Here is a 72,089-nt window from a genome sequence, read left to right as displayed (position 1 = left end):
GTTTTATGGGTACATATATTGTCATCTATGTATTTAGAATAAAAAAAATAGGTGATTACGTTTTTTTAAATATTTCTAACTAACAGTTAGATTTAATACTGCAGCAGTTCAAGTTAATATATTTTTTTAATTATTTCTTTATTTTTGCCACTACAAATAGGTTGAATGATTGTTTAAGGTCATAATCAGGGCCGTCCCTCCCTACAGGCCGATCATGCGGACTGCGTGGGGCCTCACTTTGCGGAGGGGGCCTCACCTGAGCCTCAACTGAGCCGCACCTATGCGCTTGTCACGGAGGTGATCTCTGGGCCCATAGATCTCGGCCTCCGTTACGGGTTGTATAGCTTCATTGTTGTTGATTGTGTTCACCTGGTGCCCTGTGTTGTCTCCTCCCCCCCCACCTGTGTCTTATTGGCCTGATTAGTGTGTGTGTATTTAGGCTCTGTGTTCCCTGTCAGTGGACAGGTAGTGTGTGGGAGATCCTTGTGGCTGGTGGCTGGTGGCTGTGTTCACGGGTAACAGTCATATTGAGGCTGTGAATCATGTGCCGATGATTTGATAAATGCCCACACCGGCTTATATTTGAACTCTCTGCGTCTACCTCCTTGCTTGGTCGGGCCGCTCAACGGTCAGTCTCACAGCGTTTATGCGGCACAATTAGTGTGGCGCGGCACGGTTCCACTCGCACCCTGTTGACGACGCTCGCGAAACAGAGGGCCTCATCATATAACTTTGCGTGGGGCCTCATGTTGGCCAGGGACGGCCCTGGTCATAATTCAGTCACTAAAATGCGATCACCTGACAACATGCTACAGGATCTGGATGGCTGGTCACCTCTGATAACTATTTATTGAGGGAAAAACCTTTAAATAAACTGACAACAAATAAAAATGGCTCTTATATCATTTGAGTCATTGCTATGACCATGGACATTAGTTTTCTTTTACAATCTAATAGTATACATAATGCTCTGTTTGTCCAGGGCCTTCCAAAAAAGTGGAAAATGAAGGGTAAAAAACTGAAAAACAAGCATATTGCGAGACAAATATCTCCAAAAAGAGGCTAAAACATATAATAACTACTCTAAGATGAACTCAAAGGAACATCAAATTGCCAATAGACTATTAGATGTTTTACATGAATTAACTCCAGAAATAAAAACTAGAAGGACACTTGAAGAGCGAATACCAATCAAAATCCCCCTTGAATTGACATTTTCCATTGCCCACGCTGCCACTTGACCAAGTTTCATGGAAATAAGGGTTGTAGTCGACAGTTTTTCCAAAGAAAACTGAACCAAAAACATCCTTAGCGGAGGTGACTAAGAGCAAATGAGTCACCGTGCACCGACAAACAAACAATTGGAGAAAAAGGAAGAGCACGTCATATACTGAAACCTTCATATCAGTACCGTGGGCGGGACGGTCGGTGTTGTCTTTCCACAGAATGAGGAATTTGTTGAATGACAACAGAAGACGCACTGAGAGGATGCGACAAGCTCCTTCAAAAAGGTAAAGTAAACCTTAATAGTCAAATAAACAATTGTATCATACAGTACTTAAATCCCTGCCATTCAATATGAGGACAAAACAAAACAAGGCCTGTAAGAAACACACTTTATGGCTCATAGATTTTCCCACAACCCCAAGGCGAACATCATCTCTCAAAGTGTCTTCCAGGAGGAATTACAAAAAGTTTTATTCAACTGAGGCCTCTATTCTCTCAGCTCTCAGATCTGTGTGGACGTTTGATTTCTCCGCCACAGGCCTTGCTTGTTCTTGGTGCTTGACGATTTTTTTCAGCCTGTGTGTGTCATAATCACTGTGGGGTTTTGTCTCAGACAACTTTCCCACATCATGGCAATCACACTGTCACAGTCTGTTCGTGTTTATGCCCCTTAAAGCCTAATCTTCACATGATTATAGAGTGTCTGTGTTTTTGTTCTACCTCAAGGAGACAGAGGCATCATTGTGAGATGAACATTAGCCCACGAGAAGTCTCTACTGTCTGATAAGCAGCAGTTCAAAGTCAAATAGAAGTTTACGCATAAGCTATTTAAGGCTAGGATTCTCTGCATATTCTTATTTTGATTTTAAAGAAGCTAAATATAACTCTGTTCTATTTATCCCCATCTTTCTGATATTGCAGGGTAATTCATACTAAGTGATGTTTACCCATGTTGAGTCTATTTCATCCACAGCTATCATAATGACAGACTTTAATATGCACCAACAGGCACTCATTGTGTCCTTCAGCCCTCACAAACAACTTATTGTCACACTAGGATCTGCATCCTTGAAACCTGCATTTATTCTGTTGTATAAACTGTTTGTCCCGGTGGTCTCCAGAAATTATTTTTAAAATTGCTGCGAGCATCATACATTTCATTCCATCCACTCATCTCATACAGTAGTTTGGCACCCCTAAATCTCATCGAGAATTGGCCTTTGCAACAAGTGGGAACATTTTGCAGGATGAAGATCTGAAGATTCACAACATACAACCCAGTCTCACGGCATTTTGTGTTATAGTCACGAAATTAATTTAATCTATTGATTGGTGTTCACCAACACGATTTTCGCATTTTTTTCGTGTCACACAGAACGATTTTAAAAGCAATGTATTTCTATTGGTAGTATGTTTCGTGCCTGCACCACGTCTTTTTGTCCGGTCTTGGAAGACCGGAAGCTGTGTGGTTCATAAAAACATTTTCTTACTCAATATCTTACCCTAAGCCTAACCCTATCCCTTTTCTTTTAAATTGTATAATGTCGGAGTATAGTATAGTATAGTGTATAGTGTCAGAATCAGTGGCGAACCGTGTCTATCACAACTGGACCTTCTGTAGACACACAACCTCCCGTCGCCCCGCGGCATTATAATGTCCGTCTTTTCACTGAATTGTCGTCTTGAAAAGGGTACTCGCAACAATTCCGCAACAACTTCATCTTCACCTGTTGCACTTGTCATTTCAACGTTAAAAACAATAAAACTGCATGAATTGTTTCGTCGCATTCATCTAGATCCTCTGTCTCGAGCCAGTTAACTAGCGGGCCTTCTAGAATACCCTGGAACCGAGTGAAACTCTGAAAGAATACGCCCATTGGCTACAAATCAATATATGATTGGTTGATCAAACTCTCAGTCCAAACGTACGCTCTCATTCAGTGCAACGGCCAGGGCATTCGATCAAGGATGTAGAATACCTTGGTTGAAGGATATTCTACCCAGAGACCCAGAACAAGATCTGATTGGTTGCTTTCTTTTCTAACACAAAACCACTGAAATGCGTAGTGCATGGTCCGAGAAGGACAAACAAATCAACGTAACACTGTAATATTACAGATCAACAACACAGATACCATTCTCATTTATTCATTTTATATACATTTTATATACATTTTATATATATAATTAAATCGATTTTTTGTTTGTTTTATCTGAGTGTTCCAGGGTATTCTCTGAATACCTTGAAGGCCCTGACGGTTCGCCACTGGTCAGAATACTGAAATCTGTATTTTTTTAAATCTGTTTTTCCTTCTAATTTGTTATTATTTGCATTGCTTTTTAAAATCGTTCTGTGGGACACGAAAAACATGGCGAAATTGTGTTGGTGAACAAGAATCAATAGATTAATTTTGTGACTATACACAAAATGCCGTAAGACTGTGTTGCAACATACGAATGGTTTTGAACTTCTTCAGAATATTGCCTTCACCTAAAATTATCTGATAAATAAAAACACAAATTTGAGATTAATTGCTATGAATTAACCCAAAAATGCTAGCTGTATTGTTGTCAAAAACCAGTTGGATTGTATTTGAGGTATGTATAAACATTGTTTATCCATATAGTATACAATAGGCTAAAATGCATGTGTGCACAATTATAATACTGTAAATGTGTGCAGCAAAACATAAAATCCAAATATAGCATTATAGTTTATTTATTTATAGTGTCGTGGACAGTCCCCATCGATGAACTGTCACAAAAACAGTAAATGGTGCAGCTTTAGCCGACATGGCTAATTTCCAGCTGTTGTCCCCGGCCAGATGGTAATAGACACCCTTAAAATTACAATATATCAACAGCATTAGTTATAAGAAAATATATAAAATAAAATAAAAAGGAGGAAAGACAAGTAGATACCGGTGTGAGGATAAAAGAGAACAATAAACAACACACGTTACTATATACAGTACATAGAGCACATCACAATCACATAACAGAAACGAGGGGCAACATCCATGATCACAACATGTTAAGGCCCTGACACACCAGGCCGATATCGACTGTTTTCGTAAGTCGGGAGACGAAGCGTGTCCTGTCGCCCAAACTCAATTTGGTGTGTCCCGCACCGTCGACCGTGACACGCCTTATTTGGACTGCCTGTCCCGATGCATGGCCGATGTTGAATCGGCCATGCATCGGGACAGGCAGTCGGACCAAACAATCACTCTGATTGGCTGTTCAGCTAGCGAATCAGTGCATGAGAAGCGAAACGGAAGTGAGGGACGTAAACAAACGATGTAAGAAGGCACACACAGACTGATATTCATTTTCATCTAATCATGGCGATCTGGAATGACTCAAACGAAGACCTGCTGATCACCTTGATCCAGGAGAGGCCAGCTCTGTACGACATCACAGAGAGAAGGTACTCGAACCGAGTAGTGAAAACCGGACTCTGGCGAGAGATTGAAACGCAACTTGGTTTCTCGGGTAAAATGATCTTTTTCATCAATTGAGCTCTTGAGCAGATACTGTTGGCTTTTTATTGTTTGCCAGCGTACAGTGACGTTAACGTGAAATGTAATTTGTTATTTCAACCTTGTGTTTTGTTGTTATCTTGTTGCTAGCTGTGCAGTTTGGCACTGCATATAGATATGAATTGGACATGCTAACTAGCCACAATGCTTACATCGTTTATTTGTGTGCTTCAGAGAAAGAGCTGAGGAAGAATTGGGATTCTCTGCGAACCCAGTACACCCGGTAGGCCTACAGGAAACTTGCCCCTAGTTGTGGAGCACAAAGGACTGGCAGACAGCAGTGGATCATAACCAGGCTGCAGTTTTTAGAGCCCTAAGCACTTTGAATTGCCTTGTGTTGAAAAGTGCTATATAAATAAACTTGCCTTACACAAGAAGGAAGGAGAGTACTTCGAACCTCACCATCACGGTAACTATTTTATTTGTTCAGTACAAATAAGTGTTTCTTGCTTCTTTCATTTACAAAACATTATTTTCATTCATTTGGTGGTTACAGTGTTAAATATAACAATAACAGAATAATATATAGATTATTGTATTATAATTATTGATGTGCTCATCACCTTAATGTTGCAGCTGGTAAAGGAGGAGCTAATTGAAATTACATGATATACTGCTGGGTAGCTTATGAAATGCACCATGGGATCAATAACGCTTTTATCTTAACCTATAATAATACACGATAAAATATGTCTTGATTATATTTTGTAGTGTTCTGAATCTTCTAGAAGTATGTCTTTAGCATCTGAATAGAGCATCACAATGTGTCTACAATGTACCTCTCACACTTGACCACACCCAAACTAATGGCACACACATTTCAGGGTATTTTTTTGTTATAAATGCTTAGTAAACAGTTTTAAGAAGCCATGGTATTAAATCCAACTAACTGTGAATTTATTTTTAAAAATTAAGGAACGTCCGGTGGCTGCAGAATCACCCCCCGGTGGCACCAACAGTGAAACCTCGACCAGCACCACGAGGAGTCCTTCCACTTTGATGCTGAGCCCTGCACTCCCCTGGCAGAATCCACCATCTGCACCACACCGGCACCGCGGCTCGGAGAGAGGCCAAGCACACTCAGCACTCGAAGGCCTCCGGCGAAGCGCAGGATGATGATACTAAATGAGATACTGTCTACAGCTGTTCATTGTTCAAGATTGAAATGTAAATGTGCAAGCCGTTTTTCTGCCCCTCTATTCACATGTAGCCTTTCATACGTGATGGTTTCTTCATTCTCGAACTGTTGTGGAGCAGAACTATACAGTTGCAGGATTAGTCTCAAGTACCTCAATATAATTATAGTATGTCTGCACTTTGTGCTAATTTCATCATTCAGTCATGTATTTTATATTCTACTAAAACTGAATCAAACCATAAACAAGGTGGCCTGTTGGGATTACTATATATATATATATATAATATATCTGCATTATTTTATCCCACTTTATGCTTTGCTCTTGCTGCTTGTTTTACACTGATTTTATATCTTATTTCTTACTGATGTAAAGCACTTTGAACTGCAATCCCCTGTATGAAAGGTGCGATACAAATAAAGTTATTATTATTCAGATGGATGTTTCTGCCCCTCTGTTCATTCTCCCATTATCCTCCTCAATCTGCCAAGAAGTATTTTAATGTTGTAGCTGTTACTATAACCAATACTAATGCTAGGGCTGCAACTGACAGTTATGTAGGCACATTGTTATTGTTTCTTATCGCTGTGGGATTAAAAGAACACAAATAGCAGGATAGGCAATGCAAAACTTTATTTCGTACCTTCATACACACATAACACAGCATTAGAAGGAGCTTTTATCAACGCCTACATGATGATAACCTGTCAACATGCCAGGAAAATCCACATGACATTAATACAGAGCGGGCAGAACCCAAATCTAGCTCCAGTGCCGCACGAAACATGTTTTCGATGGAGAGTGAAAATGGAAGGCACACGCTATTTGTTTGTTTATATCACAGTCTGTTCTTCTTCTCGGTCTTCCGGTTGTTGCCTATTTTTAATGACGAATACACACTACCGCCGCCTGCTGGTAAGGAGAGTTATTGCCACTCACGCACTGAAGTCTTTGCGGTGTGTTCCCGTGCGACACATGGCCAAGACGCAGGAGAACACCGCGACGCAACAGCCGACGTCGGCGTCGGCGAGTCCTCTGGTGACTGCTTGGTGTGTCAGGGCCTTTACACTCACGCCATACTCAACACAGACTAGTGTGTGCAGGCGTAGTTCTCAGTGAACCATGTTTTTAAGTGAGCTGTGAAGGTGGGATGTGTATGTATGTCTTTGATTTGAGTGGGTAGAGAATTCCAGTTTTGTATTGCTGTGACCGAGAATGATGACTGACCAAAAGTCCTCTTCCTGAATGGGACTGATAGGTCGTCACGTGTGGAGCTTCTAGTGGTCCGTCTGGTGTTGTTACGTTGAGTAACCAATGAGCTAAGAGGTGGAGGGGCTGTATTGTGCAGGATTTTGTAAACCAGAACGATGTTCCTATACTTTATTAAATCTTCCCAACTCAGGATGTTATTCTTGTTGAGGATGGTACAGTGATGGGAGCGGTTAGGTTTCTCGTCCAGTACTTTTAGGGTTTGTTTGTACAGGGTTGCTAGTGGCTTCAGTGTGGAGCTGTTAGTTTGCCCCCAGCTTGTGAGACAGTATGTAAGATGTGACATGATCATGGCATTCATGTATAATTTGGCAGAATTCAATGTCATTGTGTTTCTTATGTATTTAAACTTTGCTAGGCTAAACTTGACTCTTTGGGTCATTTTTTTGACTTGTGTTTTGAATGTTAAATTAGAGTCAATAATGATTCCAATGTACTTAACCTGAGGCACAATGTTAATATGTTCACCTGAGATGCTTATATTTGACACGATGTTGCATTTTCTTTTTGTGAAAAACATTCCAACTGTTTTGTTGACATTAAGCTGAAGACAGGAGCGGTGTAGCCAGCTAGTGATCAGCACTAAAGTTGAGGTCAGTTTATCAGCAGCCTTTTGCTTTGTGTTGGCATGCACATATATCACAGTGTCATCGGCATATAGCTGTGTTTCCACATCAGGACAGACAGATGGCAGGTCATTAATATATAGGGAAAAAAGAAGTGGACCAAGTATTGAACCTTGTGGTACTCCGGTGCTTAAGTCTAGAGCTGGAGAGATTCGATTATTGACGATAACATGCTGACGCCTACCAGTAAGGTATGATTCAATCCAACTGAGTGTTAATGGAGAGCAGTTAAAAGCCGACAGTTTGGACAGAAGGACCTTATAGTTGACTGTATCAAAGGCTTTGCGTAAATCCAGAAATACTGCACCAACAACACCTCCTTTGTCAACCATTGCTTTGACCTTTTCTATAAAAAAGCAGTTGGCTGTTTCGGTTGAATAATTTGCCCTGAAGCCAAACTGCATGGGATGAAGTTGAAATGGACTGTTGTTTAAGAAGGAGACAAGCTGTTCTGACACCCACTTCTCAGCCACCTTGGATACTACAGGTAAGATGCTAATTGGGCGGTAGTTGTTGATGTTCAGAGGGTCACCTGACTTGAAAATGGGGGTTATAATTGCAGTCTTCCATGCACTTGGGAATGTCCCATGTAATACAGATGAATTGATGATTTAGGTAAGAGGGCAGACTAATGGCACGTTTCCACTGCAGCGGGGTAGCCCCATTTAAGCGTCCTCGCTCAGGCCTCGGGCTGCCTCGCTGGCCGTCCGAGGCCGTGGCGCATTTCCATTACAGTTTAGGACCTGGGGTAGCAACGCAGTGTAGGCGGGGCGATCGGCTTTGTTTTTGTTCACATTTCGAGTTGTTCCGTCGAGCTCCCGCTGGATTTGATCATCCCCAATGAGATGTAGGAACGTCGTCACCTCCTCGGTCGACCACGGTGTGCTTTTCTTATTAGACGTAGCCATTTTTGTAGCTCATCCGTTTACAAAATGCTGTTTATAAAAATGCTGCAAGCTTGCTTCTAAATATATATGCGACGCTAGGGATGAACTCGCGCGCGATCTTGTGACGATTCTCTCTGGCCAATCAGCAGTCGAGAGTGTTGACGTCACTAGTTCAGCCCTGGCCCTGGTCTGATAGAACCACGATTTTATGGGGCTGGAAAAAGAGGGAAAAAGTACCCGCTAGCCGGTACTAGGCTATATGGAAAGGCCACCAAAAACTGGCCTGGCCGCTTGAGGACGGTTAAGGACGCTTAAACGGGGCTACCCGCTGCAGTGGAAATGCGCCATAAGTAATCTTGCAGTGATTTAAGCATTGTAGAATCCATAGTGTATGTGTCCTTAGCTGTCGAAGTTTTAAGAGAATTAATAATTGCTTTGGTTTTTAATTCCGATATGGGTTGAATGCAAAAGGACATCTTACTTTCGTCAACTTTGATAATATGTTCTGCTCTCAAAGGGAAGTTCTGTGCAATCTCATCTACAGAGTTGATAAAATATGTATTAAAAGCTATGGCAAGTTGTTCTGGGTCTTGCACTAGGTTACCATTCGCTTTTTTGGCCTGTGCTTGATTCCCAGTAAGGTTTTAATCTGTTCCCAAATTATTTTAGTGTTACCTTTTGCCTCATTAATTATTGTTATGAAGAAGTTGGCTTTGGCCTTTCTGATTGTTTGAGTTACTTTGTTACGTAATGAAGTAAACCTATGCCTGTCAGTAGTTAATTTAGTTTTCAGTGCTCTTTTCAGTGCAAAGTCTCTTTCCTTCATCAAGTTCAATATGTCCGTATTGAACCAAGGAAGTGCATTGTTTTTTCCACTTTTCATTTTTCTGGAGAACATCTGCACTAAATCATGTAGCTTGGTCGCAAACATTTGGCTGTCTGTTTCTACACTGCTCCCAGTTAGCATACTTCCCCAGTCAGTCTGTTGCACAGCTTGCTCAAAGTTTGCAAATTCATTTTTTGGTATTCTTAGTTGTTCCAGACGTTTGTAAGAGTGGTGGAACCGTTTCTTTGTGAGTTTTTTGGATATTAATATTAAGTTGTGGTCAGATAGTCCAGTGATGAAATTAAATGTTTTATCCACTCTCTCAGGTTTATTACTTAATATTAAGTCTATTTGTGTCTGTGAGGATGAGGTTATTCTGGTTGGTCCTTCTGTCATTTGTGTTAAGTCTAAACTATCTGTGATTTGCTTAAGGGCTTTCCTACTTGTCTTGTCTAACCAGTTACAATTCAGGTCACCAAGCAGTATTACTTCTGTTTTGAAATCACATGCTTTAAGAAGTTTTTTGAATGTGGTGTAGAAGTCATTATTTGAAGATGGTGGGCGATAAACAACAATGAGCACAAATGACATTTCAGGGGACAAATATATATTTTCATGTAAGAGCTACTTAACACCGCTTAGCTAGCTAACATTAAAGTGGCTTTAGCTCAACATTAGCTTGCATTTGGAATAGTGTAGCCCAAAAATGGGTACTAGTCGAGGGCCGGACTGGTTCAATGTTTATTGCAGAACTTATTGAAATGAACTTATTGCACATATTAAACCTGGAACTAACACAGCTTAAATGATTGCCTATAAAAACAACATTAAATAATCAGTTGCATTCATGGCTCTATATGGCTCTATCTGCAGCTTTTACGGAGTCATTTCTTATGATTACATTTCTCCACAGGCCAACAACAGCTTAAAAAAAACTATTTCCCTCAAAGAAAAAACCAAACCTGCCCTGTTGTCGCAAGAAAAAAAGTACAGAAGGAGACATCCATTGAACTCAGTGTGCTGCTCTGTGATGCTAGTTCAGATACTTGGCATCTCATCTTGGGTGCAAGTTCATCAATGTTTGGGCTCAGGCTCTGAGCTGAGGAGACCCTCAGGATGGAGTGAAGGTGTGCGTGCAATATACCGGCCGGCCAGATCTAATAGGAATTAGAAATGATCCTGCGGGCCGAAATTAAATCCACCACGGGCCTGATTTAGCCCCCGGGCCTTGGGTTTGACACATGTGATCTAAGCTAACGTCAAATGCTATCTCTCAGAGTAGTGGGCTTAGTACAATGGAGTAAAGCTGAAGACATTAATGTTTCTTAAGAATAAAAGCTCTGGTGAATTTAACAGTAGTCTCAATACTTTGTAATAGTTATAATAATGCCTAATTTCCACTGCATTGTTTAGCCCAATTTAGCTTACTTTTGGTAAGTTTAAGCAACCATCAACATCTCTCTCTTAGAGCATTGGGCTTACAATGGAGTCAAACTGAAGATATTAACGTTTCTTAAGCACTTAGTTGGCATACAGGGAACTGCTTTAGGCTGGTTTAGGTCCTATCTATCTGAACGCTCTCAGTTTGTACGTGTCAATGATGAATCTTCCACGCAAACCAAAGTTAGCCATGGAGTGCCACAGGGCTCAGTGCTCGGACCTATTTTGTTCACATTATATATGCTTCCGTTAGGCAATATTATAAGGAATCATTCTGTACATTTTCATTGTTATGCGGATGATACTCAACTATATTTATCAATCAAGCCTGATGAAATTAATCATCTAAATAAAATTCAAGACTGCCTCAAGGACTTAAAAACGTGGATGACCTTAAACTTTTTGATGTTAAACACGACCAAAACTGAAGTTATTGTACTCAGCCTGAAGAATCTACGAAACAAATTATCTAAGGATATACTAACTATGGATGGCATTAATTTGGCCTCCAGTGAGACTGTAAGGAATCTTGGTGTTATATTTGATCAGGATTTATCCTTTAACGCCCATATAAAATCAATTTCAAGGACCGCCTACTTCCATCTACGTAACATTGCAAAAATCAGGCATATCTTGCCTCAAAACGATGCAGAGAAACTAGTCCATGCATTTGTTACTTCAAGGCTGGATTATTGTAACTCTTTATTATCAGGGTGTACCAAGAAGTCAGTCAAGTCGCTTCAGCTGATTCAAAATGCTGCAGCTCGTGTACTAACCAGAGTTAGGAAAAGGGACCACATTACTCCTGTTCTGGCTGCCTTACACTGGCTCCCTATAGAACACAGGATAGAATTTAAAATTCTTCTTCTCGCCTACAAAGCCCTTAATGGGCAGGCGCCATCTTACCTTAAAGAACTCATTATACCCTACTGTCCTACTGGGGCATTGCGTTCCAAGAATGCAGGGTTGTTGGTTGTTCCTAGAGTCTCTAAAAGTACAATGGGAGCCAGAGCCTTTTCTTATCAAGCTCCACATTTGTGGAATCAGCTTCCAGTTTGTGTTCGGGCGGCAGATACCCTATCCGTTTTTAAGAGTGCGCTTAAGACCTTCCTTTTTGATAAAGCTCATAGTTAGGGCTGATTAGATTCAGCCCCTAGTTTTGCTGATATAGGCTTAGTTTTTCGGGGGACATCTTACTTCTTCCTTCTCTCTGTCTATACCTGTGTACTCTCATGTTCCGATTAACCCAGCTTCCCCAAATTTCTTTCTTTTTGGTGTCTATATACGCCGGGATCCGGAGTCATGGATGATCCTGCGCTCCTGTGTCCTGGATCGCGAGCCCTGGATCTTGAGTCGTGGCTGTGGTCCTGGATCATAGGTCCTGGATGGATATCCTCGTGGATTCATCTTCCTATTATACACACATACATTTCCAAACATTTGGACTACCTATGTTGCAAATGTATTATCTTTTCAATTTACACACGGCATCTAATGCACGTCTATCCGTCCTGGGAGAGGGATCCCTCCTCTGTTGCTCTCCCTGAGGTTTCTCCCATTTTTCCCTTTAAACTGTGGGTTTTCTTCGGAAGTTTTTCCTTGTACGATGTGAGGGTCTAAGGACAGAGGGTGTCGTATTGTCATACTGATATTTTGTACAAACTGTAAAGTCCACTGAGACAAATGTAACATTTGTGATATTGGGCTATATCAATAAACATTGATTGATTGAAACATTGATTAAGAATAAAAACTCTGGTTAAGCTAACAGTAGGCTCAAAACAAAGCAGGAAGGTCCTCTGAGCTCTTCGTTGTTACATGATCCATTAGCAGAGGCGTCAGAGGCTCTTTATTCCACAGTGACAGCAGCTCACATCCATCTGAGCAGCCTTGGCTAACTGTCAGGAGCTCACTTCATCATTGGATGAATTCCATCCCAGAGAACATTCACCTCCCTCTGAGCACCTGTCCTATTTGTGTTTGTCATGGTCATATGCATAAAGCAAGGCTGAGTTTACTAAAGCTTCATTTTAAAGCTGAAGTGTCTAATAATGGCGACATTACAGGGAAACAGATGGCACGCGCTAAAATTAGCCTGATGGATGCTATTTGCTAGATGTAGCAGGGAATAAATGATGCCTCATGTTAATCGGGACGTTTATCTTTTGAGTTAGAGGGAGATTTTGTGGCTCTGATGTTCCCTTACAGCTCAAAGTTGGATTTCAACACTGTTATACAAATGACAGATTATTCTCCAGGTATAAAAGTTGTATATGTTTATTTGTGTTTCTGACGCTCCCAATGAATCCATTCACGTCTGTCTATATATTTCTTCCATCTGTCCGGACGTGAGCCAGGAGAAACTGGATTCTTCTTCTCCTCACACCTTGTCTAAAAGAGGGCCTATTCATTTCCATGCTATGAAAGCAAATGATAAACCCCTTAAAGTAGCACCATGACAGAAAGATTTATTTCCCTCCGAGGTGAGTAATACCAAGATGATTCGATGACGGGGCAACTGTTGTAATATTTGGAAGCAAGATTCTAATTTAAGTCCAGTATGAATGACTTACCATTATATATAATGGGCAAATGACATTATAGTGATATAAATAAATACATTTTCTAACATGTTTCTATCCCCTTAAAACCTTACACCCTGGTACACACATGTAGCTGCTTTGCCTGATGCTGATTTTAATGACTGATTGAACCACAGCAATATTGTTTTAGAGTTGTTATATGTTTAACTGCTATGCCTGTCATCTTTGCTCTATGTGTTTGTGTTGTCTCCTGGGTTCTGTAGTGCCCGGAGTCTCCTAAACCCCATCCCCTCAGGAAGCCTTTCCCTCCCGTCAGGTCATCATTGTAAATAAGAATTTGTTCTTAATTGATTTTCCTGGATAAATAAAGGTTCGACTACTACTACTGATATACACTACGATCCTTAAACAATGCTAACCCTCAGAATCACTCATATTTTCAGATTTATTCAATCACTATCATCATCCTCTTTTGTATTCCTTATTCAATTTCACATCATGTGGATGTTTAGTTTGTAGGTATGTGTTCTTATCTACTATTTGTATTATATTTCTAGTTATATTTTCATGCTATTTATAATAATAATAATAATAGATTTAATTTGTTAGCACTTTTACAGGTGCTCAAAGACGCTTTACATATATAGTGAAGATAAAATAAAATAGAGGAACAACAAATAAATATATAGTTAAAGTCAAATAATACAAAAACAATCACACATTAAAAATATTTATGAGCTTTATATTTGTCTAAATCCAACAAATAAATGAAAAACAAACCAAACCAAAAAAATAACCACCTCAGGGAAAGTCATAAATATGATTCAAACGAGTTGTATGTATGTATGTATTCGTTTTATTTGTCCCCAAGGGGAAAATGGGTTGCAGCACATCACAAAGGCATTTAAAAAGATAAGACAATACATCACTGACAACAACATAGACACAGATTAAAACAAACAGACATAAGAAACCAGATATCGGCAGACATGACAAGGGGCCTATAGGCCCTCATTTGCGAAATATGGGGGACAGGGCCAGACCAGCTGGGTAAACAGTGCGTCCTAGCTATCATTTATGTAGGAGTTTGATGGCTTGTGGGACGAAAGACAGGCGAGATCTGTTCTTTTTGAACAGAGGGGGACGATATCTCCGCCCGGATGGCAACAGTTCAAAGTAAGAGGCAAGAGGGTGCCTCAGGTCACTCACAATATTGTGTGCCAATTTTAAAACTCTGTCCTTGTATAAGCATTCTATATTAGCAAATGTCAATTTACTGGACAATGTTACGGCCCTCCTGACTGACTTTTTCTGTGCGTTGCCGAACCAGCTTATAATGCCGAAGGAGAGCACACTTCCGATAAAAGCATGATAAAACATCTTCACCATTCTGTTGCCGACATTAAAAGACAATCATTTACGTAAAAAAAACATTCTTTGTTGAGACTTAGCTTTTATTTTCTCAGTCCAAACATCCCATCTGAGCTTGTGGTCAAGCACGACACCAAGACATTTGTACTCAGTGACACATTGAATGGGCTCGATATTTAAAAGAGTAGGGTTGGGCGATTGTGCTATTCTAAAATCAATTTCCATCTCCTTTGTTTTTGAGGTGTTTAGAAGCAGGTTTGACTTCTCACACCAGTTAATAAAGAAGTCAAGGACAGGCCCATGCTCCTCTTCCTCATCAAATAGGAGGCTGACCAGGGCCGTATCATCTGCAGACTTAATAAAGTGCCTATTGGGAAAAGTGCTGATGCAGGAGTTGGTGTATAAAATACAGCTAAGGAAGTCAACGATCCAGGAGATCAGACCAGGTTCAAGTGAGAATTCTTCAGTTAAAGTATTTGCTAAAATACTTGGCTTAATGGTGTTAAAAGCCGATGAGAAGTCGGCAAATATAATCTTTACATGGGCTTTTGGCGTCTCGAGGTGAGTGTGCAGAAGATCACCTCGATGTGCACATGTTATGATCCTTTTTTTGGTAATTTTTGGTAATTGGGAGGCGTGTGGCGTAGTGGGATGGTGCGTTGGTTTTCGGATCAGGGGGGCACAGGTTAAAACCCCACTGCAGTCAGCATGTCGTTGTGTTCCTGGGCAAGACACTTCACTTCAAATTGCTCCTGTGGGGATTGTCCACAGTATTGAGTATGTAAGTCGCTTTGGATAAAAGCGTCTAACAAGTGACATGTAATGTAATTTAATGCAAAAATCACTATACTAATACCTCTTGATTATCTTCACAAACAAGAGCACTGTCTCACCACTTTTAACAGTGTCACTCATCTGTTGATTATTCTCTCCTGGAGGTAATTTGGCTTTAGATGTTATCTGTGGAGTTACAACACTGTGATCATCCTCACAGATTAACTGAGGGTATTGGGGCAATATCATTCACACATGCTTGATTGATTGATTGCTTGATTGATTGATTGATTGATTGATTGACATGCACTATGGGGTGAGTATCTGTATCTAACACCATTAATTGAGCGCATCACTGAAACAGTAAATGTGTTAATGAGTTACAGCCGCTCACAATGCAATCCCCACCTGTGTTGTAGTTACGGAGGGAAGGGAAGGCATCATTCATATACCTTACTTTATGATTTGAAGTGAAACCAGCGACAGCATGGGAGCGCCGTCAGATACTGTAAGAGTAGAGACAGATGTTAGTCTGATGTGTTTAATCAGGGGGAGAAGTTAGGAGTGGTGCTTGTTCACAGTGACAACTCCCCCTAAAGCTGATGAATTGCAACACTGTGACCTCTGACCCCTGGTTAGTTACAACACAAGACTTAAACATATTATTCATTACACTTTCAACTTGATTAGGTGATTGTGTAAATACCATTTATGATTCCATGAAACATGGGAGTTGCTGACATTCCCAAAAATGCTGGATTACTTGAACTTTTGAACACATCGCTTTTGATATTGTGTGCAAATTGATCAAAAACACTCCCAAAAAGACACAATGACTGGAATCCAGGAGGTGTTACAGGTTACATTTGAGTGCTCACTTTATACAACATTTAATCTTTATATAACACCATAGATTCCTTTAGCAAATAAAGCGAGACAGATTGTACCATTATCTGTGTTTGGAACAAGTGGAACTTGTACAAAGACATGCATTTGGTGCAATAAAAAAGTCACTGGCACTGGTATCATGACAAATACATGAGCCTACAACAGGGCTGGTATTTATTTGGTAGTCTTTAATTTAATTTCTAAGCTGCCTATGACTCAAATAATAAACTTACACCTGTGCCCTTTTTGTCTTTACACAATTATTGAGATACAATGTATTTACTGTTGCATCCAACCATTTAAAAGCTTTGCACCACACACACACCAAGGCTGTATCTGTTAAACACACCAAGGTCCGCTCATCTACATTTTCTCTGTGAATCTGTGGAGAGTAGTGACTATATGTTCAAAAATGAGTGTATTTCTGTTTTACTTTTAGTACTTTGAGTATATTTTGATGCTAATACTTTCCTACTTTTACTTGAGTGTCGAACGTTTACTTGTCACATAGTATTACTACACTCTGGTACTTCTACTTTTTTACTTAATTACAAGATCTAAGTACTTCTACCCACCCTTGCCAATTTGTAGGCCATAACATGTCATCTGTGTCAATTCACAGTTATGGTCATTTTCAGTCAGTATTTACAGTGTTTATGTTTTGCTGTGCTAGAAAGCAAGATATGTTAAAAGTACAAGTGACAACAGAGTTTTCCTACACTCCTGTAGTTCTACTCTACAATATCTGAGTACCCCTCCCTCCTCTGTGTGTAATAATCTACCAAGTCTTCTTAGCAAAAAGTCCCATGATCTGCAGCAGCAGTCTGGTGGAGTTCAGAATAAGAAATTACGCATTTGTTTATTACCACTGTTTTGAACCAGAAGTGTAGCCCCGCCCACTGAGGCTAAACCAACCAATGAGCTCACCGCTGCCTCAGAGGAGTGATCAGTGCATGTGAAACTCCAGTCTGCCTGTTCATTGTATTGAGTCAGCGGCCATGCGCAAATGGATCCAGAGGAGGGTGTGCTGTGTAGGCTGTAGTCTACATAAGATCTCTTCCTGCAGGACACACTCACTGCAGACTGCAAATCACAAGCAGCAGCTGGAGCCTTGACTTTTTATCCATCCTTCCGTTTTCATGCGTAAAACCAAAATCCACAATAGTGGTACCTTGGGATCTCTCCAAACACCCTCCTCCTTCTCCTCCTTCTCCTCCTCTTTAAACCACGGATGCAGAAACCAGCAGCGATGCGGCGGCTCTGCTGTTGAACTCTCTGGACCCTTTTCAGTGTTTTTTTCCACCGGTTTTTCATCCACAATGAAGCTGAAACCGAACCAGACCAGGACATACGATGGCGATGGTTTCAAGAAACGAGCAGCATGTCTGTGCTTCAAGAATGAACGTGAAGAAGAGGTAAGAGGTTGAATCTAGGACCATATTATCCAGCGTTTATGTTTGATTGGTGGGCCTAGTCATCCCCATGTCAGCGCCCAGTCACTCAAACACAAGGTTTATGAATAAAATTGACAATATTTTTTGTTAAAACATATGGGTTTTGATTTTCAGCCACTGTTTTGGTGTGTGTTTAGGTGTTGCCGCTGTTGATGCGCCTTTGGCCATCCAGTTTAGGCTAGTTTGAGGTGCTTGTTGAGAAAGGAGAAAAAAGCGCTGTTGTCAAGGTTGTTTCCATTAATAACAAACCACTATCAGTTTGGATTTTCAAAATAAAAGCGGAGGTTAAAAACCCCCATTCCAAACGTCACTGAGTTTACAACCAAACCTTTATTTTGAAGGCAGATTCGCTCCACTTCCGGTTATATTCTTTTTAGCTTGACGTAGCCAACGCAGAGGGGGCGAGGCGCTTCTGTTGCATGTTTCCAATAATAGCGGGTTAAAAATCCCTGTGTTAGAGTGACTGGTTAAAAATACAGTTCTATTATTACATTTATATATCAAATGCAACGTCATTTTTCCACATCTATTAACACAGCTGTGTTTTACATCCATTCATGATTTTGCTGCATCCCGCCGGCCTTTAGCTGCGTAGCAATTATGTGCAAGAAGATTTAAAGGGGCCTTACCATGTAAATAATGGACATGAAGTGACAGTTATATTGTTCTAGACTTTTCTCGGTGAAATACAATACTGAAGATTAACTTTAAAGAGGATTTACGCACCTTTCATCAGTGGTGTTAAGTACATTTACTCAAGTACTGTAGTTAAGGACAATTTTGAGGTACTTCAGTATTTCCATTTTCTGCAACTTTTTACTTCTACTTTACTGCAATTCAGAGGTGTTGAGTGTACTTTTACCCCACTACATTGATATAATACCTTTAGTTACTGTGCAGATTTGGATGAATGAATATAACCAACACTTAAAAGTTACACCTGGAGTAAATTCACAAGCTTTAATGCATTCAATAATTATAATCAAAACAAAAACAATTTGCAGAATGACTACTGCTATACTGTTGGTACTTTAAGTATATTCTGATGCTAATACTTGTCTACTTGTACTTGTGTAACATTTTGAATGCAGGACTTTTACTGTAACAGAGTATTCTTACACTCTGGTACTTCTACTTTTACTCAAGTACAAGATCTGAGTACTTTTCCCACCTCTGGCCTCAACATGTAAATAATGAATATGGAGTTATATTGTCAAAGGTACACTTACATGACTGGTTCCCTTGTTGGGACTAATAATAGTAATGTAGTCATATTTATGTCAAAACATTAGGATCACAGCTCTGTTTTTGTGGCACTTGTCTAAATGTAGCCTCCTCTTTTAGCTTGCCATACACAACCTACAGTCTAAACAGCCCAGTGTGTGTTGTGTTCCTCAACTAAGCCCTGCAGTGTTTGGCTGTACAACACTCAGATCTGAAGATACACACACACACACACACACACACACACACACACACACACACACACACACACACACACACACACACACACACACACACATTGTATATCCACTCATGTGCAGCTGTTATGTCATCATTATCTCTACATTTTAAAGATTTTCCAATTGCACTGATAGGAAATGTATAGATTTGTCTCTGCTTTTTACATTTGTTGTTATGAAACTTTGTACCTCTGTGTGTACGCTGTGATTATTTAATATAGCTTGTTATCATAGGACAGGACAGTCAGAGTACATTGTGACAACAGTAGAGCCATCTTCAATCACCAGGAAGAGAACCAATCTGAGGCTCTGATTAGGATTTTGATTGCGAACAATGGCCTTGTTATGCCTATATCAGCAGCTTGAGATATGGGGCATTGTGTCATCAATACTTTCCTTAAACACACGCCTCCGTTCCTAGATACAGGAGAAACAACTGTGGTGAAATGAGAGCCACGCATGCTGTTGGACAGTTTTGTTTTGGAGAGGAAAGCAGAAAGCTGAGCCCAGGGCGAGGTACTCTATGACAGCAATTAAACTCACAACAGGAGAAAACAGGAACAATGCAGAGGGACGGCATGTTAGTGGCTTTAACTGTGCGCTATAAGCTTCTATTAATTATTTCACATACTTATAGTGCAGTGGTAGGTTGTAGACATTTAACATTTAAAGTTTTTGAAGTTATTCTGACTGAAAGCCACAATGGTGTGGGTAGGCTTCTGTGAAATGAGTTCAACAAATCACCATAATGCAGTAAAAAGTCAAGCTGTGTGGCTTCAGAGCTGCTTTTCCAATATATTAAAAGGCTGTGTGTTTTAAGATTGGTTTCTCTGAGTGACTAATCAAGAGACAGGATCTGACTCTTTACAGACATGTGTTGTTGTATTAGTTTGTGACCTGCAGCTTTAATGTTTTGGTTCATTCTCACACATTGATGTTGTTTCCAGCTGCAGCAGACAGCTGTTTTTACGAATAAAGCTCTTTAAATCCAACAGCAGATAGACAAAGTTAGCAGCTAGCTGGTAACATATAGTCGAGCATTAGGCAGTTAACAACCCTTTGGGAGTCGGTGGAGACCAAAAAAGAGGTCAAATCAGGTAAATATCGGATTCCTATTTGTCAGGCGGACGAAAGTACGACTCCAAATGAAGGCAAATGTCGTCTCATACTAGCTGGATGTGTAAATAAGCAAATGCTTGCTAACCAGTCCACCAATAGTGATAATATGTAGATTTTGCAGCTGGTTTTCCATCACCAAGGTGTCGTTTTCCTATTTAATTTGAACATTTCTAGTTTCTTTTATGATTTAGGGGCAATATAATGTGGTGCTTATGAGTGTTGAGGCGTTATATGTTCTTGCACAGTGTTTATATAATTCTTCACATATTAAAAGTCCTGCAGCAGATTGTAAATGTCGCGGGGAAGTTGGTAGGCTTCAGCAGAAAGTCAGAAATGTAGGCGTTAGTTTTCTGCATCTCCTGCTCTCCGACTGTCTCTCGTTACGACTTGTCTCTTATGTGTTGGTACCTGTATAACACTGGGACTATATCACTGTCTCAGCACTATTGACCCCCCCCCCTGCTACTTGAGCATCTTAAGACTTTCCATCATCTTCTCTCCGCGGCACCCGGCTCGGACAGGCATTGGGAGCCTTCTTTATTTGACAGCTACAGGCGTTTCTCCTCGAGTAGCAGGAGGAGGCGGAGGCAGTGTTTATGTCATCCAGAATATCCCTGCCCGTGTTTTACTACCAGCCATAATTCTGATGTCTCAAAATGAGGTATTGAGGTTAGGGGTGAGTGATCGTCTTTTGTAAATCAGGTCCAACATCACAAGACTGACTTTTGGATCAGGGGAGGTTAGCTTGCGTCACCTGCAGTTTGACATTTGTCTACATATTGAATTTCATTACCCAGAGGAGATTATATTCACTGTATGTTACCTCAGGTTTCGCCGCCCTTTTTTGTGTCTGGGAAACATGGCAGTGTTCACTCTGGGGTTTCTCCGCCACCCTGCTCCTCTTTCCAAATATAAGTGGGCGTCATGTGCTCAGAGTACAGCTGACCTTTGCCCTTCGTTTAGATTTTTAGTTTTGGCTTTTCTAATCACACTTTTAGAAGTTATTTTATAATGCTAAAGCCATTTTCAGAAAGAATGGTGTTCTGAGTATAAACTCTGTCTTTTTCCTTTCTGTCAGGCACTTCTTGGTAAGATCCGTAGAGTAGTTTTATTGATTGGATGAAATGTTAAAGATATTTCATTAAAACAAGTCGGATGTAACGCCCGAACAATACTTGTTACCATTGAAAGTGCTTGAAAAGTACTTTCAAGCACTTTGAAATGCTTTGAAATACAGGGACAAAATCTGTCCGAGTTGTCTGATCCTGGATCACAATAAATCGGCCAGATTTTGTCCCTGTATTTCAAAGCAATTCAGGATAGGATCAGCCTGATCCAGATTACGATTTTTCAAGATGACTAGATCCTGGGCCCAGGAGTTCAAAACTTTTAATCTCAATCAGATCCGATCAGATTTTGAAATCCCATTTTTTGTGATCCAGGATCAGACAAGTCGGCCAAATTTTGTCCCTGGAGTTCAAAGCAATTCAGGATAGGGTCACCCTGATTCAGATTACGACTTTTCAAGATGACTAGATCCTGAATATCAGTGCTTTAATCCAGGGGTTCCCAACCTTTATTGTGCCAAGGACCGGCAGATACATTTTAAAAAAAAGTCGAGGACCGGTTGTCAATTTTAACTGATTTTAATATTTACTCACCATCAGCAGGTTGCAACAGAGGCTAATTGTATGTAACAGCCTGAACAAATACTAGAACAATATGCATCCAAAACATATTAACAACGTTTAAAAAAGAACCGGTGTCGTTTTTTGGTTTTTCGGAAAACCAAAAAAACGACGTTATTCAGTTTTTAAACCAAAACGGGAAAACAGATAAATCAACGTTTTGGTTTTGTTTACGATTTACGGATAATCCAGTGAATGCTGGGAAAACGAGGAGAAGGCGCATTATGAAGGAGGTGTCCGGTCGCCGGTGTGTGTGTGTGTGTGTGTGTGTGTGTGTGTGTGTGTCTGTGTGACACTGGCATTTGTTTTCAGAAGATATTATGATAGTGTCGTTCGTTCCGGTGCATGTCCGACAGTATTTATCACTACATCGAGATTAAGATTAAACTAATTTATTTTGGGAACACCCGCATGGCTACCTATGGAGTTAGCCAGATGTGTGTAAATTACTGTTCATGGTCATTTGAAAACAAATGCCGGTGTCGGACAAACACACCGAACACACAGAGCTGAGCAACACACACACACACACACACACACACACATACATATATATATATATATATCATGAGCCTTGGTGACTGGACATCTCCTTCATAAAACTAATAAAAGGGGGAGTAATCTGGCAGTTCGATGTGTGTAGAGGTGTGTAGAGGTGTGTGTGGTTAACACCTAGTAGCCTGCAGTCACTCGCTGTTCTGATGAAGGTAAACACAGCGAAGGCGGTGCGTAAAAAGGCACCGCTCTCAGCTGATGCTGCAGCCAGTGAAGGAGGCTTTCCTTCTATAAAACAGCTGCGGGCAGCAGATACTGTGAGAGTCCCGGACACGAATTCATAGATCAAGGCAGACTGGTTTACAGACTCTCCTGTTTTGCCAATCCGGTGCTTAAACAAATAGCTCTACACCCCTGGCCGACATATCCTTAAAAAGTCTGAGTTTGAAATATATCTCAAATAATGTATGCACTGCCATTTCCCCACATAAACATAACAGTCTGCAATGAAACGGTTGTCTCCTGTGCGCTCCTCTTCCTACTTGGCGCACCGGTAACTTTCTGTGCGCACGAGAGGCTGAGACCAGGCTGAGCCGCCGAATCCCTCGGAACATCATAAAAGCCATTTTCAACGGTTTTCTGGTGAAAGATTAACTAGGCTACTGGATGAAATAATATGACTGGTATACAGTAGGTGCAAAAATTAAACACTTTTTGAAAAAAATATTATGATAAAATATTTTTATATATTTATAATTCTGCAAATATTACGATAAACTCACAGCTATTTTGCGGCCCGGCAGTAACACCTCCGCGGCCCGGTACTGGTCCGCGGACCGGGGGTTGGGAACCCCTGCTTTAATCCTACCGATCGCCATCTAGTGGACATGAAAAATAATACAAGGAAGACAAGAGACCACATTGCAGAGACATCTATTGTCCGCAGTTACTTTTGAAAGGTGATGACAGATGATGGGCTTTTTTTTTGTTGAAGATATTTTTTCTTTAATCTAAATTACATTTGTGATTGACAATCTTTGTTGTGATACTTTCATGAGCATAAACATTTATGTCATCAACATTTGGCCACCACAAACGTGAGCAAAAATGGAAAAAATACAATGTATTTCCCATGAAGGCTAAAAATGGTGTATTATTTCAGTTAACAAACTTTGCCATCTAATTTAAATTGAAACATATTTTAAAATAAATGGTACAGTACATTTTGCTCTGGTAATCCACTGGAAATCCACCCTTCTGGTGGGATCAGGATAATCCAGTTTTTTGTGATCAAACTGATCCCAATCCTGTGTTGTCGGTTTGAACTACCCGATTTGAAGATTTGATCCAGATTAAAGCTTGGATTGGATTTCCTGATCCGATCGGATATCAAAGTGATCCTAATCCTGTTTTTTGGTTTTGAACTCCCCAAAATCCAAATCTGATCGGATCAGATAGGGATTAAAAGTTTTGAACTCTTGGGCCCAGGTGATTGGTGTTAATATGTGGAGATTATCCTGTTGAACAACACGTGTAAATATCATAAACGTGAGCTTATTTCCTGCAATATATTGAAATCCAATAGAAAATTCCCATTGGCTTTTTGTCGAGCTGGCCCTTTCTTGGTCGGCTTACAAAAATACATCATCGATGCACCCCTCTGTAAGTATTGGATACAAAGTTGAAAGTTAGCTAAAAGAAAAAGATAGAAAAAGGTGCTTCACTTCATTAATAGAGAAACAATATCAATTTCCCTTTTTCTATTCTTAATAATGTTTAAAGTCAATTATTTGCATCTGACTGATGTTGGTTTGATCACTAGAAAAGGTCGTTATCATGACATTCACCTAGCTGACCTCTGAATGAACGTCACATACTTGCATTTAGGGCTGCTCAATTAATTGTATTTTAATCGCAATTACGATTATGGCTTGCAACGATTACGAAAACAATCGAAATAAAACGATTATTTTTTTTCAATTGGTTTTTCAGTTGAATTAGAGTTCAGGGTAATCAACTGTTAAAAATATACTGTTCACATTTTTTTTTCTCCAATAAATTGATGTTTTCAAAGTAAATGGATAATCGTTTTTAATAATCGTGATATCAATTATTGACCCAAATAATCGAGATTATGATTTTTGGCATAATCGAGCAGCCCTAGTTGCATTTCAGTGAATACGCTTGGTTTTCTAAAACATCTTCACAAAACTGGCAGCTTAGAGAGATGAGTAGAAGCAGGTTTGATATCATTGTGATGATAAATGTCCTGTAACGGCCCGTCCACACTACAGCTTCAAAAAAAGCTTGGAGCTGGGCGCGTCTGAAGCTCGACCAACAACCAATCACATGAATCTCCCGCCCCTGACACACAAGCAGCGGTTTGATTGGCTAGAGCTTGTACTGGCATATGATTTGATTGGCTGACGCTTCCACCGAAAGCTTCAGAAGCTTCAAAAGTTGAACATTGCTCAACTTTTGCAGCCTGAAACGCCAGGAAAGCTCCACTCTGCTTCCCACAATGCAGTTCGGCGAAAAGTGACGTCTGCCCATTCAAAGTGAATAGGGCAGACGCGTTGGAACCCGTTTTTGAAGCTGTCGAAGCTGTAGTGTGGACGGGCCGTGAGAGTGAATCAAGCTGCTGCTCCCTGTTATGAATGTGGAGCTGTATTTATCTCAGAAGCACATGTGAAGAAACTAATTCCTAATTATACTCCGTTTGTAATATGTCGATTCAGTGCTCTACATTCCTAAATTCATAATAACAAAACTAAATTCAGCTTGCCGTGTATTCTGAAGGGACGGACACACAACAATTAAAAAGATAAAAAAGGAACAAACAAAGCAGAAATGTGGTTTGTCCTCGATGTCCTGGAAGCTTTTGTTTTGTACACATCTCCCACTTTGGACTTAGGACATGTTGACAACAGTGGTTTCCCTTTTAGGCCTCACACAACACACACACACACACACACACACACACACACTCCCACTCAGATACAGACACACACACACACACACTCACACTCAGATATACACACACACACTCAGATACAGACACACACACACACACACACACACACACTCAGATACAGACACACACACACTCACACTCAGATACAGACACACACACACACACACTCACACTCAGATACAGACACACACACACACACTCAGATATACACACACACACACACACACACACACACACACACACACACACTCAGATACAGACACACACACACACACACACACACACACACACACACACTCAGATACAGACACACACACACACACACACACACACACACACACCACACACCCACCACACTCAGATACAGACACACACACACACACACAGATACAGACACACACACACACACACACACACACCACTCAGATACACACACACACACACACACACAACACACACACACACACACACACACACTCACTCAGAGAGACACACACACTCAGAGAGACACACACACACACACACACTCAGAGACACACACACACACACACACACACACACAGAGACACACACTCAGAGACTCATACACACACACACACACACTCAGAGACTCACACACACACACACACACTCAGAGACTCACACACACACGCGCACACACGAACACTCGGAGACGCACACTCGGAGACGCACACTCGGAGACGCACACTCGGAGACGCACACTCGGAGACGCACACTCGGAGACTCACACACACAAAATCACACACACACCAGACAGCAAAGGGCAGTGGGTTTGAGTGCTCTGAGAAACCAAACCTATCCAAAACACGTCATACCACTGAGAAAGCACATTTAATAGCCCATTTTCAAATATGTTCTATTAAGTGACATGTCCAATAAACCCTTCACGCTCACACACCCTTTTTTAAGTGTTGGTTTGAAGGACAGAAGTTCAGTTTTAGCTCACCTCACGGTCAAAAGCCATCAAAGAGCTCATTCAAACGGGTCACAAGGTTGACTTTGCACATTTCTTTACAATCTGCACTCCCCTGAGAAGACGTCACGTTCTGCAAGTGTCAATACCCCTTCCTCTAACTCCCAACACTTACGGTACACCATACACCTGTTGTGTGTTTTCCTAGAACCTTGTCACCTGGTGGAATTGTCTCCCGAGCGTGCTCGCACTAATCCTCACGCTTTACATTCGTAGTGTTTATCTGCCCCACTGCCCTTTATCCTAAACCCACATCGTCAGGGGAAGGGGTTTCCAAGTATTCATGTGTTAGTGAGCCACATTTTTCAATACATTTTGTCAATTGAAGTTGATAACACTTTCTAACAAAGCTTAGTTGATAAAGCCCAATAACCTTTTTGCATAGCAAGCTTGAAACATACCCTTCCTTTGCCCCTTATCCCCCTAACAGTGCTGTGAAGGGAGACACAAAGCAATCTTAGGCGTCTGTTTTAAAGGCTTGAGCTGCCAACATGAAGATAATTAAACCCTGTTAAAAGAAAGCTATGATGTAGGCTGTTTAGGTATAAGTATATTCAATTATCAAGAATAATTTACCTTCATTTGATTGATTTTGCTCACTTATTACTTAACTTAAAATAGGCAATATAGTTGGTGGAGTTTGGTGAAAGAACGCTTTCCGAATAAGCCGTGAACCTAAACCCTCACGAGATAGGTGCAGCCCACAATCCCATTATTTAAGATTTACAAACACAGAGTTAGGACTAGAGTTAGGGTAAGACTGGCAGATTACTGGATATGGTGATCAGATGGGTGGTAAATGTCACCATATGTTATACAAGCCGCTCAACACGCTTTTATTGCATGTGTGTTGCCTATGCTGTGTGTTATGAGGTCATTTCTGACAAGATAAAAATACCGTTCAATCACAAATAAATGAACCACTGACGAGAGTTAATACTGTTGGTTTTGTGACGACCCCCGTCCGGTCACAGTCTGCCTTTTTAATGATGAGCGAACGGCTCCTTGAAAATGCGATAATGTTTACAGCAGCTGCTCTGTTGTGGTTGCTATACGGAGACGGGGCCAAACTGCAGACACGGGCACATTTGATCCGAGCGTATCTCCATACTCTGCAACTGTAGAGTAATTCAAGCCCTGCAGTCGCTTAGGAGAGCACTGACTGAATGTGAGAGGCTCCTGATTGGTTTACAGGCATTGTTTGCTTCGTAAGGATGTTATGGAACCGCTTCTACACCGGCTTTGACTGAGCGTCTGTAGAATATCTTCAAAATTGGCGAAAACTAAACAAAACTGGATTTTTCTTAATGGAAAAATATAACGGATACATTCAAAGGTCCCAAACATCTTCAGTTCGCTGTGGTTTGAGTGAGCTCACGCCTTTTTGATGTTTCCTACTGTATGGAAACGCTTCAACACCAGCTTTCATTGAGCTTCTGTTATAAAAATCCCCCAAATGCTATAGGAAATGTAGACAGACACTAGAAGCCACTGAGAAAAACGATGTACAAACAAAAACGGTGCTACGGTCCCAACAAATCTTCACTTCGCTCTTGTTTGAGGAAGCTAACTTCTTTTTGACTGCGACATTTTACAGTAATTGAAAATACTAATTTGAATTGAATTGGAGTAAAGTATGTTTTTTATCTATTAATTAATCTCATATTTTCCTATATATTCCATTGGTGGCAATTTATCGATTATTTACGTTGGAAATGAATCTGTGGGTTGTTTTCCTGATCTATTGTTGAGATATTTGGTCTATACCATAGACGGTCTATACATTCATGCCAGAACATGTTATTGTGTTTCTCAAAAGCCCAACATGATGACCTCAAATGTCTCGTTTTGTCCACAACGAATCATAGTTTTCACTTGAATGTCATAAAGGAAAAACGTAAATATTCACAGATTAAATATAAATAGTTTGAATCGATTAGTCGATCAACTCCAGGAGAACATTTATACCGCCTCAACATTTTAAAGCTATGAACTTTGTGGTGTATTTAGGCTCCTGTGAGCAGCAACAGAGAATAAATAGCAGACACCAATCATCTTGAGACCGGGTTCAAAGGTCACATGTCTCATGTCAAGGCCTCAGTTTCTATGTAAGGGAGCGAGGCGGTCGTTATGGGGAAAAGAACACCCGACAGGCAGATCAGGAGCGAAGCGGAGGCATCTTGATCAGCCTGATGTACTAAAACAAACGAAGGAATCGACTCCATATATGAATTGAAATGATTTTATTGACATAAAAATGATTGTATTTCTTCCGCTAAGAAAAAAAAAAACTGCGACAACAACAAGTCCTTAAACACTGCAGAGCCTTCCGTGTTCCTGCGAGTGTTTACTTCCTGTCTGCCTTCTTCTGGTGGTTTATCTGACGTCTTTTACTTTCTCTTTCTTGATCCTCCTTAGCAACGGTCAATAAGTCCTTGACAGCGGTCTGTGCTACTGTATTAACAACGTGTCACGTGTTCTGAATTGACCAATCAGAATTGAGTATTCAACTAAGCCATGTAATAAGTGTGAATGAATGCACCCCCCTCTGAACCGCAGGGACCTTTAGCTTCCACTTTATGTGACATGTTTATTTGTGTCTAAATGTGACTTAATTTTACAATGAAATAAAGGTTAGTGTCGTGGCTTCCTCCCTTTTTTTCCAATCGAGCCACTTGGACGCCTTAAACAGACATTTTTGATGCGTTATTTTTCTCACAAAGAAAGCAGGTCTTTACAATAGTCAAACAAATCAGAACCAAAGAGGCAAAACTCAAATAAAGTTATAAACAACTTGGATGTTCTTTCTTTCTTGAAGTTGTGTAGGATAGAATAAAATAACGGTTAAAAACTGTGTCTCGGTGCAGTCTTTCTCACAGGTTGCCCATATCTGTGTCTCTTAAGAAGATGGCATTGTGGGAAATGTAGTCTTTTATAGTCTCTGCTACCGGTCTTGATTAGGCGACAATATTTGGCCTTTTTTACAATAACCCAAATTGCTAAACACTTCTGAAACATGTGCTTTCTTCTCCAGGTGTTGCTGGTCAGCAGCAGCCGGCACCCGGACCAGTGGATTGTGCCCGGGGGGGGGATGGAGCCGGAGGAGGAGCCGTGTGGAGCCGCAGTGCGCGAGGTGTTCGAGGAGGTGAGGAACAAATCAAAGCTTTTAAGTTTCTCCCCGTCTAAAATAAGGTTGTTCTGTACAATCGATAACTGAGCTATACGATACATAAGGGATAATGTGCAGCGATTATAGCAACAATGACCGCCAGCTCTCCGTCTTTTAACCTCTTTCCTTCTATCCCTTCATCCTTCTTAGCAACGGTCATTTTTTTGCTTAGCAGCGGTGTGTTATCGAGTGTTAACAACCTCTTAAATGTCGGAACTGACCAATCAGACTCGAGTATTTAACTAAGCCGTGTAATAACATACGATATGAAACGCTTTATTGTCCACGTAAGGAATTTAGTTTTGGACTCCTTAGTCCTGCAGTTCAACAAAAGATAAAACCAATGATAAATACAACATAGTCCATTTACACTAGTACAAGATAAAAGAGAATAGCTTATTCACACATGACTTACACTACAAGTACACAGTTTGCACATACATGTATACACAGACAACATACTGACACTGACTGCTGAGAAGCTGAACGGACATTTAACCTGCTTGCTGATACATCTAAATATTTATAGATGGTTGAACTTGGCAGTTGAACACCAAAGAATAGTTGTTTTTACCGTGTTTGATCTTTAGCTTCACCCCAACACCATCTGTCCGTCCAGCAGGTATTCAGAGCATGGAAACTATTCGCTGTGTAAATGCCTCGGTGTTAAAGCTTCTTGTAAAAGACCTCAGCCATGCAACTCTATAAACTGCAGGATCTTCCTACAGTCCTACAAATCAGGGCTATTATGTTGTTTTCACAGTTTATGTGATAGGGATGGAAACAATATACATAGATAGATCAACTAAAAACGAAGTATGTGTTTATAGCTTGTTTGCAACACCTGTCGCAGGTAGAGCTGGAACAATAAGTCTAATCTAAGACTAATCGATTAGTTGCTAGAAAAATAATTACAAACAATTTTGATAATCTTAACATGTTAATGGGAAAGTGGCAGAAACATCCATCCATCTCCTCCCGCTTATCCGTGGTCGGGTCCAGCAGAGAGTCCCAAACGTTCTTTTCCCTGGCGACATCAACCAGCTCTGACTCGGGGATCCCAAGGCGCTCCCAGGCCAGCGAAGAGATATAATCCCTCCACCTGGTCCTAGGTCTACCCCTTGGTCTCCTCCCAGCTGGACGTGCCTGGAACAGCTCCCTAAGGAGGCGCCCAGGTTGCATCCTTACTAGGTGCCCGAACCACCTCAACTGGCTCCTTTCGACGCAAAGGAAGAGCGGTTCAACTCCGAGTCCCTCCCGGATGACTGAACTTCTCACCTTAGAAACATGACACAGCGAAATATTAAAAGATATCAATTGAGACTTTCCACTATAAACTGACATTTTATAGAACTATCGACAGGTGATGATGACTTTAATAACAGAAAAGTATAATAATAACAGTCTATAAATACACCTTTTTAGATATAGTCATAGCGCACAAAAAACCTACCATCATTGGCGTTTCTTTTTTTTGTTGCAAAATTGTATTTAATTTAGGGCTGTCAAACGATTAACATTTTTAATCAGATTAATCACAGTTTAAAAATTAATTAATCATGATTAATCACCATTCGAACTATGTCCAAAATATGCCATTTATTTATGTATATTGTTGTGGGAATGGAAAGATAAATTAAAGAAGGCGGATATATCCATTTAACATACAGTATCTATGTTTATTATAACATTTTTCTGCGTGTCAAAATGAAAGACCACCCACACACCTATCAATCATCAAACCGTGGGGTCTTAATTCATTACGTGTTGATTTCTATCAACGGGGGAGTACTTCAGGAAAGTCGACAGAGGGGGGCGGCGGCGGCTAGTGGAGTACTTCGTGACCACAGAGTGTGAACGTTGTGATCAGCTGTTTTAGCTCAGTTCTCCAGTGAAGGGGGGGGAGTCTCCCTCCGCAGCCGGTTGGCGTAGTTTTGGCACAATTCCGTTGTACAGACCGACGTTAACAGCAGCCCTGTCTGTGCAGTGTGCACACGGAGACCGACTCTGTCGTCCGGTGATCTAACCGCCTTCTGGAAAAGCTTCACAAGTACGTCGGTACGCAAATGCGCTTTGTGACACAAGTGAAGGTACGCATTTCAGATTACACACATAACCTGCGTACCAGTTATGTGCACCCCTGTACTACAGCAAAAGTATTCTCCGTCGGGACTTCCTGCAACAACACCACGCCGTTATCAAAGATGTTCTATTGAGAAGACGATCACTACATGACAAAAGTTTTCAAAACCGTGGCTACTGAAATCAATCTTACTAACTGCTGTCTGTGCAATTTACTCCGCGCGAGTTGGCAGACTTTATTTTGCCGCCTTTAACATCATTTTTCATGGTGGGGCTAAGCCATTTCTTGGTATGGGTGTAGCCTACCCCAGCCATACCCTGGCGCTGCCACTGGTGGCACGTATGGGGCGGGCCATTCTGCACATGCGTTAAATGCCTTAAATATTTTAACGCAATTATTAAAAAAATTAATTACCGCCGTTAACGCGATAATTTTGACAGCTTTTTAACTTTGGCTAGTAACAGCACAATGCTACCTTAAATTGTATTAACATTATACCGTACATTCTTTGCTTGGAGGGGAGGGGGGGGGGGGCCACAGGCGGTCAAAGCTCATTGTAGGAGCCATTTATGTTAATTGTTGGCATGTTGATTTATTTTGTTTAGATTTTCAATGCAATATTATTTTTGAACACTTGACTTACAGTTAAAGTACACAGGTTGTATAAATTGGGTCAAAGGTGACCAAAAAAAGGGTCAGATATTGTTCGAACTCTTCAATAAACATTGAACTAAACTGCATCCAATGACCGGAAATGCATCTGTTTTTGACGGCGTAAAGATCAGTGTTACCCCTAATAATGGCAACTGGAATATAGGGAAGATGGACCACCTTCGGCCCCCCTTTAGATCCGCCCATGCATTGCAGTGCAGATGTCCATTTCCAGTAGAGCAGGAGCAGTTGTTGGCAGTATGCGGGTGAGACCTTCAGGGGGCCACGGTGTCAGTATCTGGGTGACTGAGGGCCCTCCGATCGGGAACCTTGTGTTCTCAGCAACGTCAGCGATCTAAACTCGGCACCTCGTTGGATTCCTGAGCTCCCATGAATCCCGCTGCCCCGCATTGGTGGGACAGATTGACACTTGTGAAGTATGCTGAGCAGGGGATGGATGTCATGTACCCTGCCAGTAATGTGACTCCTGTGAATTAATAAAGCAACTGTTAAGGGGTTATGAAAGAGACATAATTACATTTCCGCACTGGTAGTCGTTCAGGATTCATGCCGTGTTCAAGGCATACTGAGGATTTCACATGAAATGATTCCAGCACTGCTGGAAGTCCTTGATCAATACACTTAGAAATCATTAAGAGAATCTTACTTCAAGTAGCTGTGAGGCCTCGGAGGACACAAGCGAACTTTAAAAAAGGTCTTAGTGTTATTCTGTAGTGTACTTCTGAAAGTTTTAGCGTTGTCAAGCATTACTACATCCGAACAAAGCCAGAGAGGGTACAGAGACTTTAGTACAGCTAGTCCTTTAAAACATTGAGAAGTAAAACACAAAACCCATTGCTCTGACGCAGAACACAGTCTGTGTTTGATCAACTTTTCTGTGTCCTCTTCTGTCTGTTTGTGTTGGAAAGAAGTGAGTTTCGAATGATTTATGATTTACTTCCTCAGGCCGGTGTGAAGGGTCAGCTAGGACGTCTGCTGGGAGTATTTGAGGTAAGATTTCACAGCTTTATCTTACTTTACTTGCATCGAAAGTGCTGAATCTGAGGTCCATCCCTTCTTTAAAATCAAGGCTAAAAACCTTGCTTGTCCAAACTATGTTTTAACATTGTTCTTCAGCGCTTCTTGCAACATTATGTGTATTCACAATGTCTCTTTTTTTAACTCATTTATTTGCCTTTGTGTCTGAAATGCGCTATATAAACCAACTAACTTTAACCAACACCATTTTTATGATCATTCAGTCTCATTTTCGTCTGATTTCTACAGCAAAACCAGGACAGGAAGCACCGGACGTACGTTTACGTGTTGACCGTCACCGAGACCCTGGAGGCCTGGGAGGACTCCGTCAACATCGGTACGGCAGCTTCTCACGAGTGTCTGCAGGGGCTGTGGTCCCTGTATTTAGGCAAATAAGAGACATGAGTATTTACAAGCCGCTGAGTAATTGATCGTGAAATACCACAGATGTCATAGAAATATATTTACCCGCCCAGACCGTGACTCTGGCATTGATTTTTGTCATCAGTGAGATCCTAAATACATGACATTGCATTTAGCTGACACTTCTATCCAAAGCGACGTACAGTGAGTGCAATAAACCATAAGGATTCAAACTATAGACAACAAGAACAGTGTTTACATTTTCAATTTAAACACACTCTTTGGGCCCCTGGGCTTGAGTTGGCATTGCATTGTGTGTTATCCCAATCAAAACATAGTCTCTACATTACTACCAGAACAAAGTATCTAAATGGATTTGTCTTATTGAAATTTAAAATACAACATATCTTTGATTTTCTATTTTAAAAGCTGCATTTTCAAATTGAACATCAGTCAAACTGGATTGGTCATTTTTAACTTTAATGATTAGATCTGAAATTAAGACATTATTCTTTTTTGTAATCACAAATCAAGACATTTCTAAATTTGCTCAGGAGGAGAATTCAGAGCAAATACATTAAAATGCATAATTTTAAATGTAAAATATTCCTAATCTACGACTTCAATGGTGATTAAAACTCTAATGTTATTTACAGGCTGTTAAATCAAACTCTCACGTCTCTTATTTACTTCCATATCTGTGTCTCTCCTTGCTCTGCAGAGGACAGCTTTTACACAACCATGTTTTGTATTAATGTGAAGGCCAGAGATTATACTGGTGTTGGGGCACGCAGTGACAACAGGAGATAAATCCTCTCTCTGTCTGCAGGATGCTCCAGCTGTCAGTAGCATGTAGGCTTCACTCTGTATCCTCTCAGTGGGGAGCATCCTCCACCTGTCACTGCTCCACACACACTGTTTATTACTACATGTTAGCACGCTTTTAGAGGTGTATATCCCGTGATTTCATGACCATTATATGATGATTATATTGGTGCGGACCAATTGGCTTCACACACACTTCCTGTTGCGAAGGCCTTCTGCAAAACACTTCAGCTCTGCATCACATGGCACTTCCTACTTTCAGTGAACCATTTCTCCCTGTAAAAGATAAGAGAACATATTAAAGATTATAATTGCCTTATTCTGTATCGCATACATGCCAGCTAGACACAATGGCTTTGACACGATGTTAGATCAGGTATAGCATAGCATTGCTTTATTATTGCAATATATTTAGGGATACAAGGACATCCTTTTCAAGCTACTACACTACTTTTTAGAGCTACTTTGCCTCCAGTGTTTCAGATTCCTGGAGTCATTTTCTTGTCTATTTTACTACAACCTAAATTCATGAGAACGTAGCATTAGCATTTTAGCATCAGTACTAGATAATGCCTAATTTGCATGTATAAAGATAACATTTCAGAAAACGTGCAATACAAAGGAAATATATCTTAATGTAAGTTTTTTTTTTAATTGTGATTTTTTTGTTATGCCGTTGACAGTTTCTTTCAGATTTATGGAATCAAAATTCTCTTTAATATGATTACAAAATAACAGTTAGTAACATGTCTTTGAACCCGGCTCTATCCACAGTTTCTGTTTCGTACATGTATGCAATAATGCACATATTTAATGTGATAGAGAGATTGATAGGTAGATAGGTAGATAGATAGATAGATAGATAGATGTTCCTGAAAACTGAGAATGTTCTTAAATGCCTCTTTGCAAATGTAAACATTATACAACATTACATGTGGATAATAAACCAATGGAGTTTCCCGGTGGTGTCAGTCAGTCGGTCAGTCAGTGGGTGTTTCCTGTGTGTCACGCTGCTGTCTGTCTCCCCCTGCAGGCCGGAAGCGGGAGTGGTTCACGGTGGACGAGGCCATCAGAGTGCTGCAGAGCCACAAACCGGTGCACGCTGACTACCTGCGCCGGCTCCAGCTCAGCTGCTCCCCCACCAACGGGAACTCCATCCTCCCGGGACCCCCCCCAAACGACAACTACCCCCATTACAGCGCCACGGCAACCACGCCCTCGACGGGCAGCGTGCTGGGCTCCTCCTGCAGATAGGACTGAGCTTCCTGTCACTCAAAACGCCTGTACAGTCTTGCATGAATCTAAATGACTCTTTCCTTTACCGTATAACTTGTAGTCGTAGCTGCAGGACAGACCAAAGCCATCACCAGAACTGATTCAGTCTCGCGTGACGGAGCAGGAAAACTGTGGATATCTCAAGAACCCCTTTTTTTGCTGGAAACACCACACTCTGCTGGAGTTACTGAGCTGTCTAAGGAATGCCTTACACAGAATCTGTATGAATGTTGTCTTTGGGTCATTTTAAATCACAGACGTCGTTTATTTTTTTTTGCAGAATGGATATGCTTTCTAGTCAATACAAGGGGTAAGTGACCCTAAAGCCATGTCCATGTAGGGAATGTTTCCATATTCTCAACCAATGAGGACATAGGGATATATCATATCCATATTACACTACAAAAAGGGATTTTCTTTACACCATGTCAGCATTAATTATCCAAATGGTCCTAACATTTAAGATGACAAAGCCACCACAACATCTCCTATCAAAACATTGGAGGAATCGGAAGTCCTTTGATCGTCCCAAAAAGGGGAAATGTACATTGTATAGATAGAAACAAAGAAAAGAGAACACTATATATATAAAAGGCATGCATGAAGTATATAAAATCAAAATTACTACGATTTAACAGGAGAACACATTCAGGTAGATAAGGAAGTGGCATGGTGGTAAAATGGCGCTTAAAAACTAAGTAAATAATGACATCAGTGAGTGGATACCTCGGTAAAGTGAAAACGCTGAGTCATGTGATCGATATCCTTTAACACTACACTGCTGTGTTCCTGGTTAACATTCAGCCTATGTCTCGTGACGTTAGCATTAACCTTGTGTTACCGTTCCCATGCTGTCACAGTCTAAGTATTTAAAGGTACATCTCTACGTGCTTTTAGGGTCATTGATTCTATTCAAATGTGTTAATTAAAGAATTGGATTGTCTTTCAATGAAGATGATCTGAAGTGAATTGCTCTCTAAATCACTATGAAGCTGTTATATCACGTCTCATGGTGCTATAAGGCGATATCAGACCACAAAATAACATTTTCCCTGTACAATATGATTGTTTTTTTGCTTGTAACTAGGATTACTTGCGCCTTGGCTGCAACTACGAAGTATTTTCATTATTTCAAAGTGAAAACGCAGCTATCACTGGTTCAAAATGTAGAAGTAATGCATTTTATATCAATAGAAAGTCATGTTTTTTTGGTATTGCCTGAACAAGCGCAATTCTGGGTGCTCAATTAAAGGCATAAAATGATCCTTTGAAAGTTTTCGAACCTACTTTTTCATCAAAAAGACAGAAATCCAAATCCATAATGGCTAAAATTGGCGGTTGAAAGTCCCATTTCATGTCATTACTTTGTGTTTTGTAATTATTTTTCACATATATCGTCGCTGAAAAAGAGACTCTCACTCCCTCCTGTGTCGACTGCTGAATGACGACTCTAGAGATTTGTAAATAGCTTTGCAGAGAAACATTGAACGTGTTTTTAACCTGAATGTACCTGTCTCTTAATATTTTATATATTTTTTAACTATGTGTAGGAGAAAACAAACGAGAGCGGTGTGTATAGAATATTTGTATTGCTGACAATGTGCCAAGGGTTTAACTGTGAAGGAGTTAATGCATTTTAAATCATGACATGGCAAAATTCACAAGTTTGTCAGGATGGTATATAAACATTAGATCGGGAAAAAAATTAACGACTGAATCTTTAACATTTTAGAGATTTGGGGGGTAAAGAAAATATTAACTCAAAAACGAATATAGGTGTAAATCATAACATTAGATTTTGTTAAAAATATAAAGGGAAGTGCAGTTTTTGGTAAATAAAGTCTGGACAGTAAGGGAATGCTTACAACCACAGACACATTTTGATGTTACTGTTTATTCCCACTGTTCAGAAGGAGTGTAACATATCTCTTAAGTTTTCTCCATGCTTCAAAACGTCCCAGAGTTTCGTCGAATCTGCTTAAAATCGGACAAATCTGATCAACTCTGCCTTGTTCGACTGGTAAAGTCCAAACACCTCAAACCTGTGTGTGTGTGTAAGTGTGTATTGTGGGTTGATGAACATGAAATACTATGTGCCAAATAAAAAAAAAATTGTAAGATGGGAACATTTTTGATGTCAAGTTATACTGTACATCATAAATGATAATGATCAAGGTGGATAATTCATGAAATTACACTATATAATCATTTGTAATGTTAAAAAAGTGCATTTTTTTTAATTGACTGCATCCTTCATGGTTGAAATTACAACTAACGAAGCACTTTTTTTGGTATTGTGATTCAACTGAGAGTAAAACACCATCTCACACTACATTCAACATTTAATTTAAACCCATTAATCTTTATATTTAATGCTGAAACACCGCCTTCCTCCACCTATTGATGTGTGGGTCATTGAATGAGTCTTTTATGAGTAAAGCATGAGATTTAAATAAAAAACACCACGATGAAATGTATGTGCTCAACAATGTAAGACACCGGCGTCCACTAAATGTTGGGATTTGGATGCGTGGTTGTCTGTTATGTCACACGGATGTATCCAGAGCGAAGATTTCTCACTGTTTCGTCATGAGTATTATGCACAGAGACGTTTAATGTAAAAGACACGAGGACTGGAACGATGTTTTTTTTGCGAAAAGATTGCATTAAAGGGGAAAAATCTTGTTGTAACTGTGGCGGAAGTTTCGTTTATTTATACCATATGCTCTGTTTCAAAAATGTCCACGATTTGGTAAATATTTCAGTAGCTCAGCAGCTGTTGTGTTTTTGAATCGTCATTGTTTTTGAGTCATGACTAGATTAACCTGCTTTAAAGGCCTCAGGGTAAAATGTGTGTTTCTTCCCACCAACGCCCCCCATTCAGGGATGAGCACCTGTACAGGTAGGTCATTTTTGGGTTGGACAGTTTTCTCAGAGTCAGATGACACAGAGCTGTAAAACTAATTTTTTCCCCCCAGGAACCACATTTGCATAAATCCACAAGTTTACCCGCCTAGAGTAAACCTTAAGGAGCTTTACCTAGAATCCAGTTCTGTTTGCAGGTGATTATTAAACAAGTTGTAACATCTCTAAAGGACCCTATTATGCTCAGGTTGATATTTGGGATTTTTCTTTTATGAGTGAAGCCTAACAATTAAGATAAGAATAGAATGGCTAAGGTGATGATGTAATAAAACATAGACCGGAAAGTGGCCCATTTGAGCTGACTTAACCCCAGAGGTGGAAAGTAACTAAGTACATTTACTAAAAGTACTGTACTTAATTACACATTGCAGGTACTTGTAATTTAGTATTTCAGTATTTCAATGTTGTGCTGCTTTTTACTTCTAACCCACTACAATTCAGAGGTAAATGGTGTACTCCACTACCTTTACCAGCTTTGATAACACTTTAATGATCAATAATTATAAAACATATCATATATATTATTCTGAAATGGACCAATCTGCACAATGACTACTTTAAGTATATTTTAATGCTAATACTCTTGTACTTTTACCTGAGTAACATTTTGAATGCATGATTTATACTGAGTACTCTGGTACTTCTACTTTTACTTCTCTCACCTGTGTACTTGAGTAAATGTAGTTACTTTACACCCCTGGTTGTAATAGGTAACGATCCCTGCCTGCAGCGTCACCTGACACTTCAGGTGAATCTGCTGTAAGCCCCGCCCCTCACCTAGCCCCGCCCCAAGCGTCATATCATCCAGAGGAATAACAAAGCAGGACTTCATCGAGTTTCTACCTGTCGAGTCAAATGAAGCGTCCGAGGTAAACTAGACTGGTTTGGATCAGCTCACGATGGACGAGGTGTTCTTTAAGTCTGCTCTACCCGCTCAGGACGGTCTGGCTCTGGGGGACAGCAGCCTGGCTCTGCCCGGTCCCGGGTCAGGATCTGAGTCCCAGCTGCGAGTCCAGCAGCAAGTCCAGCTCACTCTGGCCCGGAAGACGAGGAAGACTGTGTCAAATGGTAATGTACCTGAACACTGTGAATGAATGGAGGCCCTATTTACACGAGCTATCACACAAAGGCTCTCAGATATCAGATATCAGATATCAGAATCAGAAACGGGTTTGTTACCAGTTGACAAGTAGGAGGAATTTGACTTGGTGTCTGGTGCATACATATGTAAAACAAGAATTAAAAAAACACAGATAGAGAACTATTTTAAGAACACTATAGTAACATTTACATTGAAACAGAATGGAATAAAATATGTGCAGCAGGGACGTGCACAGACATTTTGGGGGGGCAGGAGCTCAAGTGAGAAAAAGGGCACTTCCCATAATCATTTATAAAAAATGTAACCAAAAAGTTAAATATAGTTGCACGTCTCTGACCAATTTATTTTAATACCCTCACACTCACGCAATTCTTTAATACTCAACATCATTTTACAAAATAATCATTAACACAGAGACAATGGTCTTATTTAGTAATTTTGTTATTTTGGTCTATTTTGCTTTCATGTTTTCTTTCACTCTAATGGAAAGAAAACCTCCAAAAAACACATATAAATGGTGTTCGTTTTACTACCCTGTCTGAATTCATTTATAGATATAAAGCTAATCTGCATATTTAAACACAATATTTCAGGGAAAATACTGACTTGACGTAAGTAACTATCTGGGGTGCTATGTTTTTTGTTTTTGTTAACCTTTTCAGCTGCAATGCCTTGGTAACTGCATGCGCATTTTAATTAGGCCTAGTTAACGCCTAATTTGCATATCAATGTGGCAATTGTGATGACGTTATTAGATATACACATTTTACTGCATTCACCTGTGTCTCCCCTTAAGTACAGTACATTAGCCTGTATGCCCATGATAAGTTGCCTTAGCTAAACCTTGAGCTAACTTATCCATTAGCTAGTAGCCTACCTTAGTTAGCCTAACTATATTTATTTTTGTCTTTTGGCTGTAAACTCGAGGCACTAGCAGCTTAGTGATTTGTTCATCACCACTCGCCTTCAAACAAGCCAAGAAAAGCCGGCATAACATGGGACTGAAAGGTGGGAGGTGCTGCTACCTGTCTGTCTGAAGTGACTGCCGATGACTGTTCGCACCGCTGTGGAGGGAGGGTAGAGAGCATCGGAACTTCACAGTCTAATCTCCCGACCTGATATTTTTATTTTGTATTCAATCAATATATTTTTGGAAAGGGAAACTGTGCGCAAACAGCTGTTTAGAGTCGGCGAGGTCCTGATAATTTATTCCGGTAAATTACTCTGACCTACTAATTGACCTGACCGAAGTTATTGAGTCTATGTAAGTTTACTGCTTGGCTCAGATCCACCAACGTCAGCAAGATCTCACCTCTATTAACCCCCCGAAGAACCAGGTTCAATTAACTGCTGTTTCTATTCAGACAACTCTTTTTTAATCTGTTTAAGGGATCCCGAAGGATTTTGATATCAGTAAATGGAGTGTGTTCCTACCTAAGTGTGAGTGTGGCAGGGTGCAGTCTTACCTTTGAAGCAGGAGAGGAGAGTGCAGATTTTCTTTTAAATTATCCCAATCCAACAGGTGAGATCAGTTTATTTGAAGAAAAATAGGTCCAAACTAATACAGGGTTTTTACCTTTTAACACATTATAATCATATGCAACATATCTATGCTGGGGTTATATTTTTATCTAAAACCTTAATTCATATTTCTCATCTATCCAAGATCTAAATAAAGCCATTAGTTATAAGATTCCCGTACGTCCTATTAACGCCTTCCAGGATAGATCTAAATAAAGCTTATTAGGTCTAAGATTCCCGTACGTCCTATTAACGCCTTCCATGATAGATCTAAATAAAGCTATTCGGTCTAAGATTCCCGTACGTCCTATTAACGCCTTCCAGGATAGATCTAAATAAAGCTTTTAGTTCTAAGATTCCCGTACGTCCTAATAACGCCTTCCAGGATAGATCTAAATAAAGCTATTGGGTCTAAGATTCCCGTACGTCCTATTAACGCCTTCCAGGATAACCTTACCGAGAACCATTTTACCCAGCTCTGAAGGACAGAGCCTACCGGAAGAGAGTATACCAGGGATTTCCCCCCCTCTCTCTCGCGCTCTCTCAAAAAACCAGTCTCTTTATGCTCAAAAAACCGGATCGAAACCCCCAAAAACACCTCCTCTATCCCCAACAAACATCTTCTATTGGCTATGGCCTAAGACACACCTTCCCATGTTTGTGTAAAAAGGACATGACCCCTGTAGGACTTGGAAAATATTATTCTCAGCTATGACATAACCATCTTTTTGAGGCCTCAATGTGTTTCTCCTTTAAGGCAGGAGCCCCCCTCCCTGTGATCTGCTGTGAGAAAAAAGGGGAAGAAACTGCCCTCTTCCTTATCAGTGACACCCATAAATCATAGACCTTACACACTCAACCTAAACAAACCACTTTGTTTTGTTTATGCTGTAAATATAGAAAAACCTAAAATATGAAGCATTCTCATTATGGGTTCATACAAGAATATAATTGATCATATATGATTTATAATTAACTTTCGTTTTAAGTATTCACTTCATATGAAGCTCTCAACACAGCAGTAGATATATATTCTTTTATTGAGTGAGGGAACAATGGAGCGTGAGATGGGCCGGAGAATCGGAGCAGTGGGAGCGGTACTGCAGTCGCTTTACCGCACCGTTGTGACGAAATGAGAGCTGAGCCAGAAGGCAAAGCTCTCTGTCTACCGGGCCATTTTCGTTCCTACCCTCACCTATGGTCATGAAGGATGGGTCATGACCGAAAGAACGAGATTGCGGATACAAGCGGTCGAGATGGGTTTTCTCCGCAGGGTGGCTGGCGTCTGCCCTTAGGGATAAGGTGAGAAGTTCGGTCATCCGGGAGGGACTCGGAGTTGAACCGCTCCTCCTTCGCGTCGAAAGGAGCCAGTTGAGGTGGTTCGGGCACCTAGTTAGGATGCCACCTGGGCGCCTCCCTAGGGAGGTGTTCCAGGCACGTCCAGCTGGGAGGAGACCAAGGGGTAGACCTAGGACCAGGTGGAGGGATTATATCTATTCGCTGGCCTGGGAGCGCCTTGGGATCCCCCAGTCAGAGCTGGTTGATGTCGCCAGGGAAAAGAAAGTTTGGGGCTCTCTGCTGGAACTGCTACCCCCGCGAGCCGACCACGGATAAGCGGGAGAAGATGGATGGATGAAAAAAAAAAATGAAAAAAAGCACCCCATAAAAAGGGCGCTTTCTCTGGAGGAAGAAAAAGGGCAGGGGCTCAAGCCCACTTTGATGTCTATGTGTGCACGTGCCTGATGTGCAGTAAAACAAAACGTATGTTCACACACTCCAGTTTCATAGGTTTGGTACACCTTGCTATCACACTACTTCTACATGCTGCACTTGTTTTTGTTTTTGTAACTACTGTTACTTATTGCTGTACACCTGTGTCAAATGGTAACTTATCTGAATCCCTGTGAATGAATGGAGGCCCTATTTACACTAGCTATCACACAAAGGCTCTCTGATATGTTCACACACTTTTTTTTACGGTTCTTTTGTATATTTAAATGTAGTGTGCGTTCTTTTTTACATTTTCTTTTTATAATCCTTATATTTTTGACGTCGTACCAATTATTTTCTTATGTTGTTTATGTTTGCACTATCATCCACTAAAGCAAATTCCTTATGTGTAAACGTACCTGTCAATAAACTCGATTCTGATTCATAGATTTGGTACACTGAGAAGGGTCATTTTTAAGATTATAATTCATTTTACCCTTTAGTTTGGAAATAACTGTATCAGACAACTATAAGTTTGGCGTGTAGGCTCTTATAATAAAGTAGTGTCTGCTTGCACTCACTTAGCTTCTCTAAAACTCTTTGATTTATTTTATTTAAGCAAATAAAATCAGGACAGGTGTAACTATGTACTGTATTTCAAAATTCAATATAAAAGAAAAATGCTTAAAGGTCCCATGTCATGGCCATTTCTACTGATCATAATTCCATTGTTGAGGTCGACTAGAATAGATTTACATTGTTCAATGTTCCAAACTCACATTGGTTTCTCAAACAGCATCTCTGTATAGTATGTGTATTCACTCTCTGTCCTAAACGGCTTGTTGGAGCTCCTGCCCCCCGCCCTCTCCCTATGAGCCCAGTGGCCGTCTGCGAGACACTGCGAAACCCAGTCCGAACACACACACACACACACCCGCAGCCTGGCTGGGAGTTTGTGTGTGTGCTCACACCGACTCACAGCCTCGCCGCGTCCCCCCCGTCTCAGGGGATGACATGGGACCTTTAAGTTGCAAAACAATATTTTACTTATTTAATCTCCTTTTACTTTAGTTAAAGGGGACCTATCATGCAAAATGCACTTTTTGATGTCTTTTATACATAAACATGTGTCCCCGATGTGTCGGGGAACTCACGCAGCGTCAGAGAATAAAACCCTCTCTCTTTTCCTCCGTACCCAAATCTCTAAAAATGGGGCTACAACGGAGCTGATCCAGATTTGCGTCCGATATGACGTAATATCTGAAATGTGGACCCACGGCCCTATCAGAAACGTTGCTATCAGAAACAATGCCCGACTGTTTTGGACGTAATATGGTCGGTGTTTACATTTGCATCGCTAACACTCAGAGCTAACCTGTACTGGAGAGCATGTGTGTGAAGAAGCAGGAAGTAAAAAGGAACTCACCTTGTGGTATAACCGGCAAGAGAGAAAGCCTTTGAGCTCCAGACTGTTTCAGAGAACAATCCTTGATAATCCATGATATGGCGTTTCATCACGGCAGCATTTAGTTTAGACGGTAGCTGCCGGGTCCCGCGTGAGCTCAGACCCCTCCTTTTTTTTTTGATCAATTCTTATTTTTTTTAAAGCTTTATACATAAAATCAGCACTTTTGAAACAGGAAGTGAAATAGAGGGATATGAGGCATGGCTAGAATGGCTGATCTGTTTGGTGTTTTGAGCAAAACACTTCATAGACATGTTTTATATATTTGTATATATCTGAGACCTATGCTATTGCCTACAAATAGCATGATAGGTGACCTTTAAGTTATTATAGATTCATAAAACATTACTTGAATTTAGAAAAAAAACACTTAATTTCTAAAAATAAATAAATGTAATAATTAAAAATAATAAAAAAATATAGTCTTTTGACAGATCTTGTAAAGTAACCCTAAAAATAAATTACATTTAAAAAGTGAATACAACCATGCAACATACAGGCTGACCACAGTGAAAAAGCTAATAAAAACAACAAAATAAAACATACATTGTTATCTTATCTCTAATTATCTTGTCTCCCTGACTACCAAACACTACACCTGTCCGTCTCTATCAGAGGACGTGGTCTGTGTGAAGGTCTGCTATCATTTACTATCAATACAGGCCTTCCTGTGGTATGCATGCTCTCAGTCCCGCCTGTTCAACAGGTTCCTGCAGTTTCATTAATTCGCTGGAAGGGAGATGGACATGTCGCCTATACCCAGGGGCGCCGTAAGGGGGTGAAAAGTTAGGACGATTATGAGGGCCCGTGACTGACAGGGGCCCCAAAAATGATAGAACATTAAGAACAAATGTTTAAGTAACCTTTCATCAATCATCAATAATTAACATTAATATAACATTATTGATAATGTACTCACTAAACTTACTATTCATTTAACTTTTTTTGTTCGAAAAGTTAATTAACCAAAGCATCGAACACCCCCCTCTATTTACATGTAATGGTTTGGTCCTGTCTCCAAATGCTGTGTGGGCATTTTCTAGCAGAGTGAGAGCATGTGAGGCAGGGATGCGAGTACTTACGTGTGTATGATGTCTCAACGACTAACAAAGTCAGGCTTTCAAAAAAGAAAAGAAAGGAGAGAAAGACAAGAGAGTTTTGCTCTAATTTAGCACCACCATCAGGCCTTTTCATTTTCATTTCCGTTTTGTTGTCCATTTACACTTTAATACCCGCTTATTTTGTAGTTGGTATGTATATTTAATTAGAAAATCTGCTGCTTATGTTATATGTTATAAATGATAATATTGGTGTTAATGTTCACTTTATTTTAATTTAAGAGGTCATGTATATTTAAGTTATACTTATTTTGATTTATGAATGTTCCATTCAAAAATGTTATTAAAAAGGCATGTACACCATAAAAGATGACTATTGAGGTCTATTGTCAGGAATGTTAGTGTTATATCAAATAGTGGATTCTACTGCAGCAGAATGTTGCAGTCTGCACACTGTTATATTTTCACCGCTCAGTGTCAGTAAATATTGTGCAGTTAGTATTGGACTACAAGATAGATGCAAGCCTGTACAGGTAGAGTTATTTAAAGCATAAATGAGTCGATTGGGTTCTGGAGGTGTGGTTACAGCAATTGTGCTTGGTTTGCGTGGCCTGGGCCTGGTGGTGGGGCCCAATGTGATATATTTTCATGGGGCCCAAAATCCCTGGCGGCGCCCCTGCCTATGCCCTTTTATTATGTATTTGTATGCTAAAAAAACATCTGTGTTTGTCATCATTGAAAACGTAAAAACAATTTGTTCAGGACAGCTTAGATTTCCTTACATACACACATCACTCTGCCAGAACTAGGTGTGTCGTATGTGTTGACACAGGATGACTCATCATGTTGGGACAAAAGTCATAAATGATTCTATTGAGGGTGATATCTTACGCTTATTTTCTGGTGTATTGTTTTGTAATAAATAGATAAGATTAAAGGTCCCATGTCATGGCCATTTCTACTGATCATAATTCCATTGTTGAGGTCGACTAGAATAGATTTATATTGTGCAATGTTCCAAACTCTCATTGGTTTCTCATACAGCATCTCTGTAAAGTGTATTCACTCTCTGTCCTAAACGGCTTGTTGGAGCTCCTGCCCCCCGCCCTCTCCCTATGAGCCCAGTGGCCGTCTGCGAGACAGCGAGACACTGCGAAACCCAGTCCGAACACACACACACACCCGCAGCCTGGCTGGGAGTTTGTGTGTGTGCTCACACCGACTCACAGCCTCGCCGCGTCCCCCCCGTCTCAGGGAGGAGAAATCGGCGGAGCTGCAGCTGAGAAAAGATCGAGTGTGTGTGTGTGTGTGAGGAAGTCTTAACCTAACAGCTCCGCGGATTTGGGTATGGGCACGTCACTGTACTCAGGAAGAAAATCTCCAACGAGGCGTTCTGGGGCAGCACAGACAGGTCTTTTCTGTATTATAGTTTTACTCGCTACATGGTGTACTTTGAGGGTTTGTGACTCTGCAGACCGTTTACATGCAGAAAAACCTTCATAACACACAAGGGGACGGGTACTAACCAGAAAAGCATGTCATGGGACCTTTAAGAAACTACCTTATTGATCAAAATCTAGGACATTTTTGCGTCACAGCGGCATGCAAACAATGTGAAAATGAAAAACAGTGCGAAATAAACAGATAAACGATAAACATCTCAAACTACTAAAGAGTGAAATATATATATAATGACAGGAAAATATAAAACGACAAATAAAGACAATAAATAGTGAAAGATGTATCATCATTTCCCCGGACCAAAGTTTATTTCTTCAAAAACTGTAATTATTAAATGAATTAAAAGCAGCAGGCACACAACATACTTAGAGGACAAAGCAGGTGCCGATATACTTTCTATTGATTGATTAAATATCGTTTGTGCTGTGCATAACATATATATATATTTGTGGGTGTTGCACTTATTTGTTGTGTTGGTTCTGACTCTAATTTAGAAGATCATTTTAAGAAATAATGGATTTCTTTGGCCTTGAGGTAGATAATAAGTATTTATGTCAACTATATAGAAAAAAAGCACAACCGACACAGATAGGATTTCCTGATGTGTTTGGTTTGGTGTATCTCACTTCTCTCTCCCTCTGCGTCCTATTCATCATCATCATCATCATTATCATGCTGGGGCGACTGTGGCTGCGAGGGAGTGTGGTCGTCTTTCAACCAGAAGGTTGTTGGTTCGATCCCAGCCCATGCAGTCAACATGTCGATGTATCCTTGGGCAAGATACTTAACCCTGAGTTGCTCCCGATGGCCAACGGTGTGTGAATGTTAGGTCTTAGAGTAAGGTACACTGCTCTGTATGAATGGGTGTGAAATGAATGGGTGAATGACATGTCGTATGTAAAGCGGGTCTTAAAGACTGGATAAAGCGCTATATAAGTACAGTCCATTTATCATCTTTATTTAAGAGACTCTTGGTCCATTATTACAAGACATACAACAAAGGGCCGTTATACCAATGTTTCCACAGAGGTGACTGGTATCGTACAACACGGATTTGAAAGCAGCAAATGAGCACAACATTTGATTTGCATTCGTACACTCGCAGCTCTATGAGTGTGTACTTCAGTATCAGTCACCTGAGGAAGTGTTGGAGTGTTGCCATGCCTTTAGGTAACTACAGTGTGAAACAGTATACTAACAAAACCTCTTCAACTCGTTTCAGGAAGTGTCCATTTACACAAAAATGCTACAAAGGGTTTCGATGCTGCAGATGGATCTTTATCAAACATGAAGGTAAGACATCTCTGATGATGAAGTAACTATTTCCATGACAGAGAAGTTTTGTCCATTAAGAAAGATCCTCATGGACATATTGTACAGCGTTATTTAAATGTAGGCAAACAATCTGCTGCTGCTTTGCCTCCATGCTTATCCAAAGAATCAGTGTGTGTGTTTTCACATTTAGCACGACATCATACATCATGTGTGACTTTTTAACAGTGTTGGGTTTAAAGGTTATGGACTCCTAAAGTGATGGGAAAAAATGATTTTATTTATTTTGCAATCTGATAAATTGTGAAATAAGAGGGTATTTTTGTCCTAAGCCATTTAATGAAGTGCGTTGACATGTATTTCAATAACTGATTAAGACAATAAAAGCATTTTTTAACAATTGATTGGAAGTTAAGGTTAAGCATTATATTTTTTTATAAACTCCATATAATCTATCGGTCTTTGTGAGTTAGCTCTTATGGGCCTCCATGGACTTTGATAACCCGCATATATTTTAGATAACTAAACAAGGAATCTTAAAGACCTTTTGATAAGTTAATTATTAAACAATTATGTGGACTTTTGTACTGTAATCCCATACACATGTTAAAGGTCACCTATTATGCAAAATCCACTTCTTCATGTCTCTTCTACATCAACATGTGTCCCCTCTTCTTCATGTCTCTTCTACATCAACATGTGTCCCCTCTTCTTCATGTCTCTTCTACATCAACATGTGTCCCCTCTTCTTCATGTCTCTTCTACATCAACATGTGTCCCCTCTTCTTCATGTCTCTTCTACATCAACATGTGTCCCCTCTTCTTCAGGTCTCTTCTACATCAACATGTGTCCCCTCTTCTTCATGTCTCTTCTACATCAACATGTGTCCCCTCTTCTTCATGTCTCTTCTACATCAACATGTGTCCCTCTTTCTTCATGTCTCTTCTAACATCAACAATGTGTCCCCTCTTCTTCATGTCTCTTCTACATCAACATGTGTCCCCTCTTCTTCCCTTTCATGTCCTTCTACATCAACATGTGTCCCCTCTTCTTCATGTCTCTTCTACATCAACATGTGTCCCCTTCTTCTTCATGTCTCTTCTACATCAACATGTGTCCCCTCTTCTTCATGTCTCTTCTACATCAACATGTGTCCCCTCTTCTTCATGTCTCTTCTACATCAACATGTGTCCCTCTTCTTCATGTCTCTTCTACATCAACATGTGTCCCCTCTTCTTCATGTCTCTTCTACATCAACATGTGTCCCCTCTTCTTCATGTCTCTTCTACATCAACATGTGTCCCCTCTTCTTTATGTCTCTTCTACATCAACATGTGTCCCCTCTTCTTCATGTCTCTTCTACATCAACATGTGTCCCCTCTTCTTCATGTCTCTTCTACATCAACACGTGTCCCCTCTTCTTCATGTCTCTTCTACATCAACATGTGTCCCCTCTTCTTCATGTCTCTTCTACATTAAATTACATTACATTACATTACATTGCATTTAGCTGACGCTTTTATCCAAAGCGACTTACAATAAGTACATTCGACCAGGAAGACACAACCTTGAAGAAAACAGAATCATATAAGTACATCAGGTTTCATAGAGCCAAACATTTCAAGTGCTACTCAACTGGCTTTAGGTAAGCCAGTCCTTTATTAGTATAAAAGTGCTTCGTTAATAGTTCTAACGCTCGAAGTGGAGTCGAAAGAGATGAGTTTTCAGTCTGCACCGGAAGATGTGCAAGCTATCTGCCGTCCTGATGTCAATGGGGAGCTCATTTCCACCATCTTGGAGCCAGGACAGCAAACCCACGTGTTTTCGCCGATGGGAACTTGGGTCCCCCTCGCAGCGAGGGCGCAACGAGTCGTTTGGCTGATGCAGAGTGTAGTGCACGCGCTGGGGTGTACGGTTTAACCATGTCCTGGATGTAGGAAGGGCCAGATCCATTCGCAGCATGGTAAGCAAGTACCAGTGTCTTGAAGTGGATTCTAGCAGTTACCGGAAGCCAGTGAAGCGGAGCGGAGGAGCGGAGTGGTGTGGGAGAATTTAGGAAGGTTGAAGACCAGACGAGCCGCTGCATTCTGGATGAGCTGCAGAGGTCGGATGGCACATGCAGGTAGACCAGCCAGGAGGGAGTTGCAGTAGTCTAGGCGTGAGATGACGAGAGCCTGGACCATAACCTGAGTCGCTTTCTGAGTCAGCTGGGGACGTATCTTCCTGATGTTGTAAAGCGTGTATCTGCAGCAACGGGTTGTAGCAGCGAATGTTTGCAGTGAAGGACAGGTTGTTATCTAGGGTCACACCCAGATTCCTTGCAGTCTGAGTCGGGGAAACTAACTGAGGTGCCGATGTTGATTGTTAGGTCAAGAGTGGGACAATCTTTTCCCGGGAGGAAGAGCAGCTCAGTCTTGTCAAGGTTGAGCTTGAGGTGGTGAGCAGACATCCACTGAGAGATGTCAGCTAGACAAGCAGAGATGCGTGCAACGACCTGGGTCTCTGAGCGGTGAAAGGACAGAATTAATTGGTTGTCATCAGCGTAGCAGTGGTAAGAAAAACCATGCGGGCTAATGACTGATCCGAGCGAGTTTGTGTACAGGGAGAAGAGGAGGGGACCAAGAACAGAGCCCTGAGGGACCCCCGTAGTTAATTGACAAGGGTCGGACTCAGACCCTCTCCAAGTCACCCTGTAGGTACGGTCTTTCAGATATGAGGTGAGGAGGGAAAGTGCAGAGCCTGAAACTCCAAGTTTTTGGAGAGTGCGAAGGAGGATCTGATGATTCACCGTGTCGAATGCAGCAGACAGGTCCAATAGGATGATGACAGAGGAGAGGGATGCAGTTTTGGCAGTGTGCAGTTCCTCCGTGACAGCAATGAGAGCAGTTTCTGTGGAGTGACCTGCCTTGAAACCAGACTGGTGCGGATCCAGAAGGTTGTTCTGCATGGAGATAACAGGAGAGTTGTTTAAAGACAGCGCGTTCAAGTGATTTAGACAGGAACGGGAGGAGAGAGACAGGCCTGTAGTTTATAACATCAGACGGGTTGAGAGTGGGTTTCTTTAGGAGAGGGTTTACTCTTGCCTCCTTGAGACTGTTTGGAAAGTGACCAGAAGTTAGAGAAGTGTTGATGAAATGGGTGAGAAACGGTAGAATATCAGGAGCGATAGTCTGAAGGAGGTTTGAAGGGATAGGGTCCAGAGGACAGGTGGTAGGGCGGGCAGAGGTAATGAGGGTAAGAACCTCACTTGGAGAGAGAGGGGGAAAAGGAGGTCAGTGTGTTGGTGGAAGGAGGGTCTGGTGACCCAGCGGTGAGTAGAGGTGAGTCAGAAAAAGAAGAGCGAATATCATCAACCTTTTTTCAAAGTGGGTAACAAAGTCGCTTGACAGAAGGAGGAGGGGGGAGGAGCTTTTGGAGGGTCCAAGAGGGTGGAGAAGATGGAAAATAGTTTTTTTAGGATTGGAATAGGAAGATTGGATCTTATCTTGAAAGAAAGTGCTTTTTGCCTGAGAGATCGAAGCGGAGAAAGAGGAGAGGAGAGCCTGATAGGTTAGGAGGTCGTCACGGTGTTTGGATTTCGACCATTTCCGCTCTGCTGCCCTAAGGACGGTTATATTAGCACGCAGTGCATCATTTAGCCAGGGAGCAGGAGGGGACTGACGAGCCTGCCGAGATGTGAGAGGACAGAGCGAGTCCAGAGTGGATGAGAGAGTAGAGAGGAGAGTTTCTGCAGCAGAGTTTGGAGGCAGGAGATGGAACGAATCAGAGGAAGGGAGGGCTGAGAGCACCGACGAGGCAAAGGTAGAGGGGGAGAGGGAACGAAGGTTACGGCGGACAAGTGCAGGATGAGAAGAGATTAGTTTGTTATGTTTGGAAAGGGATAGAGAGAATGAAATGAAGAAGTGATCGGATGTGTGGAGCGGGTTTACAGAGAGGTTAGAAGTAGCGCAGTTCCTTGAGAATATGAGATCAAGGACATTGCCAGCTTTATGAGTCGGTGGGGACGGAGACAGTGAGAAAGCAAAGGCGGTTAACAGAGATGTTAGTTCGTCTATCTTCCCCGTCTGGAGGTTGAAGTCTCCGAGAAGTACAGCGGGAGGGCCAGTTTCAGGGATGAGTGAGAGGAGATTATCTAATTCCTCCAAGAAGTCCCCCAAGGCGCCTGGTGGACGGTAGAGAACAACAATGGTTAACTGTATAGGATGGGTTACTGTTACGGCATGGAATTCAAAGGTGGAAGGAGTGAAGTTAGGTAGCTTGAAGAGGGAAAAGCTCCATTTGGGAGAGAGCAGGAGACCAGTGCCACCTCCTCTGCCAGTGGGTCTGGGTGTATGGGAGAAGGAATATGCAGTGGAGAGAGCTGCTGGGGTGGATGTGTTGGATGGAGTAATCCAGGTCTCAGTGAGAGCAAGGAAATCCAGAGACTGCAGGGAGGTGTAGCCAGAGATGAAGTCAGCCTTAGGAACAGCTGACTGGCAATTCCACAGGCCACCAGAAACTAGATGTTGGATCTCAGTGGAGCACGTGGGATAGACGAGAGCAGGCCGGTTATATCGATTAGGAGATACACGGGGCCAGTGATAATTGCGAGAAGACACATGAACAGGAATAGAGAAAATACACATGATTATAGCATGAGGGGCCAGAAAACTAAAGAAAAGAGAAATAAGACACCAGCTCGATCAGAGTAGGATTTGCCTCCTCTTTGCCTCCCTCGTGACTCCCGCAGGACTCCAATGTCTTTGTCAGTCTTACTCCCGCAGGACTCCAATGTCTTTGTCAGTCTTCGGCTGTCTGACGCTGAAGCTGACGCTCCAGGAAAGAGCTACCCGAAATGGACGCCTGATTGCTCAGTTCTCACAGCTGTAGGGCCACGGCCCTCTAATTAGTTAACTATCTACAGCTGATGGGCGACAATAGACTAGCCGTGCCTATATTAATGCAGGCTTGAGTGCTGAGACCTGTAAAGCAGGTTTCGCCTGAGCAGATCTGAGATTTAAAATCTCTCAAACGCGATTTAGCCGTTTACGCTACAATAACAATTTATACAGAGTCGAATAAATGAAACAGAGAAGTCTAATTAAACAAGAATATAACTTACAGTGGTTGCTGCCTCAATAGGTAATGTCGTCACCGACATGTCGGTAATGTCGTCACATCAACATGTGTCCCCTCGTCTCCATGTCTCTTCTACATCAACATGTGTCCCCTCTGTTGAAAGAGACTCTGAAAGTTTCAGGAAAAAATATTCTCTCTTTTTGTCCTGATCCATTTCTATAAAAACCTGTCTGAAAATGAGCTGATCAGATTTTGGCCACTTTATGATGTCATGACGATTTTTTGGCTTGTGTAACCATTAGCCAATCAGCAACCAAGGAAACAGCTCGCGGGGAGCTTTTCAGTAGCTCGCGGGTTCACTGACTGTGTAGAAAAAATCCGACGATAATAAATGCACCTGAATCAGTCCGTGTCGCTGCGGCTCAGACAGACACACATTATGTTTAAAAAAATACTCGCGTTAGCACCATGTCAGGTTTTTGGTGGATTTAATTAAGTCTTGGATTGCAGAGTATGAATGTCCTCTTGCTATTTTCAGTTGATAAATAAGTGTGTGTAAAGTTTGTGAAGGCAGGAGGAAAGCTTCCGCGATCACCGTCTCCTCTGTTCCTCCAAACCCCGCCCCCTCCTGAAAATAATGAGTGACAGGCTGATAGTGACCCGATAGAAACGTTATTATTCACTTAATCACTGATTGGGATATGATGAAGCTAACTTAATCTCATAGATACATTCATGGGATTTATGTAACAGTAAAACAGAGAATAAGTGTGCAACCACATGCACTATTTTTGTTGTTATATGCTGTTGTTGTACTCCTGTTGTCTGCTGTGTTCAGACCAGACTCAAGTCATGTGTGTGAGGCCTCATTCAGGACATTCAGTGTCCTTTTTTTTAACAGAAGACCGTTGCTAGAAGCTGCAGCTAGACTGCAGAAGTATTGTTTTTTTGTTTTTGAGGATGGAACAATTTCACACACCGTTGCTAGAAGCTGCAGCTAGACTGCAGAAGTATTGTTTTTTTGTTTTTGAGGATGGAACAATTTCACACACAGATATACAGGGAGGCTAGCCCTACACACTTGATTTATTATGGTTCATAATTTCACGTCAAGACGAAGAAGAAGATGGCTGAACTGTCCAGTGTCAATCCTGGGGAGATGGAGATGGAGGTTATAAATCTCCAAAATCATGTTCAGCTTAAGTCTCGGCTAAACTCACAACATTTCTGGAGCCTTGTAGACCCAGAAAACTCTAAGAACATTCACCAAGCAGCACTGAACATGTCTGCTTTATTTGGTTCTACTTTGTGAAGCAGCTTTTTCTGACATGAATGTCATGAAATCTAAATACAGAACAAGACCGACTGATGAACATTTAAGTGATTCTATTAGAGTGAACCTAAGTGAGTCCAGCAGACCCCTCTATGGTGGACTCCATGCAGCGCCATTCGTCTCACTGACTGTGAAAAAGAGTGTATGCACTTATTTTACACATGTGCCATAAGATGCTTGTAAGGTGGTGATTAAGGTGATGTATTTACTATGTGGGCCATACTAAGAAGTGAGAAATTGTCGTGTTCTTGGACTTTGATGTGAAGTTAACATTTTTTTTGGGTATTGCAATTTCACACGTGTACAAAAGTAGCTTAATTCAACTGATAAGTGCTATGTGAATAAATGTAAGCGATGTGATGCAAGTAGCTCTTGCACTTTCATTTTTTCAAAGTAGCTCTCAGAGGAAGAAAGGTTGGAGACCCCTGATCTAAAGTAACAGACAGAGAATCAGCACCTTTGAAACGGGGCTGAAACAGAGGGGATTATGGGTAATGCTGCAATGATCTGTTTGGTGTTTCAGCCAATCAGAGACAGGTTTTGTATATATCTGAGACCTGTAATATATTGATGAAAAACAGTATAATAGGAGACCTTTAAAGTTCACCTTGTGTTTCCCTCACAGGTAAACGGATGGGGTCCCACTTACCGCTCCCTATCGAGCCACAATGTGCGGAGACCCTCCAGGAGGATGGAAGTTTCCCCCCCGCCCAGCCTAGAGTTACCTCGCTTCAACTCCAGCACCCTCCGTTACGGGACCTACACCCACCCGGGGCCAAATCCCTCCCACAGGGCAGGGATGGGCTTCTCTCACGGGTCCGAATCCTTCCGCCGATACGCCTTCTCAGAAGCACCTCTTCGTGTGACTCGTCCAATCACGGCTTCTTCTAATCAGGGAACGTTCCAGCACAGATCCATCAGACAGGAGGGGCCACAGCCTGTGTTTCAGCAGGGTATATGGGAGGATGGAGAATATGGATGGAGCCAAAACCCCGTCAGACAGGACCAGCACACCGTGGGAACCCAGCCTCCGGACGGGGGGCTGTCCTGGCTGGCTCGGGTCAGGAGGGACGGGCTGGGGCTCCGCAGACTGAACTCATACCCCGCCTCCCTCACCAGCGTGGACATGGGGAGACAGATGGAGGTGGATCTGCCCTTTCAGCAGAAACACGCACAGACCGTCAGGACAGTGTAAGACCACATGAGTTCACTTGTCTTATTGCAGGACACTATCAGAGATGGCAAAAATACTCTTTACTCAAGTAGAAGTACAGATACTCGGGTTTAAAAATACTCTGGTAAAGGTAGAAGTACTGACTAAACTTCTTTACTCAAGTAAAAGTAAAGAGGGCTTTGAAATGCACTTCAGTAAAAAGTACCCATAACTAGCAGCTGTTTTAAAGAGTACCTGACCTCCCTTTATATTAATAGAACAATAATGTCATTGTTAGCTAATGAATGTTTCCATGCTGAACAACGGCAACATGACAACGTTTTCATTGGTCCCTCTTCTTTAGAGAAGACCAGGAAATGATGGATACACGGATCGTGTTCAAATCAATAGGCACGCAATGACTCTAAAGAATAATGATCACGCACCAAACACACATTCAGACTAAAGGAACCAGCCGTTTGGAAAATGAGAGAAGTAGAAAGTACAGGTATTTGGGTTCAACATGTAAGAAGTAGAAAGTACAGGTATTTGAGTTCAACATGTAAGAAGTAGAAAGTACAGGTATTTGAGTTCAACATGTAAGAAGTAGAAAGTACAGGTATTTGTGTTCAACATGTAAGAAGTAGAAAGTACAGGTATTTGGGTTCAACATGTAAGAAGTAGAAAGTACAGGTATTTGTGTTTAACATGTAAGAAGTAGAAAGTACAGGTATTTGGGTTCAACATGTAAGAAGTAGAAAGTACAGGTATTTGGGTTCAACATGTAAGAAGTAGAAAGTACAGGTATTTGGGTTCAACATGTAAGAAGTAGAAAGTACAGGTATTTGGGTTCAACATGTAAGAAGTAGAAAGTACAGGTATTTGGGTTCAAAATGTAAGAAGTAAAAGTAAAACATTACATTACATTACATTGCATTTAGCTGACGCTTTTATCCAAAGCGACTTACAATAAGTACATTCGACCAGGAAGATACAACCTTGAAGAAAACAGAATCATATAAGTACATCAGGTTTCATAGAGCCAAACATTTCAAGTGCTACTCAACTGGCTTTAGGTAAGCCAGCCCTTTATTAGTATAAAAGTGCTTCGTTAATAGTTCTAACGCTCGAAGTGGAGTCGAAAGAGATGAGTTTTCAGTTTGCGCCGGAAGATGTGCAAGCTATCTGCCGTCCTGATGTCAATGGGGAGCTCATTCCACCATCTTGGAGCCAGGACAGCAAACCCACGTGTTTTGGCCGATGGGAACTTGGGTCCCCCTCGCAGCGAGGGCGCAACGAGTCGTTTGGCTGATGCAGAGCGTAGTGCACGCGCTGGGGTGTACGGTTTAACCATGTCCTGGATGTAGGAAGGGCCAGATCCATTCGCAGCATGGTAAGCAAGTACCAGTGTCTTGAAGTGGATTCTAGCAGTTACCGGAAGCCAGTGAAGGGAGCGGAGGAGCGGAGTGGTGTGGGAGAATTTAGGAAGGAAAACGTCAGTTATAGCAGGTTGAACCTCCAGCCTAACATGTGTGTAGTGAAGCCCACATCTTAACATGTGCTTGCATTGTGCTTCCTCACACAGGAAGTCAGAGAGGCCTCCAGAGATGACGTTGGAGCGGGCCGTGAACCTGCTGAGTCAGGAGGATAACGAGGAGACGCTGATCAGTGCAGCCGGATACATCCAGAACCAATGTTTCAAGAGCGCTGAGGCCAGGAAGATGGTATGTTTGATCATATGCATGGTGTGGGATCATTACAGTGATTCAAAATAGAATACGCTGAAAGATAAACGTGTGAAACCCATCTTAGATGATCACATGAGAGATATAAAAACACTCTGATTTGTTCGTAGTTGAAAGGTTTTTTTTCAGTGGTAGTAATTGCGTTATTTAGCCTCTGTGCTTCTGTTGGTTGTTTACATGAACCAATGTCTTACCGAGTGTTTGCATCAAATACTGTTCCTTGTTTTGAGGAACCTAAAGGGATGTAACGTTTCTCATTGGTTGTCTTTTTCTTCGAATGAGATGAAACTAAAGCTGACAGTCTTTTTGTTATTGCACAACAACTATCATGCTATATTGGAACAATATATTGTAGGGCCATACCTATACAAAACATGTCTGTGAAGTGTTTTTCTTAAAATACCAAACAGATCCTCCATTGTAGCCATGCCTCATACTGCTCAAACCCCTCTTTTGCAGCCCTGTTAGAGAAACACGGATTTTGGGTCCTTAGCTTAAAAAAAAAAAAGAGGAGGCGGAGCTAATGCCTGATCAGAATTCTACCGGAGATAAAGTTAAATTCTGCTGTGATAAAACACCATCCTGTTTAAACCACATCAAAGATTATTTCTGAAACAGTATGGAGCTCAAATTATAAGGTGAGTTCCTTTTTTTATTTCCTGCTTTTTATCACATGTGCTCTCCAGTACAGGTTAGCTCTGAGTGTTAGCGAGGCTTGCTAATGTAAATAAAGACGAGATTACGTCCAAAACACGTCAGGCATTGGTTTCTGATAGCAATTTTCTGCGGGTCCGCTGCCGATTTGACGTCAGATCGGCAGCAAATCTGTATCCGCTCGTTGTACCCCTGTTTTTAAAAGATTTGGGTACGGAGGAAAAGAGAGAGGGTTTTATTTTCTGACGCTGCGTGAGTTCCCCGACACAGGGGGACACATATTTATGTATAAAAGACACCACAAAGTGCATTTTGCATGAGGTCCCCTTTAAAAAAAACAGGACGAGGTAGTATAAAGGAAAACAACTAAATAGGCAATTTGACCCTGGTCTAAGACTCAATAAAACTAGCTCTAAAAAATGAACAGTACTCCAAGCCTAGACATAAAAAATCACACTCAAAGACCTCCCCGAGACTCTTTGAATGTCTATGGCTTTAGAAGAGATTTAAGCTCTTCTATGTTGTTGATATATCTCACGCCGTGCGCCTCTCTGTCCCGAATTATCTTTAAATCAGTAATCCATTTTGTTTCCAGGTGTACTATCTGCGTGGGATAGGAAAGCTCCAGCAGCTGCTGAACCACGACCACGAGGAGGTGCAGCGCCTCGCCGCAGGAGCGCTGCGAAACGTCGTCTACCAGAGCAGCGAGAACAAGATGGAGGTGAAGGAGAGCAACGGGCTGAACTCCGTCCTGCAGACGCTGAAGAGCAGCCGGGATCTGGAGACCAGGCAGCAGCTGACAGGTCAGTGGTTGATATGGGATTGCTGCTCACACCTGAACTTACTTTCTTTACTGTTAGTGGCTTCTTTTACTTCTTCACATCTCACCCATTGTTGGCCACTGCTATATAAAACTCATTGGAAACAGCACAGTCATTGCTGCACTGGTGAGAAATGTATTTTGTGTAGCATCAACAGTTATAATGCCATAAAAATGGACTGTAAGTGGTGTCAATATTGGAAAAAGATTGCTCAACATATTATACATGTTAACCTAATTTACATTTTAAAAACTCTCCTGTTGTGTCCTCTCTTCTGAGTAAGTGTTACTGAACTTCTGTCAAGTGAGTCTCAGCCGAGTCATTAAGGACTTACCATTTGAGTAATGTGTGTTACATAGTGATGTCATTGTGTTACAGAGGTAAATAAAGGAGTCCAATGGAGGCGTTTCAGGCAGGGGGGGGAGGGGTTGTGTGGGAGATAAACTAGCCTTTACAGACCATTGACATGCACACAAATCCATATAACACACTGCAGGAAAGGGGAAACACCATAAAACATGATAGTGCCCCTTTAAACTTAGATATTTCAACAAATGTCTTTGCCTATAATAAAGTGTATTGTCATCTCCCTCCCAGGGCTCTTGTGGAATCTCTCCTCTCACGACCTCCTGAAGGAGCGTCTCTCCAGAGGAGCGTCCCTCTCCGTCCTCACTCACTCCGTTCTGGTTCCAAGCTCCGGCATTTTTGAAGGAGAAAACCCAAAAGACGAGCTGCTGGCTGACGCCGACGCTTTCCACAACGTCACCGGCTGCCTGCGGTGAGATAGAATAGAATAGAATCGTTTAATGTCATTATACATGTACAATGAGATAATAATAAATGCTTCTCCCTTTCAAGGGTGCCATCAAAACAAAAACATCACAACATAAGACAACAAATACATGCAGCATACATACTTAGGAATAAAGTGCAGTAATTATTTCCAGGAGTATACAAATAAAATCTGTAATGTAATAAATAATAATAGTAGGTATTTATAATAATAATAATAGTAATGATATATGTGTACAGAGTCACATTGATTCAGGTGTTAAGAGCAATGATGGCTCTTAACTCTTAACAGATCCTTTTTGTTATCCTGAAACAAGATACTCCGGCAGCTTCTGCAGAGAGGATGAATAGATGTGAGTAAACAGACGCCTCCTCTGGTGTCAGATATGCAGCTCAGACCGCGCTGAATACAGCATTTCCACAAAAGGATTCACAAATTTGCTAGACATTAAATATTAGTCTATTTATGGAACAAGTCGGAAACAAAACATACAACAATTATAATAATGTTTTTAAAAAAAAGTATAATAATAATTATAACAAAGAAAGGCAAAACAAAAACGTTCAAGGTACAAAAAATAAAATGAATTCTCAAATAGTCTCCGTCAGGTTCAACAGGGGCAAGAAGAAGAAGCTTAAACACATTTTGGTCCGTCCCCCTCTAGCGTACATTTGTCTTAAAATAAAAGATTAGGTCATCGTCATCAGAATCCGTGATATTGGATTCATTGTTTTAAGATAAGATGGACTTTTATTAATCCTCGTGGGGAAATTGTTTCTCTGCATTTGACCCATCCTAGTGTTAGGAGCAGTGTGCTGCCATTTTGAACGGCGCCCGGGGAGCAGTGTGGGGAACGGTGCCTTGCTCAGGGACACCTCGGTAGCACTTGGTCTTGCCGGGACTTGAACTGGTGACCTTCCAGTTGCCAAGCCAAGTCCCTATCGACTTCGCCACCACCGCACAAATCTATGTTTTTGTACAAAACAACCAAAAAGAAATAACTTTTACAATGACAAGAAATAACAAGTATGAGTTCACAGGTCCTGCTCAAATAAAGGATGTTGTCTCTTAAAGAAAAATGGATGATCATGTTGAATAAATATAGTTTACAATCTGTCAGCAGTGAAGCAGACGTGCAGTATAACCCGAGTTTTGTCACTGCGTCCTTAGGAATGACTTGATGATATCAAAGTAGGGTAAGAGTTGACAGATTGCATAACCGCAGTAATATAACAATAATACAATAACATTACAGTACAGTATCAGCTGAGCTGTGAGTCAACAGTCTCTCAACATAGACCTCCCTTATCTGAGTCTTGCTGTAATAAGAAATAAGACATACCGACTGTTTTGCTGCAGAACGAACTATCGCTGTGTTTGATTTAGGGTGAATGTTGTTGAAAAATATAAAATACTTTAGAGAAGAAAACAGGACAGCTACGTGTTGATAGAAATATCCAAGAGTGTGCAATTGTGCAGAATGTTAGCATCAAAAAGCTACCATGCACAATCATGGCGCTAACCCAAAGATGAATTGGTATTATAGGAAGAAATAAGACAACGTTTGATCTGATTGGTCTGTAATCTTGACATCTGGCGTGCCCTTACTTTGGGGAGGTGTCTACAACTTGGACCATTTGAGATCACATTGAAGTATGTAAAAACTAACATTGTGTTTATTACATCTCTTGTGAACCTGCTGATGGTGCAACGTCATCATGATACATCAAGCTACCATTGATACAAAATATTAACATGCTAAATCCTACGATGTATTATATTCCACCAAGGGGATTTTCTTCCTATTATACACACATGCATTTCCAAACATTTGGTCCACCTATGTTGCAAATGTATTATCTTTTCAATGTACACACAGCATCTATTGCACGTCTGTCCGTCCTGGGAGAGGGATCCCTCCTCTGTTGCTCTCCCTGAGGTTTCTCCCATGTTCCCCTTTAAACTGTGGGTTTTCTCCGGAAGTTTTTCCTTGTACGATGTGAGGGTCTAAGGACAGAGGGTCTAAGGACAGAGGGTGTCGTATTGTCATACTGATATTCTGTACACACTGTGAAGACCACTGAGACAAATGTAACATTTGTGATATTGGGCTATATAAATAAACACTGATTGATTGAATTAGCTAACAGTACAAATAAGCAGTAAAGATACACACGTGTTGGTATACAGGTATACAACTGTTCCAACTGTTTAATCATTAAATAACTGTGTCAACCATTCAATTACCTTTCCAGCGTGGTAGCTTGTGATATTTACAATTTCTTCCTCATTAGCCACAAATAACTAGTTCAGTTTCCACTAACTACCGCATCATATAAAGCCTGAATAAACGCTGCTTTCTCATGAAGCATAGCGACCAAAACATCCCAATCCTATCTTTATACAACATCATGGCATTGTGTGGAACTACAATTTATCTCCTGGTGTCTCACGTTGTGTATCACGTTGTGTATCATGTTGTTGAGGCACACTGTGAGTCTGTGTACGAAGCAGCAGATGAAGGCGATTCAAAGGAGGAAGCTGAATAATTCATGCGCTCCTCGCCGGCCTCATGTTATCAAGTTCTCCTCTTCATGTTCTCTATCCTTTCCAGGTCCCTGCGGATGATAAAAATGATGAGTTTCTCTCCGGTTTATATTATATTACTGCGCAAATAACCTGTTTCGGGACACAGAATAACAATCCTTGTATTTATTTTCCTCTGGAAGTTGGATATCATTCAAATCCATTGACGTCTTGCAATTCTGGTCTGCCAGAAACAGACTTTTATTGGCTCTCTGTCATGTGGGTATTCTCTAATGGGTCAGTGGGTGTGTGATTGAAACACACACACACACACACACACACACACACACACACACACACTATGTATACATCACTTCAGGGGACATTACATTGACTTACATGCATTTCCTGGAGACTTATCCTAACCTTAACCATAACCAACACATGCCTAACCCTTAACCTAACCCTAACCAAGTCTTCACCCTAAAATTAATGATTGGGGGACCTCCATTTTGTCCACACACACACACACACACACACACACACACACACACACACACACACACACACACACACACACACTTCTTGCAATTCTGGTCTGACAGAAACAGACTTTTATTGGCTCTCTGTCATGTGGGTATTCTTTAATGGGTCAGTGAGTGTGTGATTGAAACACACACACGCACACACACACACACACACACACACACACACACGTCACATGACCTCGATTGTTTTTCTTTCTGTTCCCAGGAATCTGAGCTCTGCCGGTCCCGACGGCAGGAAGGCGATGAGGGAATGTGAGAATCTGATCGACTCTCTGGTCTACTACATCCGGGGAGCGGTGGCTGACTACAAGACGGACGACAAGGTGAAAGGATGTGCTCTATATATCCATTTGTTGATGCATACACAACCACATTTTAATAATACAGATGTGTTCGTATAGCGACTGTCATGCACCAATGTGCTGCACAAAGTGCTTTAACAAATTGGCACACATTAAAACGTTTTTTTGGAAACATGCAGCAGTTTAAGAGACACAAGGAGGTCAAATATATATATCTAAAATATATATATACTGTTTATTTACCTACATACTTATTATTTATCTACATGTCTGCTCTTCAGTCCACAGAGAACTGCGTCTGCATCCTGCACAACCTGTCCTATCAGATGGAGGCCGAGCTCCCTCAGAGGATCGCAGATATCACAGAGTCTCGACAAAACTTGACTCCGAAGGAAACAGCTGTCGGCTGCTTCGCTTATCGCAGCGCTAAGATCACGCAGGTAATCCCCGTTGACTATACACGCGATGTTCTTGCAGTATGATATTTAAGAGCAGTATTGCGTGCAGGTTTAATCAGCCATACAGCTTGCTCTTTAGAAGGCAATCATATTTAGCGGGAGAGGAACATCAGAGAGCTTTTTCATGTGCTTCTGTGTCAGCACTGCTTTTAGTGCTGCTATCTTTGAAATGACTGTGATGGCATAGAGAGTCACTGGGATTCACGTTAGCATTTGATTTGATTTGTTTTTGTATTTCGAATGTGTAAAACAATAATACAACAAATTAGAATTAAATGAAACATGATAATTATAATACTGTACAAACTTAAGCAGTATCAAATTGATAACACAAATATTATTGACTTACAAATGATATTTAAACAAATGATCTGCCTACTTACCTGAAGAGGGGTGGGAAGAAGTTTATTTAATCTAGGGCTGCTCAATTAATCGTATTTTAATCGCGATTACGATTATGGCTTGCAACGATTACGAAAACAACGTAATCGAAATAAAACGATTATTTTTTTATTATTTTTAATTTTTTGGTTTTTCAGTTGAATTATACTTAAAGTTCGGGGCAATCAACTGTTAAAAACATATTGTTCAAATTATTTTTCTCCAATAAATGGATGTTTTCAAAGTCAATGAATAATCGCATTTAATAATCGCAATATAAATTATTTATCCAAATAATCGAGATTATGATTTTTGCCATAATCGAGCAGCCCTAATTTAATCCCACCCCTTCTCCCACAAACTAAATTATTTACTTACATATTTTTTTTCTTTTAACTAAATGTATGTCAACATACAATATACATTTACAATTATCAATAGATTACATAAATATTACTGAAATATATATATATATATATATATTCGCTAAATAAATAATTATAATAGGATGGTTTATATATATATTTAATTTTTTTAATTGTATGCATGCTTCTTAGGTAACATTAAGCTGTCTTTGGCTCTTTCCCCTCTGTGGGACTAATAAAGGGATTCTGAGCTCATCCAGTGTTTGTTCCCAGGATCTGGAGCGAGAGTGGCCGCTCCTGAAGGAGAAGTCTAACCCTCGGGGGGTGGAGTGGCTGTGGAGCGCCATCACGGTCCGCATGTACCTGTCTCTGATGGCCCGCAGCGTGAGGACCGGCACGCAGGAGGCGGCGCTCGGGGCGCTGCAGAACATCACCGCCGGCAGCGGGGCGGTAAGAAGGAAACCTCCTGAGTTCAATCTGTTAACAGGAAACATTATGAAGTGTTATTCCCTCTGTGCTCTGCTATTGAGAGATGTTAGTAGGGTCGTACATGTCCGATACGTTTAGTAGCAAATATCCTGTGTTCGTATTTTATTAACCTGGACTCTGATATATGGGACCCTGCAGAGGAGTGAATCCATCGCCTTCACTATCGTCCAGCGGGAAAATGGCCTCCAGCACGTGAAGAGGATGTTGGAGGAGGGAGAGAACGATGTGAAGAGGACGGCTCTGTCTGTCGTTAAAAACCTCTCACGATACCAGGAGCTGCACGCCGAGATCGGTAACTGGTTGCAACAAAATACACTTACTTGAACTAAACTTAGAGTTCATTCTTCACAATTGAGCACCCCAAAGTTTCATTTTTGAAATGTATAGTATGGGTCCCCAGCACATAGAAACTGCCGGATGCTAACTTGCATCTGTGGGGCAATTTGCACAATTAGCATAAGTTGCATTAAGTAGCTTATGCAGACGATAGCAACAAAATGTCTTGGCCCATTTGGACAATTTATGCTGTGGTTTTGGAGGTTATTGAGGATGGTGAGTCAATTTCTGATATTTTCAGGATCAAAAATGGCAGTTTTGAGTCCCCTGAAACTTTTAAATCTGAATCAGAATTAGCCCACAGAGTGCAAATATGGCCACTTGCTGCTTACAACTGCCATTTTGTTTGTTTGTAGCCTTTATTTAACCAGGTGAAAATCCCATTCAGATCAACGATCTCTGTTTCAAGGGAGACCTGCAGGATTTTGGATCCTGAACATTTTTTAAATGGATTTGGCCTCCTCAATAACCTCCTAAACCTTCAGTATATGCTACTTAATGCAACTTAGGCTATTTGTGCAAATTGCCCAACATATGCAAGTTAGCATCTGGCAGTTTGTGTGCTGGAGACCCGTACTATACATCTCAATCATAAGACGTTGGGGTACTCTACATTTCTAGGTTCACAGCAGGAGCTGGAAACTAGACTAATTCTTCTCCTCCTCCTGAAGTGAAGCAGGTGTTGTCAGAGATGGTGGAGATGTTACCGAGCGACGACACCGGCACCGATGTGTCCACCGAGGTGACGGCCACGCTCTGTAACACCCTGCTCAATCTGAGCCAGAGCGACATGCAGAACGTCAGAGCCATCTTCAACCAGGGAGCGCTGCCCAACATCATCAACATCAGCAGCAAGGACAACGGGTCAGTAACACTCCTCGTGATATAACACGGAATCACTGAAATATTAAAACGAAACACTTATTTGGTGCGTAGTTGAGTGTAGCTGTGAGGAAAGCAATCACAAAGAAATGGCTCAAACCAAGCAGCCCATCTATAGAGGATTGGTACGATATCATTTATGAAATCTTTGTAATGGAAAGAATAACCGTCTCTATGAGGCTCCAGGAACTTACATGTGAGGACATTTGGGAGAAATGGAAAGTGTGTATTACCCCGAAACGCCCTTCTTTTGTTTAAATCTTTTATTTAATGATCTATACTATCAATGTGTTATATTGAAAAGAAAACACCCCATGTTCTTGTGAGCTTATTGTGGTTGTTTTGTCAAGAAAAATAAAAAAAGACGGACCACTCGGTAAAACAATTTAACTACATATGTATATGTACACTGAAGTTGAAATGTGATCCAAAAAAAACGGAATCATTTCCCAGCACTATATGAATGTGATGGCACTCTTATTTGTTTGGTACCTTTTAAGAAATTATTCATCCAGACGCATCTGACGGGTAGTTTTTTTTAACCTAAATTCAATCAATCAATCAATGTTTAAAGGTGGGGTCGGTAATTTTGGAGAAACCAGCTCGAGTGCGCTAGAATTTGAAAATACACAACCGGAAAAAATCTGCCACTTCCTTACAGAGCCCCTCCTCCAACACACACGAACGCTCACATGACCAATGAGGGCACGAGATAAGTTTGTGCCCAAATCGAAGGCTGACAGGCAGGTAGGCCATCCAGTTACTTTAGCCGGGCCGCCTCAGATGATTGGTCGTGCTTTTTACAGCGCTACGGCTTCAACAGATGACATTGTTTTATGGATTTTTTGTCAAAGCACTTAAGATATTCATTGCTATCGGGATGTTAAGAGCATTCCATGGAATATAACAACAAGTGTATCTCGAGCCGGTTTCTCAAACTTACCTACTCCACCTTTAATTGTGACATGTTATTATAGTAAATTTGATTCCAGTGAATCCAGATCAATTCCAGATCACATGAATTGGACTGGAGTCAGACTCAGGTCTTAGTCATCCTTATCGACATGAGAAAAAGAACCTTTGCATTTTCAAAAATGGGTGAAGAGCACATTAAGATATATTTAGGATTTAATACATCAAGTATTGTGTTCGGGATTCACTTGGGACTTGTCAGTCTTACATTTTCACCTGTAAGTCATGTCTTTGAACCCGTCAGTTTTTACTAAGGAGTCGACTTTGAACTCCTCAGCCTTGACTTTTCCAACATGACTTTGGATTTGTCAGGTTTTAGCTTGAGACTTGCCTGATTGCAAACACTTGAGACTTACTTTTAACTTGCAAAACAATGTCTTGGTCCTACCTCTTGGGAAAACAAATCTAACCTGTTCATTTTCTAGCTATGGACCAACGAGAGCAGGGCCAGGCAGCGTGCGTCCTGCTGCACAGCATGTGGAAATACAGCGATCTGCACGGGGCCTTCAGGAAGGTGCGTTTTTATCATTGTTTGTAAGGCTCATATTAGAAGCTTTTAATAAACGCTTTTGGTTCCTATCAGTGCAACACATTACAGTACAACACATGTCTTTCCTTAAGCATCATCCGGATTGCCTCTGTCTTATTCATGTGTCCTCTTTTATGTTTTTATCATTGTTTATGAGGCTCAAATTAGAAGCTTTTAATAAACGCTTTTGGTTTTTGCTTGATTTCGATAAAGCAATTAGTTGTCAGTCTTTTCTGTATAACTTAACTTTGAACGTTGATATTTTGTGAGTCGTGTCCTAAAGTATATCTGCTTTTTATGTATCAACTACAGTCGGTAATTTGCTTTATAAGAGTATGTTATCAGTAATTCAGGCCTGTTTTATCCCAGTGTCTTCTTCTTCTTATAACCACTAGAGGGCACCAAAGTTAAACACATTCAAATTGGCTTTAAGAGCAGTGACCGTTTATAGACTTCGGCCCAATCCCAAACCACGCCCTACACCCTGCCCCTACACACGTAGTGACACTCGCAGCTCAACGAGGCTCCCTCCTGTCAGATGGAGGGAGTAAATACAGCGGCAAGCTTTGGGACGGCCTCCCCTCTCCGGTAGAAACAGGAAATGCCGTAACTGAATGTAACAACGGTTTCAAATCAGCTTCTCTTTGACAAAACATTAAAATTAAGAACTAAAATAAAACTCCAAACATCTTTAATTGTGTTGCTTTTTTGTAAAACTCTTTTAGTTTTGAACCTGATGTTTACAAGCTTCTTAGTTTTTGCAACAGTCTGTAAATATACACAACTTTATAATAAAATGCACACATTTACCTTTTTCTAGACTAAACACAGGTTTGATCCTAAGTTAAAAACATATGAGGTTATCATGAGGTTGTTAACATCCTGACGGACACACACAGCGTCGAGACCGGTCAGAGAGAGACCGGTCTCCAGTCAGCACCGCTGCAGACTCGGGGTGTTTCTCAATGTCGTCGAGCACGCTTGCTTGGTAGCACATGTCTTCCAAGTCACTTGCTTCAGAAGCGAGGCAAGAATCCTTCCTAGCCTCGGAAAATGAAGAGTGGTGGAACAGGCCAACAGGTGTGCGTCATATGCGAGGCCCCGCCTTAAATGGAGCGCGATTTCCGCCAAAGATTTGGAAATTGGTCCGTGCGCAAAGCATTGTGGGGATTTTAAGACCGCGGAGTCTACACATGTGCAGCCTCAAAATGTCTCGCTACGAAGTACGCCGGCCTCGGTATGCTGGACATTGGAACAGTCGTTCGGCGGCACTCGATGACGTAGTATGCTTGAAATAGTGGCTCTGGAGCAGCCTTCCTCGACATTGAGAAACACCCTCGCTGTTTGATGGCTTGATAGCCCACTCCTCCTCCACACTCGTTGGTTTGGAACAGCACTTAATGTGGCGGACCCTCCACACAAACGGAGGGGTAGGGTGTAGGGCGTGGTTTGGGATTGGGCCATAGTGTCAATAATCAACACTTTGTTTTCACAGTGTGGCTACAGGAAATCAGATTTCATCAATTCAAGAACAACAAAGGCTGTGAACTCCAAGAAATCTTAAACTCCTGCCTCGTCTGATCCCTATAACTAGCACTAAATGCACTGCGACTGCCCCATGTCTTTATTTACTCTAAAGATCCCATGAAACGGATTTAAAACTGTACATTTAATAGTTTTTGTTTGTGTTTTTGTTATTTTAAGTTAGCTGATGGACAAACAACATGCTCTATTTAAATGATACAGAACGAGACATAGTTCTGTTTGTCGGCCACTTTCACGGTCAGAAAAAATGATATTGAATGAAGTGTAAAGTGTTTCTCTATGTTTGTGTTGTTTAATGTAGTGGCAGCTAAAGACTCGACAATACTGATTTGTGTGTTTTGTTTATTTCAGGACTTTAGGCGTGATGTAATCAGACAAAGAACCACAAAGAAAATGTTGAAATAATCACACTGAACTGATGTATAAATGTATATAGAATGTATTTTTAGATAGAGTCGTTTCCCAATGTAATGCACAACAAGCTGATTTCATGCTGTCTGACTTGAGTTGATTCTTTGAATGAATAAACTGCTATAAATCAAATATTTTGTTCAACATATTGTCTGGTAAACTTTGTTAAAGAAGCCCTATTTTGCTTTTTGATGTGTTCCCTTTCCTGTAGTGTTTATGTGCATGTAAATGGTCTCCAATTTGTTTACTTCCATGACATAGTGACATCACTTTGTAACACTAGCCTTCTATTGGCTAGCGCTCCAACACATTGTACGTGATAGGCTAAGGGGTGGGACATCTCTAAGCGGTTGACCAATCACAACAGAGCCGGCCAGCTAACCAATCAGAGCAGACTGGGCTCTGGTTTCAGACAGAGGGTGAAGAGAGGTGCTGCAGCACAGGAAGTATGAGAACAATAAAGAGCTTTTTGAACCTTAAAGCATGGAGACATGTAGAGACACTACATACTGATATACACCTGAACATCAGCAGGAGAGGACTCTTTAAAGTAGAGACACTACATACTGATATACACCTGAACATCAGCAGGAGAGGACTCTTTAAAGTAGAGACAACTACATACTGATATACACCTGAACATCAGCAGGAGAGGACTCTTTAAAGTAGAGACACAACATACTGATATACACCTGAACATCAGGCAGGAGAGGGACTCGTTAAAGTAGAGGACACCTACATACTGATATACACCTGAACATCAGCAGGGAGAGGACTCTTTAAAGTAGAGACACTACATACTGATATACACCTGAACATCAGCAGGAGAGGACTCTTTAAAGTAGAGACACTACATACTGATATACACCTGAACATCAGCAGGAGAGGACTCTTTAAAGTAGAGACACTACATACTGATATACACCTGAACATCAGCAGGAGAAGGACTCTTAAAGTAGAGACACTACATACTGATATACACCTGAACATCAGCAGGAGAGGACTCTTTAAAGTAGAGACACAACATACTGATATACATCCTGAACATCAGCAGGAGAGGACTCTTTAAAGTAGAGACACTACATACTGATATACATCTGAACATCAGCAGGAGAGAACTCTTTAAAGTAGAGACCTACATACGATATACACCTGAACATCAGCATGAGGAGAACTCTTTAGAGACACTACATACTGATATACACCTGAACATCAGCAGGAGAGGACTCTTTGAAAGTAGAGACACTACATACTGATATACAACCTGAACATCAGCAGGAGAGGAGCTCTTTAAGTAGAGACACTACATACTGATATACACCTGAACATCAGCAGGAGAGGAACTCTTAAAGTAGAGACACTACATACTGATATACACCTGAACATCAGCAGGAGAGGACTCTTTAAAGTAGAGACACTACATACTGATATACACCTGAACATCAGCAGGAGAGGACTCTTAAAGTAGAGACACTACACTACTGATATACACTGAACATCAGCAGGAGAGGACTCTTTAAAGTAGAGACACTACATACTGATATACATCTGAACATCAGCAGGAAGAGGACTCTTTAAAGTAGAGACACTACATACTGATATACACCTGAACATCAGCAGGAGAGGACTCTTTAAAGTAGAGACTACTACATACTGATATACACCTGAACATCAGCAGGAGAGGACTCTTTAAAGTAGAGACACTACATACTGATATACACCTGAACATCAGCAGGAGAGGACTCTTTAAAGTAGAGACACTACATACTGATATACATCTGAACATCAGCAGGAGAGGACTCTTTAAAGTAGAGACACTACATACTGATATACACCTGAACATCAGCAGGAGAGGACTCTTTAAAGTAGAGACACTACATACTGATATACACCTGAACATCAGCAGGAGAGGACTCTTTAAAGTAGAGACACTACATACTGATATACACCTGAACATCAGCAGGAGAGTACTCTTTAAAGTAGAGACACTACATACTGATATACACCAGAACATAACAGGATTTAATGAAGCATGACGTAACAGAACATAGCTTTTTTCTCCGGCCTTGTTGAGCTTTAAAGTTGTATACAGTTATGAGTGCATCTTAAATGATCCTTACTGTATGTGTGTCCCTATGAAGACAGAAAATGCT

General features: G+C 41.1%; 2 protein-coding genes and 1 long non-coding RNA gene across 3 annotated transcripts; all 3 read left to right on the top strand.

Annotated features, from left to right (window-relative positions):
• Positions 1 to 4,660: 4,660 nt before the first annotated feature.
• Positions 4,661 to 6,106, top strand: LOC117535985. The gene is made up of 3 exons (XR_004567485.1): positions 4,661 to 4,722; positions 4,944 to 5,178; positions 5,685 to 6,106. It is a non-coding gene; the product is annotated as an uncharacterized LOC117535985 (long non-coding RNA).
• Positions 6,107 to 17,501: 11,395 nt separating this feature from the next.
• Positions 17,502 to 38,811, top strand: nudt4b (nudix (nucleoside diphosphate linked moiety X)-type motif 4b). Its single transcript, XM_034200655.1, has 5 exons — positions 17,502 to 17,944; positions 29,751 to 29,861; positions 33,586 to 33,630; positions 33,907 to 33,994; positions 35,879 to 38,811. Exons 1-5 carry the CDS (start codon positions 17,669 to 17,671, stop codon positions 36,097 to 36,099), a joined length of 741 nt encoding a protein of 246 aa, XP_034056546.1. The 5' UTR covers positions 17,502 to 17,668; the 3' UTR covers positions 36,100 to 38,811.
• Positions 38,812 to 39,861: 1,050 nt separating this feature from the next.
• Positions 39,862 to 70,068, top strand: pkp2 (plakophilin 2). Its single transcript, XM_034200649.1, is given in 14 exon segments — positions 39,862 to 40,113; positions 48,585 to 48,655; positions 55,652 to 56,217; positions 57,765 to 57,903; positions 59,174 to 59,381; positions 59,997 to 60,177; positions 63,472 to 63,589; positions 63,850 to 64,008; positions 65,046 to 65,222; positions 65,400 to 65,553; positions 66,269 to 66,461; positions 67,877 to 67,895; positions 67,897 to 67,965; positions 69,476 to 70,068. Coding segments are annotated over 14 exon segments (2,292 nt in total). The 5' UTR covers positions 39,862 to 39,944; the 3' UTR covers positions 69,545 to 70,068.
• Positions 70,069 to 72,089: the final 2,021 nt, after the last annotated feature.

Source organism: Gymnodraco acuticeps, unplaced genomic scaffold, assembly GCF_902827175.1.
Source record: "Gymnodraco acuticeps unplaced genomic scaffold, fGymAcu1.1, whole genome shotgun sequence".
NCBI classification, from domain to species: domain Eukaryota; kingdom Metazoa; phylum Chordata; class Actinopteri; order Perciformes; family Bathydraconidae; genus Gymnodraco; species Gymnodraco acuticeps.
Note: the sequence above shows the minus strand (reverse complement) of the source record. Positions and strands in the feature narration are given on the sequence as shown.

Bases quoted from the DNA above. Each gene is read 5' to 3' on its own strand.
- nudt4b (XM_034200655.1), top strand. From the start codon at position 17,669: ATGCGTAAAACCAAAATCCACAATAGTGGTACCTTGGGATCTCTCCAA. The intron at 17,945-29,750 runs GTAAGAGGTTGA...TTTCTTCTCCAG, and splicing joins AGAATGAACGTGAAGAAGAG to GTGTTGCTGGTCAGCAGCAG. The intron at 33,995-35,878 runs GTACGGCAGCTT...CTCCCCCTGCAG, and splicing joins GGAGGACTCCGTCAACATCG to GCCGGAAGCGGGAGTGGTTC.